Raw genomic sequence first — 71,168 nt, forward strand, 5'->3', positions numbered from 1 at the left:
AATTTAATTATATTGATTTATTATTTACAGTAAGCTTTGCAACAGAAGAGTCGCATTGCACATGTCTGTCGCTTTCGTTAACAATATTTTCCGAATATATATATACAGCAAAAAAACAATGATAATTAATCATAATCAGTTGAATTTTAATTTTATAATTTTTAATAATAACGACAAAACCCTCGACAGACAGTGCTTACTTTCTTACACTTATTTTTGTCTTCTTATCTCAAAAAATAACCTGAAATTTGCACTCAACCCTTTCACCAAAGAGAGCGAGTTCGGGAGAAAAGCCCAGCTGGCTAGTTTTTTGGGCAAAATTCTCCGCAGCTAATGTGAAACACGAACCAGGACCCACACCCTACGTCGGGTTCGTTGGAGGAAATTACCATACAACCCTTGAGGCTCGGCTTTAAAAGAGAACCTTCCCTGCCCTTTCTCAGCCCCCAAACAGCCTCAACATTCAGCGACAATAGCCCATTCCTCTTTGTCCAAGGATTTTCTATTCTTCCATAATTCTTAAAACCCAAGCAATGGCCAAAGGAGGCAAGCTAACCAAGCTCAAGTCAGTCCTCAAGAAACTCAACTCATTCAATAAGCAAAGCCGCCCCAGTGGGAGTTCCATTGCCGCCACCGTGGACGACACATCCTCCTCCCACTCGGGAGACCTTCACCCAGTTTACGTGGGAAAATCTCGCAGACGCTACCTCATAAGCTCGGACGTGATCGACCATCCGCTGTTTCGCGAGCTTGCAGAGAGGTCGAGCGAGTCTGATACGATCAGCATAGCATGCGAGGTGGTTTTGTTCGAACACTTGCTATGGATGTTGGAGAACGCTGATCCACAGCCGGAGTCTCTAGACGAGCTGGTTGAGTTCTATGCTTGCTGATGAGGATTACTACTAGCAGATGACAAATGCAGAGATGCGAATAACCCCTGCCTGCCCATATGTAGTTATTCTTGAAGGTCATCCACATGAATTAATTATGGTAATTAAATAGATATATAAAAAGAGAGTTGTAAATTTGATTTAATAAAAATCTTGATTAGCTGTGTAGAAAGAGAAGAAAGATTTTAGAGAGAGTGATCATTGTTTGTGATGAAGATTTCTAATTATTTTGAAGCAGGGAGCAGCTGGTAATTATTTTTGAGAGAAGAAGGTGGTGAGGATTACATTATATTTAATTTGTCTCTGTTCTTGAATTGTTGTTTTCTTGATCTTTTTCAAATGTATAATGGTCTAGTTATTCCTCTCATATTCACAATATCTCCTGATTCTCTCTGGAATTTAATGTGTTGATTTTGACAAGGGATGGCTACTGCAGATATATTGCAATTAAAGGAAATTAAATGGGTCCATTTAGTTATAAATTTGGTATTTTTTACCGAGTGACCAGCTCTAAAAGGAAACCTTCATCTTGTTTGATTCATCAACTTTTGGAATGTGCTGTGACTGGCAGTTTGGTTATAATTAGTGATGAGAAATTATTTTACTGTGCCATAGTAATTAATTAAGTAGATAATGACTGTTTAATTAAGAGATAAAAACAAATTAACAATGTCCCTTTCATCGTGAAATCCGTGTTGTCGGGCCTACTTAGCTAGCTTTTGAGTTAGACACTGATAAGACCGCGTTTGTTAGGAAGGAAAATGTGGAAGAGGAAGGCAATGGACCAATGGCTTAGCATAACATTCATTTTGAAGCAAAATTATTGGGTGCTCTTAGAGAACATGAATTTCACTTTTTATAAATGAGGAAAATTTAAATATGGTGTATTTATTATTTAATTTTTTCTTAAAAAAAAAAACTTATATAACATATCAATGAATTTTGAGAATCTTATTGGGTGATGCCTTCAATAATCTTCATAAATTGAAAAAACATTAAATAGAAGAAGAATGATTTTACCATTTTAACCTTATATGCCAACAAATATTAGCAACATTAATTTAAAAATAAATGGAGTTTCATTATGAATATTAAGGACTTTCTTTCTTCTCCCAAAGTAATTAAGAGTCAAATTTATCAATGAACTCATGGGTTGGCCCAATGGTAAGTGGGTATATATGCTTTTCTCTAGCTGGATGTATTGAAAATTCTCCATAACAATGATTAAGACGTGGTCTTTCCAGTTCTACATTAGTCCGAAGCTAATTAATTCAACAACTACTTAAAAAAATATTGACAAATTATGTAGTTAAAAGGCTACTTAATTATAAAAAGTCATTAGATATATGATGATGAGGAGGCAGGAAGTCAACAACTCTGTTTGGAAGAATGGCAATTAAAGTCTAGAAATGAATTGATTTAAGTCGAGAAATGCATTAATTTTCGTTAGTAATGATTAGGTTGTTGGAGATTCTTTTATTTTATTTTATTTTTCTTCTTGAATTGTATTATGCATACATACCCGCACGCTCTACCTAATATAAGCTTTATTGGTTAGACACAACTTTATTTAATTAATTAATTTATTTAAAAATCTAAGCTACACTTAAGTGGAAGACACGAAATTAAGTTAAATATAAAGAAAAAGATTACGCATTAATACCTACAACGCGTTTCCAAGCTGCCATGCCCAATTCGCCACCCATAAAGCTGACCTCATTTTCCATATTATATAGTTGGTGATTTTTCCAGTTCATTTCGAAACTTTTTTTTTTCTACCCATTACCTTTTTTTTTCTATACGTTATTTTAATTTTGGAGATAATTTTGGTGACAACTTCATACTCAAGGTCATTGATACTTCTGAAGTTTGTTACTCTACATTAATTTAAGATGAGATATTTTAATTTAAATATAAGATATGAGTAAATCTCTTTTTCTCAAGTTAATTTTTAGGGTAGAGTTAAATTTATATATATATATATATATATATAAAAGGTGGCTTATGCCATTAAAAAAAAATAAAGTTAATATATTAATTAGATGGGCATTAATTAATTAATGGGATATTAACTGATATGATTAGTCAACTTAATTATGTTTTCTCCTAGCAAAGGAAAATTAATAAAGTCGTAGCCTAGAAGGTTCTCCTACATGAATTTAAGGTCAATGCAAATAATATTATTACATTAAGATTTATAAATCTACTCTAAAATAACAATTTAAATTAAAAATTAAAATACAAATATTAAACAGATCTGAAAATGAACTCCAAGTCTGCCACGTATACAAATGGAAATGTAACGATAAAGAATGATCTGTTAATAATGCAAATAAATTAAGAAAAATGGAGAAAACATGCACTGTTGCTGTTGGAGTCGCTTTCGCTGTCCGCTTCGAACAATATAAAATTAATTAATTACTATATGTATTAGATATATAAAAAATAATACTTCTACTCTTATAAAAAAATAAATATTTTTTATAATATAAAAAATAAATTTTATATTATTATAAAAAAATTATATATATATATATACACTAAATACATCTAATAATTTTACTACAAAACTATCTTACGGAGCCGCTTTTTACGGCTTTTTTTCATGGGAAGAAAGAAGATGCCTAATCATCTCCCATTTATACACTTGCCCAACGATAGGTAAACAAGGGCATTTCCGTCTTTTTAAAAAACTGTAAATGAATATGTATAGATCACTGTGATTCCATATAACATTTCAGATAAATAAATAATAATTAAATATATAAATAAATATGTGATTATCATTAAAAAAAATTGCAAAGTGATTATATATATATTCACCTATTAAACTTTATATATATATATGTGTGTGCTCGTTATTGAATTGTCACTACTTTATTATATAATTACTCAAAAGGCCATAGAGAGACAACATCCCACGTGGGGGGTGGGGTGTCAAAATCTTATTTTGAATCCGCTCCTTTCTTCTCATCCATGTTACTGAGGGAATTTTTGTCCCCTGAAACATTGTATATTTTCTATACCAAATGATGATGGACATTGAATTCTGATGCATGGAGTTAAATTCCAGTGCATGAGAATCTGGTTCACTTGACTATGGTGGTTTTATTAGATATGATTAGGCAGACAAAGTGCTAGGCCTAAGGATGGGTCGGATTTTTGTGGGTATCTAATCTGATCGAATTATAATAAGACTGATTTGGGATGAGTTTGAATTTGAAAAATAATATCCATGACGAGTTCAAATCGGATTCGAGTTTTAGTATCCGTTATCTAAATCCATTTATATAAATATTTAATTAAATATAAAATATATATTTTTTATAATAATATTTATAAATTTTTATATATTTTATTTTATATAAAATGGAATTTAAATATTTTATTTTATATAAAATGGAATTTAAATATTTTATGAAATTATTAAAATTTTAAAATATTAATTAAAATAATTTTTTATGTAAAATGTTAATTAAAATATACAAAATTAAACGGATTTAAATTTTTTTTCGAGTAATAATAATCGAATTTAAAACGAATTTAAATTTTTATAATATTAATTAAATTTAAATTTGAGTAAAATAATTTTTATGGGTATCCGACTTACTATTAACTAGATCGGATACTGCATGTGTATGCATGAAATTGTTGTATTAACGATAATAAGACACAACACAAAAAAGGAAAGTTGATATGAAGATTGAAGATAAAGCGGAAGTTAAATGGGGAAAAAAAAAAAGGGGAATTCGCCTAATTATTAGACAGCTCAAAGCCGCAGCGCTATATCAGCATAAGCATATTGGGGAATCAGGAAAAGGACAGACACCATAAGCATAGTGATGCATCATATTCATGATCATCGGTCTCTCTCTCTCCAATTCCATTGCTTCCACGTATAGAGTCAAAAGCAGTAGAAAGCTAGCTTTACTGTTTGAAAATGAAAGATAACATGATGGTGTGACTCCTTACTCGGATAGTTAAATTGTTTTACTGTTCAACCCGTAAAACCATGTATTAATCATTCACATGGTTGTCGCTTAACAGTTAATTTATATTATAACTATATATGTATATGATTTGAATATTCCAATTCATATATGATTTTTATGGTTATATAAAAGAAGGAAAAAGATGAAGAAGATTTCTCAAGCTAAAACCAAAAGAGTTCACTAGAGAGGATGCATTAGCTGATCCTTAGATTTTCTAGATGACATGAAGAGGTGTTATGACACTATGGGTTGCAGTAGTGCTAGGATGGTGATGTTGTTGCTCGTGAGTAGTAATTCAAATGTAACAGTCCGGCCCACTAGTGATATTGTCCGCTCTGAGCCGAAGTCCTCATATTTTTAAAACGCATACTAGGAGTTACAAACTATCAACTTATAAACTCAGCATCTCTCCCGTGTTTTGCCGATGTGGAATTTGCCTAGAGTGTTACAAGGAATGGGCAACAATTATAATGCAGTGAATAGATTATTAAAGAAGAAGATTTCTCTGGTTAAAAAAATAAAAATATTATCCGCCAAGTTAGAGTGGAATTAATTGCTTTCCAAAACGAACCATGCTACCTTTCATCATCAGGAGAAACGTTATGAACGGAACGCATGCGTATTATACGTCAAACAGTCAACTTTTGATCTTCTGAAGCCCTTCCCAGTTGCGGATGCTGTCTCCCATCTCCTTCCAAATTTAGCATTCTTTTCTTGCAAGACACCATCTCAAACTGACACTTCTTGTCTTTTTAATGCCTTTATTTAATTTGGCCTTTTAAATTTTTTTATTCAATTAATAATAAATCACAATGTTAATTAGACATAAAAAATAATATACATTCTTATGATCTTTCATAATCTAAAATTGAAAGAAATTATAAATATTTTCCATATGCTATAGCTTATAATATATAGTAAATAAATAATTATAATGGTTGTTGTAGTGTAGGCTTCTAGATATTTCTATTAAACGAATTTGATCGATGAGATATCTTTGAATAACAGAGTGCACGTGTGTGTACAGTGATGATCGTAAAAGCTATATTGCATCATAGTCCTAAATATTTGAAAAGGAGGAAGGCGATCGAATCCCAAAAGGACTGCTGGTTGAAGCTGCCATTGATCAATTATTAGACGAAGAAAAACATCATAGTAAATTGCCCTTAGCTAGATAGGGACTTTGCCACGTTATGAGACGGTGGCAATGGACAATTACAGTGGATCAACCTCTGAGACCAGGCCTGGCTATTCCCAAAGTAGGCAGCAAGGGTTTTGGTCCAACTGTTCGAACACTACTACCACTCGATAAACTTGAAGGAAAATTATAGAATATGTTACAAGCATTAAAAATAAGTGCTCTTTACTCTCACAAACATGCAATTATCCTTAAAATAGAATACTCACTTCCTTGCCGTGGGCGACTCTCAAGAGCTTGTGATGCTGTAGAGCTTTGCGACGCCACCTCCTTGCTTTCTACACTATTGATTTTCTGGCTCGGCTTGCCCTTTTTTTTTGGAGTTGCATTTCTTAGGGTCTTTGATCCAGCTTTTGCCTATGCTTGACTCCTCCGTACTTTTCGGCGAGTAGGTCCTTTGGCGATTGGCCAACTACCCTTCAAAGATGGTGATGGCGCTGCTTGCGACTGTTGTTTAGTCCGTTCGTTATTCTGCCCTAGCTAGGGTTGATCTTATTCTGGGCTTTTGTGTGCGTACTAGGCTTTTGGAACCTCGTAAGTTTAGCCGTGGGCTAGGGTCGTATTCTGAACTGGGTTTCATTTGTTTTTAGGTTTTCTGGTCATGTTTGTTTCAGCTTTATATCTGGGCTTTAGACTGTGTATTGCTTGCTTCCATTTATTAAATTTCTACCTTTTGAAAAAAAAAAAAAAAAAAAGGAAATATCCAACATTGTCTCAAACTTTAGACATTTATTTTTTTTTAATTTAAAAAGATCATTTTTAAAGAAATAAAAATTAAATATAATTAATTAAGAATTCAATTCACATGTTATTTTAATTTTAATATATTTCAAAAAAAATCCTGAAATTTCATCAATATTTCAATTTTCAAACAAATACAATGCCATTCATAGAAGATAACAAGCAAAGAACCATCATTTGGATTAATGGAGGAGATTATTGGGGGACAAATCACTATTAATAGCTCCAAGCCTTTTATTGTGGCTTCTCAGTATGTCACGGTTTTTTTTTTAACCTTTAAAATTTTTATTTTAAATGAAATAAAAGTTTTTAAAATTATTTAAAATTTTTGAAGAAAAAAAAATTTAATTGTACCGATTTGATATAAAGATTTAAAAATTTTATTTTAAAAAAAAATTATTAAGTTCTGTTAATGCTCAATTTCATCTCTATACTTACTAGAGATGTTCAATTTAGTTATTTTCAATTTTTTTTTATTCAAATCAATTCATAAGTTTCAATTTAAATTGAATTAACACAATTTTTTTTTAAAAAAAAAAATCAATAAATTAAACTTCTTAATTTTCAAATTAATTCAAAAAATCAAAAAATTTAACCCATAAATCATTAAACTTATTGATTTTTAATATGAATTAAGAAATCAATAAACTTTAGCATATAAATTTTAATTTTTAAGTTAAATTGACATTGAATTAAAAATTTTGAGTTAATTTAAATAAAAAATAACTTAAATGGAACATAACAATAAGTACAGAAATAAAATTGAACATTTAATCATATAAATTTACAATTTTAAAATCTTATAAAACCTTTTATTATTTTATAAATCTACTTTTATATATAATAATAAGAAAAATTAAGAACGCCTTTTAGATTCTTCAACCTAATTAGAATCTTTTTAATATTACTGTTGAAGTTATTATTAAGAAAATACTTTTTAAAATATATTGATTAAAGAGTATTAAAAAATAATTTAAAATTAAATTTAATAAATTTTAGTCATTAAAATAATAAAATAATTTCATTCAATTTATTTTTTTACTGAAATTAAAAAAAAAGAGATAAAGCGGAGTTGAAATATAATTATTGGTCAATATCTAATATTTAAGATTTATTTGGCATTACTGTTGGAACAACTGTTGAGAAAATTATATTTTTTAAATATACTAGTTAAATAGTATTAAAAAATAATTTAAAATTAAATTTGATAAATTTTAGTCATAAAAGCACTAAAACAATAAAATAATTTTTTTTCAAATTTTTTTTTTAATAACATTTAAAATAATTATTTTATTCAGAAAAACAATTTTAACTTCTTAAATTCAATATTAAACAGACACTCAGGGATTGTTTAAACTGTTTGTTTGTTCATGGAACCAAAAATAATTTCATTATCAGTAGATTAATTAAATTTTAAAGAAAAATAATTCTTGTTTTTTTTTCAGAAGAATATCAATGAGTTCTAGCTTAACAACCATTATTTGCAACTATTCATCATCACGTGTTGTATTTTCCTTGATAGCATCCCAATTCCAAACATGGGATCTTGAATTTTTTTAGGGTTTATAATTCCTGAGGAGATTACAGACAACTCTACCATGAAATTGTTGATGAATGAACCGACAAGTCATACATTTTTAATCTTCCTACACCTCACATGCTAATGGGTCATTATTATCTTATATAATTATATATCAAGACCATATTTAATTAATTATATCACGTTCAAGGCATTTCGTCTATAGATTTAAAATCTTACTAATCCCCCGACGCAAGTCACCTTCACATGCTGCACCAACATCTTATCTGCTCCTCCTAGCATTCTTGATTGATAAGAATCAATTCATTTTCTTTTCAAAACAAGGTACATTAATTAGAGTTTAAACCCAAGTCTCGAGCATATTCACAGCTTAAAAAAACAACTTAGAGAACAACTATTGAAGAAAGATCATGAAAGATTCCATTGAAAGTTCAGATCTTTTGAAAATATATGACAAATATTAGTTGATGTAATTTTCCTGAACAACACATCTGTTTGACACTCGATAGCACACCAGATGTAGGCCACATTCCAACAAAAAAGAATAGAGCCTTAAATCTAACTAAAGTTTCCTATTTTATGACAATTAAAAAGAAAAAGAAGGATATATCTGCATACAAGGAGACCCAGCTTAACATCTGTAATCAGCCCTAAAATCTCGACCACTACAGAGATGATTATTCTTCAATGGTTATTGAATTCTTCAGCTGCAAAATCACCCAACAAGATTAAGCATAAATAATGAAGAAAGAATGTCATTCGTTAGAATATATATGCAATGATGAATCCATATTATTTATGTTATGTTTATATGAAAATATAGAACTTACTTGTGCTGTCATCTTCGTGATCTTTAAGATGGTTCTCCATGCATTTCATGAGGAACTTAAACGTCTCAATCTCGCATGGGATTGTGAGCCCGCCACTATGATCAAACCCAAACTCCTCTTCAGATTTATCTAGCAAAGCCTTGAACAGAAAATGGCTCAGGCAGCTAGTGGGGATAATAAATCTCCGAAGCTCTTGCCCAACATAAACCGCTAGATACCCTTTGGGGACATCAGGTGGCAATCCAGGGCTGTTGCAGCTTTCGTCGTCTGAATCACAACAATTCTTAATGTTCGTTAGCCTTTTATTAATTGCTGGAGAAATGCCCCCATGAGTGTTGTTCTGCTGGGGAGTTGTTGCCTTCAAGCCAATTGTAATAGATTGCCACTTCTGGAGAATTTCTTTTAGCCTAACAATCTGCCGAATTCCAGTCACCTTGCTGCCACCATTGTCATCCATTGCTAAAGGTTTTACAACAACAGTGAAAAAAATCCCAGAATCGAATTCAGGATTTCTGATTCCAGACATGCAAGTCTCATCAGATCCTCTTCCACTATATATAGGTGCATAAAGAGAACAATGAAGATGGCCAAAAAAAAAAAATCATAAATGAGCTAAAAGGATTCAGATTTGGTATTCTTTTAACTTTCTGGCATGCTATGCTATCCAAATTATATGATTTATAAATTATGGAAATAAAATTTACGAATTAGCTTCGCCAAAGATTCATGAGGTAACTATTGCATCAGATTCAAAACTACCCAAAATGATCATGGCTAGTTTTTCTCGTTACAACCCCATATATTCAATCTAACAAGAGAAACCTTTTTTTTTTTTTCCAAAAAAGTTACGAGATCATAAAAGTAAAATTTCTGAAATACCCTCAAGTTGAATCTTTAGCCAGCCATAAAAAAAAAAAAAATTTTTGCTAAAAGCATCAACCAACAACAACCACCATGTGTGGCCATAGATAATTAGTCATGAAATTAAGATAAATCAGAAACGAAGGAGGATGTGAAATTTTCAACTACCATAGCAGATCGTTAATTAACAAAGAAGAAAGCGAACACAAAACTTAGATCCATCAAATTGGTTGAAATGAACATGTGAAACTGCAACTACCCATCTTACGTTAATCACAAAAAAAAAAAAAAAATCATAAATGCATCATCAACTAGCTTGCGATGGATGAGTACCTGAAAGGGAGAAGAAGGCGGATATCAGTTCATGGAAAGGCAAAGTAAAAACGCCATTGTAGCTTCAGAATAATGGGGAGGGGCAAGGGAAAGAACAGAGCAACGAGCTCTCTTGAGCGAGAAAGAGAGAATTTTAAAAAAAATTTCCACAAGAGAAACTATTCCTTTCCTTGGTGTGGAATCAAAAAGCCGAAAGGTGCATGTTTTATAACGTGAATGAAACTAGCAATAAATTATTAGTGGCTGCACCGGCGGTTTCGGCCAGTCCGTTTTTGAGCTAGCGGTTTATAATGCAATGGATGCCACAGAGCCTTGTGATTTGTGAGTGGAGAGAAATTAGTGGTAGTTAGTACCATTAATTAGACGGAAATGGAGATTTTTGTTTCTGAATTTATCAGTATTTTATTTATATTTTTTAATTTTAATTTATTAATAAAAAATTTAAAATTTTAATAAAAATTTAAAATATCACAAAATATAAATATTATCACAATAATTACTTTTTAAAAAGAAAAAAAATTTACCTTTCATATAAAAATATTAAAATTATATTTATAATTATCACTAAGATAAGTTGGGAGCCCTGTATTAATGGAAAAAAATTTTTAATGAAATAAATTAAAATTAAATTTTTTTTTAATAATAAAATGAAAATTAAAGATAAAAAAATAAAATAAAAGTAAAATTCAGCAACGAATTGTAAAAATTACCCGAGATTTTTTAGATTAGATAGAATTTTGAGAGGATAAAAAAAGGGCATTTGACTTTGCAACGGAGCGAAGGATCAGCACAAAGTTAATTGTGCGTGAGTTTGTGACAGTGATGGTTGGCGAGAGGTGATCGCTTACTTCACTCTAGCATTACAAAAGATATTCTTTTCGGCTATGTTACCCGTGATGGGGATGTAGCTCAAACGGTAGAGCGCTCGCTTTGCATGCGAGAGGTACGGGGTTCGATACCCCGCATCTCCATTTTTTGCTTTCAGTGGATTGGACTTGTTAAAATCTAGGCCTTGCTGGCCCAATTTCAGAAAATTGGCCATGGCTAAAAGGCCTTTAATGAGGACAGGAAACAAGAAGCCCAATACGTTTCATGTTTTACTGGACAAGGTTTTAGTATTAGGCTTTAGCGTTCTTATTGATTTTTCAGAAAACCTCCCTAAAACCTCGCAGCCTCAGAGCCGAGCAAATCGCAAGTTGGATCGCATATTTTGCTCTCGGCTTCTAATATCAAAGGTTCTTCTTCTTCTGCTATTCTATCTCTCTTTACTTCTTCGTCTTTGGTCGAATAAAATTCACCAATCTGTGCTTTGAATTTCTTTTTGGTCATTTTTGGGACATTTATTGAGATACACACGCCAGTATTGGGGTATTGACTCCTGCTATGAGAATATTTGAACTGCAACTTAGTCAAACAAACTGAAATTTTTGTTAATCCATTCCTCAGTGTTTTGGTTCACAAGGGAAAACAGAAAAAAAAATCCGATTTCATAGTTTGTGTATTAAAGGGGAGAATTTTTCTTTTCTTTTTTTTTAATCCTTTCTTTTGGAGGAGAATTTCAGTTGCTCTTTTTTCGAAATGTAATATAATTCATTTCCTTTTTCTTTGGGAAAATATGAGATATTTAGGTGGGACAATTATGCTAGTTTCTAGACTTTCAAGAATTGGTGTTCAGACGGTTAAGCAGCTCGCAAGAGGTATGTGCGCATTTCTTATCTGGGTTTAGGATTTGGAATCTGTAGCTGCTAAATGTGATAGGGTTAGTGCATTTGAAGAAGGTATAATTCCACAAATTGACTTACATTTAATTCACACTATTGCCACATTGCTTCATTCTGTGCAGGCATGTGTACATCCTTGTGTAGAACAGGATTTTTGCAAACACCTTACAGTCAATGTCGACAACCTTGGGTAAGTTCTCTTCTGGTTGCAAAGAAGGCATCTGCATTTTTCTTGTTATAACTTATAACTGAACTGTTGTATCAGTATCATCTGCGAAATTCTTTTCCTTTTGAGTGATTATAATTTGCTTGTGTGAATGTTCATCCACGTTATTGAGGAATATAGTTATAATTAATTTTATTGAACTCTAGGTTTTAGATCAATTAATACCCAGTTACCAAAACAATTGATATGAGATAAGCGGTCATTGCTAGTTTTTGCTGTTGCCAATGTTCATACATCTCAGTTACCCTCCTGGATGCTTTGTTACATTGGTTGATTGAGGAGTTTGAAATGGAAGAAGAACCTTTGTTGCCTGGCAATTAAATTCCTTAGCGTAAGCAAGTATTCAAACAAAAATTTTGATTGTAGATTTGGTCTTGGCTCCAAGTGCTGTTTGAGCTGTAGGAGGTTGCTGTAATCATTTTCTTGTGGTATTGGAGATTTTGGCCCAGATAACTTATGATTCAAAACAGAATATATTTCATGAGAAAAGGGTGGTTTCCTGAAATTTTCTTCATAAAGGGACAAGTTAGTTTAGATGAGTCATCCGTTTATGGTGATCTTTTAGCATTTTGTAGATTTTGTAGAAGGATTAAGTCAGAATTTGTGAACCACTGGAAATGGGAGTGGAAAGTATTCATAAAGTTGAGAAAATACTTTTGAGTTTGCCAGCATTTCAAACATTAAACTAAAGAAATGTGAAATATTTTGGAAGTGAAAGAATGTGGTGTTTGGGAAAGAAGCATAAGTTTCTCATTATTGTGGATAACATGACATCCTGTAAATTTTAATCCTACACCTGCTTGATCAGATTTGAACCTTGCTTCACCATTTCATCACCTGAGGCAAAATCCTGGCATGCGAATAAACTGGGAATCATATAAATGCTGAGAATAATGAACAACTTATTGGAATCACACACGATAAACCTGCTTACAAATATTTAGTGGTTATATAGGTATGAGACCTATTTTATAAGCAAACGTCTATTTATCTCATCATTCTTATTTCTAGATGTTCATTGATTATTAACTTTTTGGAACAGTTTGAATTACATACAGACCCAAAGGCGTTCCAAGGTACCTTATTTCAGAAGCATTATCTGTTTTCTAGCACAGCTTCTGGTAGTGATATTGGAGATGGCAGCGAAAGAAAGGAAATGTAAGTGCTTTTGAATTGACAGTTTCAGAAAATGCGGCATTATGGAAAAATTTTATGCTTCTCTATCTCTTTGGGAGCAAATTTAACAATGACACCCTCTCAAAACTGCATAATAAAGTCAAAATTGGATCTTGAGGAAATCTAGAATCTCACAAGCAGTAACTTCATAAGTTAATATTCATTGAAATCGGATAGGGTATTAAGCCCCTAGAATGTGGCAATTATGAAGAATGCACAAGTTTATACTTATGTACTTTTTGGAAAGAGACTGACATCCTCTGAGGAACCCAGAAGCCCATAAGCAGCAATTTTAAAAGGTTCTTTGGGACTGACCGAAGAATCCACAAGTTGCTCTTCCTCTCCCATTGAGACAGTATACTCAATGTTGCTTGTTTTGCTTGGCCTATTGGAACTCTACAAACTTGAATAAGATCAATCATTCACGGAGGACCTTTTAGGCTCACCAGTTAAACTGTAAAAACAGTTTTGCGTCATCTTCTTTTTGTGGATACGTAGTTTGCTTATCAATAACTAATTTGAATCCCTGTCTTAAATAATTAGATTCCTAATATTTATAGGATGAAAATTTTATTGAAATTTGATGTGGCATCCACTAGAGGGATATGGTACTCATGGTGAACACTCATATTATGTGAAATTCATATTACTCTATGATCGGCACTGGTTTTCAATTGGAGTATAGAATGCATCATCATCCTTGATGAAACATGCCATGGCAGTCATCAACTCATCCTTCTAATTTGGATCTGATTGTAGATATTTCTGTTATTTCTTCTTGTCTTTGACAATGTTTTCAGGATATCTGTAACATTTGTGGACAAGGATGGAGAGGAAAAGCACATCAAAGTTCCAATTGGAATGTCTATGTTGGAAGCTGCTCATGAACATGATATAGAACTTGAAGGTAAGAGTTCTGATGCAGTTTTAATTTTTTGTTTTCCACCTCTGAGTCAATTGCAATGTTTGATCCTGTAGTGAAAGTTATTTAAATGGTAGTCCTACTAAAGTCCAGTCTTAAAAAGTTGGCCAGTCACATATTTGCTGTTATAAATAATGCATCATAGCAATTATATCATAGAACATTCCATTTCCCTTCATTTTTCAACAGTAATATTTTCCCCTTAGTTCTTTTTGTCTTCTTAATTACTCTTACGGAAAATAGATTGTTAAAATGACTGCAATACTAATACTTTCGTAGTTTAATTCTGTAATATTATTGTCATCTCAGGAGCATGCGAAGGCTCACTTGCTTGTTCAACATGTCATGTGATTGTCATGGTATGTAAATTCATTGTTATATTGTAAGTCCATAATAATGTGAAGTTGGCCTTAAAATTGGAATGTTATGGTAGGATGTCGAATGCTACAACAAATTAGAAGACCCAACTGATGAGGAGAATGACATGTTGGATTTGGCCTTTGGGCTCACAGAAACGTGAGTTTCTTCAACATAAACACACAACAAGAACTTTCTTGTGAGTTGAACCTAGGTTGAATTTTGTATTGTGGATTTTGCAGTTCTCGATTGGGTTGTCAGGTGATTGCAAAACCTGAACTTGATGGAATTCGCTTAGCTATTCCTGCTGCCACACGAAATTTCGCTGTTGACGGGTATGTTCCAAAACCACACTAGACATGGTGCAACACTAAAAGTGTATGCTGTGTAAAGGATGCAATTATCCCAGTTTTGTAGATAACATATTGTATTCAACCAATGACCATCTCCAGTTCTAAAGTCATTGTTTTTGTCATTGATTATTACATATTTATTTTGCTTAATAATGTTTGTATGGAACTAATTTTATACTGGCATCATGTCAAGGGAATAGAGGATTGAGACTGTTGAATCCATTATAATGACAAAAGGGAATGTCCTAGGCATTACAATACTAATTTTCTTAAAATTCTATATCTATTAAAGCTCTTTACCTTGTGGGACCACTGTTTTTCATGTTTGACCTACAAAATTCTGTTCTGCCTTGGTTTTACCTAGGAATGGCCATGGCCAGTTCTGAGTGAAAACTGGTGATTCCTGTTTGTGGCTGGGAAGAACCTGAATCGGACCAAGGGGCCCGGATTCCTCATGGTTCCATTTCTGGAAGGTTCCAATTCGATTCTAATCCATATTAAGGCAATCCAACGGTTGAAATCATTTTTCAATTTTTTTCTTTTTTCTAGGTTTGAGGGTGGTTCAGCCCATGACAATATCTAGCTTTGCCTATTAGTCCCTTTCATGCATAAAGCATCATGCAGGACTTAATACTGCTGTGCCTGTGCGTATAAATTAGAGTTTATCCAGTTAAAATCGTAAATTTTAAAATCAGGGTGGAGAAAAATTTATGCATGTTGCTCTCTTAAGTCATCACGTATGTTGGAATGCAATACTATTTGCGTGCTGCACCTAATTCAGTATTCGTACAGATCACCTAATGAAAATTTTGTAGTAGCTATTTGGAATTCATTCAATAGAGGACAGGTGTTGTGCTTCCTATGCCATTTAAATTGACTGAGAGTTGTCCATGGTGAAATCGTTCATCATTGCATTGCATCATCCTCCTCTTCAAAACAATGATTCGACTTGGTGGTTGTTTGGAACTATACTAGTTTTGACAGGTTGATTTCCAGCTTGGTCCTGATTCTGTCAATGGTTCCCAAACTTGAGGGGTATCAGGCACCTCAAATACAAGGAGTAGCTTTTCTCAAGTTGTGATATTTGTGATACTGAAATGATGTGTGAACTAGGAGGTAGTAATTTCTAGGCTCTGCTGCTCCGGATGGTCTTTGTTTTGGTTGGTATAGCTTTGAGTGATTATTGGGACTCTTGATTCGGTTTAGATATATTTACGCATTCACTTGATTGCTTCAGGCTCTGGCAAATTTGAGCTTTAAGCATAAAAACGTATGGACGACAGGCTTCCAGGGAACTTGCACTGCCTAGATAATTTACTTGATTTTAAAGATTTTCTTTGACATGGCCAGACAACTGGGCTCATCTCGTGGACTTTCGTGCACGAGTGTGTCATTTTCACTTAGTAATTAGAATTCTATGCTGGGCCAACATCTGGGCGGCCTTTTGATTTTTATTTCTTGGGGTTGATATGTAGGTTCCACCTAAATTCTGAAATTGCTCCTCAAGAAACCATGCCTTTTTAATACTAAGTACAACTTCCGTGCGATGGGGAGTACAAATTTAGCCATTTTCATCTTCTGCAGAGTTAGAAGTACAACTGGGTGTTTTTGTTTAGCCATGAATTCACTTTATATTCAGTCTGCAAGAGGATTAGCAAATTACCCATGTTTGCTACAATTGGACTATCACATCATGTGCCACCATAGAATTGCATCTTCTTAAAAAAAAAAAAAAGAGTTGGGTTTTACTTTGCCTCTCAATCTAGAACTTGGGAGACTGTTTAAACAAAAAAAAAAACGACAAGTATCAGTAAGCTGTGGCTTTCAAATGACGCTGAAAATTATGGGGAAGTGGTAGGTTGAACAGCAAACCACAGAAAGAATATTAATAATTAATAATATCTATCAACTCATAACTTCTTCATGGGCAAACTCTTTCAACTTGATGTCGTACCATCCATCTTCACAGTTCATTTGAAAAATGCTACTTGTAATATCTCTATTGACATTGAGTACATATATAAGCCCCCCCAAAAAAATATAATTTTAATTATTTCTTTTGTTGAAACAAGTTGTTTTTTCAATAATTTTGCATTAATGATGATGACATTAACACTTAAGCTAGAGCCTTGAAGGAAGTGAAGGCCAAAGCAAAATTAATGAAATTATCATATGCTTATGGAACTACTATTATCCCACTATCTTCCATACTTACATTATGATTCATGAGTCGGCTGTGTACCGTGATATGTTTCAGCTACCTACCAAACCAAATGAATGAAGACTCAGAAGGAAAAAAAAAAAATTATTGTTTAACTTTGTATTTTAATAAAATTAATTACTTAATTTTTTTTTATTTTTAAAAATATATTATTTAATTTTTTTTATTTTTTTTCAATAAATTATTTAATCTTAACCATTATTTTAAAAGTAAATTTTCTGTTACTAAGTTAATCAAAGAAGAGATAATAATTGTATTATTTAAATTATAAAGACTGAATAGTTAAATTTACAATTATTAAAATTAAATAATTATATTATTTAAATTATAGACACTAAATAATTGAGTTAATAATTTTTTTTAAAAAAATGGTATGAACTAAAGAATTTACAAATTAAAAAATAAGAAATTAAATTATATATTTTTAAAATAAAAAATTAAATAAATATTTTTTAAAAAAATATAAAAACTAATTGGTAATTTTTGAAAAAACCACTAAATATCAGAGTAATTTCTATAAATATTAACTAAAAAAGAAAATATAATAATAACAACAAAATAATATATATATAGAGAGAGAGAGAGAGATGCGCCCAAGAGTTGTCTTTAGAGTTGTCTTTGAGCATATATATATATTAAGAGTTGGGCATCGAATTGAAATTTCAATCCATAGTAGTCTATATAAGCACAAGACAGAGAGCGACTCTGACATCTCAACAACCACAAGATGATGCAATTACATGTTCCTTAGCTACTTTTCGTGTCTTTTAAGAAGTAACTTTTCATTAATTAATTAATTAATTAATTAATTAATGTACATGATCATGGACAAATCACATTTATCTTAATTACCACTACGTGAATCAATCACCTCACCTCCTCTATCTCAATTGTCAATTTTTTTTTTTTTAACCAACAACATGCATGCTTTCTATTAATTTTAGTATTATGTCCTAATTTGACCCTGGTCTTGAACTTGATAAAAGTAGACCCGGTTATGAGTCGATTCTGATTTAATTTCAAGTTGAAATAATCGATTTGATTAATATTATTGTTCAGTTCAATTTTAGTTCAAAAATAATTTCGATTCGATCCTAAGTATTATTAATATGAATTTGTATACATTATTTATAAATTAAATAATTTAATTTTTAATATAATTTAAAAAAATCCAAATATAAACTCAATATAAATTAAAAAAAAATAAAAAAAAATTAAATCAAATTTATTCTAGTTTGAAATTGTTGATTTGAATTTATAGTTCTGAGCCTGTTTAGAGGGCCCTAACCCAACCTCTTAACCTTTGTTCAAGATTAATTAAAGATTCAGACTGATTTTAGATTTGATTTGAGTTGATCTTAATTTAATTAAATAATTGAATCAATCTTAGGTTGAGCCTAGATAAAATATATATATTTTTTTAAAATAGCATATAACATAAGAATTACCCTGTTCCTGATGTGAAAAAAGTGTTGCACTTTTCTTTCCATGCATAAACCAAAGTCATTATTGAAGGCAACACAAGTCATCTTGTAATTGGCATTGTACATATGAATTTAATTTTTTAATTGATATTATTATAAATTTGTTGCCTTGTATGTGTAGTCTAGTAGGTAACTAATGCCTCTTAATTATCCTGTCAATTGTCATTTTTGCTCTAAATATTTGAGTGGAAAAGGACTTTTAGCTGCTTTACCAATTAAACAAATACACTTTTCTATCACATTAATATTATTGTAAATTTGTTTAGATTAATTAAATTAATCAACTTTATGAGAAAGATGGATTATTATATTGTATCCACCAAATAGCAACAAAGTCATTAGCTAACTCCAATTGTCCAATCAAAGTATAGCCACCCCCAATAATAAAAGACTTTTCACTTCTTATGGCCAACTTAACAACATTCAATAACAACAAACGCCCAAAACCTCCAAATAATATATTTTAATTGAATGATATTAAAAAATTTTAAATTTAAATATCAATTAAAGTTAAATAAAAATAAAAATTTATAATAAATTTCAAAATATAAATTATACCATTTGAAATAATTGAAAAGTGATGAACTGAAATCCTTGTTTATTAAAAAAAGGTAAAAAAAAATATTTAAAGATTTTTTAAATTTAGCTTTTTTTCTTTTAAATTATATTTTTAATTGTTTTACAAACTTTTCAAAATACTAAAGTTACTTATCTTTTCTCAATCAACTGGGTTGATATTGAGTTGATATGAGTGGTAAATGACTTTATATTTTTTAAGTAAAGTCGAGTGTTTAATCATTATAAATATAAAAAATTCTTGTCAAAAACGCTTTACCCTATAATAAATAAATTATATAGTGACACACTCTCTCTTTCTCTCTCCTCAAATTGTAATTTTGTGGTTTTTTAATTTATTTTTTATTTCAATTTTTAATTTATTTTTATTTACTGTTTAGATATTATAATTTTGCAAGGATTTAATTTTATTAATTTCTATTTATAAAATAAAAGAATTTAATTCTTTTTTAACTTAAAGAAATTTTCATTTTAAAAGAAATAGAAATCAAATATATTGTGTGATAATTTAATTGAAATTTTTTCTTACAAATAATTTGTTTCAAAGGAAGTCTATGTGACTTAAATTGTTTTCTTTTTGTGAAAGACACTCCTATATATAATTTTTTTTTTCTATTTTTATCTCTTTTTATCATTGCGAGTAAGAGTAAGGAAATATTAAATTTGAGGAGAATGCTAGATAAATTATATATTAATTTATTTTAATTTAAATTTATACAAGTGATTGAATTATATTATATATCAAAATAATTAGTCATATTATGTTTTTACTTCGTATTCTTTCAATGTGAAATTTCCATCATAAAAAGATCATAAAAGAAAAAAAAAGAGAAAGAGAGAAGAGTTGTTAGAGAGAATGAAGGGATGAAAATCATGTACTTAAAATTTTTTTCTTTATATATGAGGCGAAGGCAAAATTTGATCCTCAATAGAAATGGATTGTATTTAATTTGAACAGTAGATAACCTTAAAACTGAAAAGCTAATATCAAATTATTTAGCCATGCAAGTCATAAATAATCCCTTCCATTTCAAAACCAATGGCTCAATGCTGCACAAAGAAAGCCAATTATTTTGTTGTTCTAATGACAGTACTCACAGAAAAGAGGCTAGGGTTAGGGGTATTGTACTGCAAGTGCAAGCTAGTAGACCTTCTAGAAGAACTTGCAGTGTACTTACCTTCCCTGCTATGGGTGGCCTTGCATGCAAAGAAAATGTACTGCAAACCCACATTCACCATCCAACCTGCACCTAAACCCCTAATTATAATCAAGCCTGCTGCTTTATATATATATATATATATATATATGAATTGGTCAAATTGATTAAGTAGAAGTGTGTATTAGTTATTATGCTATTTTATTTCTCTATATATCTGCCATAGAGCTTCAATATTAATTTCTGGACCATAAAGGATACGTAATTAATTAAGCCTTTAATTTCAGTAAAATAAAATGGGTCAAGTGATTATAAAAATAAAATGGGTAGCTCGAAATGTTGGCCTAGCGTGGGGCGGCAGAGTGGGAGGCACGAACATAACCAAATATTATATAAAGAAAATAAATATAATTTAGTGGTCTTCCTGTTATATATGCACAGCTGTGTGTTCGCTTTTGATGCCAAGCAATGTCAAGGTACCTGCAAATTCAGCTTCTGGACACATGGGAGTTATTAGCAGATTAATATTAACTTTTTCTTTTTTTTTTTTGGTGAAAAGCAAATTAATATTAATTTTAACAGATCATATAACTGAATTCCTTACAACATAATTATATTCATCAGCTGGTATGATCATTTTTTGATTTAATTGAAATGCAACAGAGAAAATGTAATTGATAGACTACGTAATGAGAAATAATGATTATTTTTTTATCATAAATAAATTAAAAGATTCAAACTAAAAATTTCTTTACTTTCTATATCTCTAAGGTGAAACTTAGAAAACTAATTAAACTTAGATAAATATTATGTATTCATATATTTTATTTATTAGTATATTATGATATATTATGGTATTTTTTCTATAAAATAATTTCAATCTTTAATAAAATATAACTTTAAAAAAAATTATTTATTTCAAGAAATTTTGTTTTCTGACTTTTTAATTTTTAAAAGAAAATTTCTCTAAAAAAATTTCAAGAAAATTTTTTCTGAACAATATTTTAAAGAAATAATATTTCTAAGAAGACTTATAAAAAATAATATTCCTAAAAATCACTTTTTTAATAATTTCTTTTTAAAAAAAGAAATATTTTGAAGAAAACTATTTAAGTGGTAATTTTAAAACATTATGTCAAGATGGACGTGTGTGATCCAAATGATCTAACCAGCTAGATTAGTAAAGTTTAAATTATTAATGAAAATAATAATTTATTATTTAGAAGGTCAAATTAATTAAAAAAAATAAAATTTAAATTACAATTAACATATTAAATTGAAAAAAATAAAAATAATATATTATCACATTGCGTAAGGGTATTCTACTAGTTACTTACATGGTTAGTAAGATTGTTTAATTAGTTAATTTATATATCTTTATTTCATGAAATGACTAACATGATTTATGAATACGCAGCCTACATACCCTGAATTACAATTTTATTCTTGCTTTGCTCATCTTGGATTTGAAATTGCTTGCATTTTTATATATATATATATATAAAGAGAAACAAAGTTCAACCAGCCTTCTCCTATGCCTTGTCTTTCTCATACAGTCAATTTTTGATACGTGGGTTTGCCAACCCTATCTATCATCAGCACATGCATCTGGTAATTAAGACAAAAAGGTTATTAATTAGCAACTAATTAATTTGCTTTCCAACATAAGTAAACAGCAGCAGCTATTTTCAAACCTCAAAAAAAATCGGCGAGTAGAATCATATCGAATAATCACACTACTGAGACATTGCCTTCATAATTTCGAGATCGCATCACATATAAATAAATAAGTAATACTATCACAAACCAACTCTTCCCTTCTTTATTCATCATCTCCTTCTAAACTATTTCACCAACAAAATGTGTAATTAATTAAGCTTAATCACGTAAAAATTAAACATATAATGTTCAATTAATTGCTTTTGTAAATATTAATTATTATTTATTTATTTGTGATTAATTCAATGGGTTAGCTATCCAAAGGTTTTGTCCCAAAAATTGGAATAATTATATATGCAGGTAGTTAATTAAGCAAAATCTCAACGACTACTCTCTCTCTCTTTCTCTCTCTCTCTCTCTCTAAGCACGACTGGACAAAAGCGTTGAAATCGTGTGTTGAGATCGGTTGAGAGGTGTTTGTCTTGTTTTTAATACTACTTCTCGTCTCTAAGCGTGCCAAGACAAAGGCATCATCTGGGTGTCTATGTGCGTCAACAACTACAACAGCTAGAGAAAAAAAGGAAAGATATCAACTCAAAATTATAATGAAGTCATCGCCTCCGTCCTTCGGCGGAAGCAGCTCCCGGCTTTCCAATTATAGCCGTACATTTGACTTGCCCGATGATCTTGACTCCGGTGCCTCCAGTGACTGCGAGCTTGGCGGTGCAATGTTGCCAATATTTCTCAACGACCTCAGAAGAAACAACCAGCAAGACTTAGTTGAGGTCACTCTCGAGCTCGATAATGACTCCATTGTTGTTTGCAGTGTTAAACCTAATCCTACCTCAGTTACGTCGGATCCTGGAGGTGAAGTTGATGGTGACGTCACGGGGATTTTACAGAGGAGTTTATCGGCGACGTCGAGGATTCGGAGGAAGTTTGGGTGGTTGAAGTCGAGATCCTCTCGGACGACTTCATCAGAGATTGAAGACAAGACAATTTCGGCGCGAGACGCGAGGAAAATCAGAGCGAAACTACAACGGACGAGATCAGGCGCACAGCGAGCACTTAAAGGACTGAGGTTTATTAGCAAGACTACAGGAGCATCCAACGACGCTAACGAGTTGTGGAGACGAGTCGAGTCCCGGTTTGACTCACTTGCTAAAGACGGATTGCTCGCCAGAGAAGATTTTGGCGAATGCATAGGTAACCAAGTCCCTTTATATATATATAATTCACTTTCAAGATAAAATAGTTAATCTTCATTATTCTCGGTTGCATTTGGCATTGATAATGTAGGAATGGTGGATTCGAAGGAGTTTGCGGTTTGCATATTTGATGCGTTAGCGAGGAGGAAAAGACGAAGGATATCGAAGATCTCGAAAGAGGAGCTTCATGAGTTCTGGTTACAGATTACAGACCAGAGCTTTGACGCGCGCCTTCAAATTTTCTTCGACATGTGCGTCTACGAGTCTTTCTTTCTCTCTCTTTCTTTTTAAACCTTCGATCGTTTGAAAATGGTTATGGACTCATATTCTACAAAATCAACGGTCAATCACGCCAGAGTCTTGGTTCCTTAAATAAGTTTGCAGTGATGTATTATAGTTTTTAGGGCCAATTGCACAGAAAGAGGTCCTTTGGATCCCACACCCTACGTGGAGTGTGTGTTTAGTGTTTATATGGAACGAAGGATCTTGGTAAAATTAACATAATTTTACTAAGATGTTAAGTTCTATCTCTAAGCACTATGCCCATGTGTTCTAACTTAAGAAAAAATAGCAAACTTCGTGAGGGTGAGCCAAACTTAGTCATTGGTACGCGATGCCATGGTTGGAGTCTGTGTTTAAATGGGTGTCTCCACATGCTAGTTTTTTAGGATCTCATATCAGGTGTGAAATGTATGAGAGGTCTTGATAAATTTGTCATAATTTTATCAAGATATTAAGTCATGTTTTGAGTATTGTGTGTGTTCTAACTTAAGAAAAAAAAAAAAAGAAGACTGCGTAGAAAGACGCAATTGAGTAATGGGCTTTTGGCCCAATTAAATAATCTTTGTGATTTTTGTTATTAAATTCGTTGAAAAATCAGAAACTAATTGTCGACAATTAGAAGATTGCATTAACAAATAAAATTTGTCCAGCTTATGAAGAAACGTTTTGAATCTTTTTCAGGGTTGATAGCAATGAAGACGGAAGAATAACAAGGGAAGAAGTGCAAGAGGTAATTTTAAATTGAATTTTTCATTTTTTAAAACAATTTAATCATCTAGCTTAATATATCATAATTATATTTAAATTAGAAATCCATAATTATCCATAAAACGTTCATATCATCGCTGGGTGTTTGGAGTCTATTTCAGTTTTTCTATACAAGCAGAATTACCATTGGGCTTATAAACATTTCATAAGCTCTTAGTTAATTATTTCTTACAAAATCAGAGCCGCCAGTTTCAAAAAAAAAAAAAAAAAAAAAAAAATACAAGTTGCAACCTACCATTTACAGATAATGGAAGCATGCATGTTCTTAGATTAATAACATAAAATATAGCTGTTCCTGTTCATCAATTTGAAAAGTATGAGCCCGTTATTTAATTTATTTTATCCACTACTATTATTATTTTTTTAATCGCAGTTAATAATGCTTAGTGCTTCTGCAAACAAACTGTCCAAGCTCAAAGAACAAGCTGAAGAATATGCGTCCTTGATAATGGAAGAGTTAGATCCCGAAAATCTTGGATTTATTGAGGTAAAAGAACACCTATTCAGTAATCATCTTATCTCATGTGATCACAGACACGGATGGGCTTGGAATGGGATCTAGATTTCAAATAGGCTTCACCCAGACCCAATCCTAATGAAACTAAAAGTTAGCTCGGTAGCCCAATTTTTCTGTCCACTTGAAGTGGAGAACTAAGAAAGAGGCCTATAGACTATACAGAGGCCTTCCATCACATATACAAATTGGTTTTCATCCTCGCAAAGCTTTCTTATAGAATCTTACAAAAGAAAGGATTTATCGTGGCATTTTGATTGAGTTTTGCAATTTTATTCTTGCCCATTTTTCAGTTATGGCAGGTAGAAACACTTCTCCTGCAAAGAGACACATACATGAACTACAGCAGACCACTAAGCACAACAAGTGGAGGCTGGAGTCAGAACTTTAGTTCGTTCAGATCCCAGAATGTGGTCCGTAGGCTAAGCTTTAAATTGTGGTGTCTAATTCTAGAGAACTGGCAGAGAGTTTTGATTTTAATGCTGTGGATGATGACAATGGCTTGCCTATTCGCTTGGAAATTTTATCAATATAAGAATAGAGCGGCATTTCAGGTCATGGGCTACTGTGTATGCACTGCCAAGGGTGCTGCAGAGACTCTTAAGCTCAACATGGCTCTAATTCTTTTACCCGTTTGTCGAAACACACTGACTTGGCTTCGGTCTACTAGAGCAAGATCCTTTATTCCCTTTGATGATAACATTAATTTCCACAAGGTAAGAAGAATCATTACTATCTAATGTACCACTACAATTCTTAATCAAAATTGTGAATTAAAGAGTTACTACTTTAAAAATGCATTTAGATGAGGGTAATAGAATATAGTGAAATAGAAATTTAATAGAAAAATAGACTGAAAATTTCATTACGCTCCCATACAATCCACCCAGAATGAAATTAATATCTATCCAAAATGTTTGGGCTGATTTTTGCAGATAATTGCTAGTGCAATAGCCATTGGAGTCATCCTTCACGCAGGAAACCATTTACTTTGTGACTTCCCCCGTCTGATATACTCGTCTCCGGAGAAATTTTCCTTGATAGCATCTGATTTCCATAACAAGAAGCCCACATATGAATATCTACTGACTAGTGTTGAAGGTGTTACTGGGATTGCTATGGTGGTACTAATGGTCATAGCATTCACGCTAGCAACAAGCCAGTTCCGAAGGAATGTGGTCAAACTGCCAGCGCCCTTCAACAGATTGACAGGTTTCAATGCATTCTGGTACTCTCATCATCTTCTTGGTCTCGTCTATGTTTTGCTGCTTGTCCATGGGACCTTCCTATTCTTAGCCCACAATTGGAGTCAGAAAACAGTAAGAACTTTGGTTTCATACTCTATTATGAGTATGGTACAAGAATCAATAACCCGAAACTAAAATTGAGTGCATTTTCAATGTTTCAGACGTGGCTGTATGTCTCTGCTCCCCTGTTACTCTATGTTGCAGAACGGAGTGTGCGAACATGTAGGTCAGAGCATTACTCGGTAAAAATATTGAAGGTATATATAAATTACTTGATTCCTAGTATTGCCAGATGGTTTATTCATTTGCAAGAATGAAAACCTATTATAGTCTAATATGAGCTATTTGATCTCCGTAGGTATCTGTTCTACCAGGAAATGTCTTCAGCTTAATCATGTCCAAGCCACAAGGATTCAAGTACAAAAGTGGGCAGTACATATTTCTACAATGTCCTGCAATTTCTTCCTTTGAATGGTGAGAATTCTGAAAGAAAGTCATCTTCTTTTCAAGGCCTTTACATTGTATTTGATACAATCATCATTATGAAATCTCGAAGCTTTTCTGCACAAAAGTAACCACTTATCCTTCGCAGGCACCCATTTTCAATAACCTCGGCACCAGGAGATGACTACCTCAGTGTTCACATTCGGATAGTGGGAGATTGGACACAGGAGTTGAAGAAAGTTTTCACCGAGGTAAATGATTCACCATCTGTTATTGGTCGAGCCATGTTTGGTCAACTTGGACATGTGGATCAAAGAGGGTAATTACATGCTAATAAACTTAACAGTCTTGTATTTGTTTTCAAATAATCAATGGAAATTTTCTAAGTAAAAATTGTAAACTGATGCAGCCAACCGAAACTATGCGTTGATGGTCCATATGGGGCTCCAGCGCAAGACTATCAAAATTACGATGTCTTGCTCCTCGTGGGACTCGGAATTGGAGCTACACCTTTCATAAGCATCCTTAGAGATCTTTTAAATAACACGAGAGCAGCAGATTATCAAACAGTAAATTTCACTCTCTAAAATGATACCTTTCGAAATTCCTAGTTTTACTACATAGACCTTAATTGATTTCCATATGTTAATGGCCTAGGATTACACTGAAACCAGTAGATCAGACGACAGCTCAAACAGTTGTGCATCTTCAACCGTGACACCAGGTAGCAAAAGGAAAACGCACAGAACTACAAATGCTCATTTCTACTGGGTTACAAGAGAACCCGGGTCATTTGAATGGTTTAAAGGAGTTATGGATGATGTTGCAGACATGGATCACAAGGTAAAATGTAAAAATTTATATCAATGTTTGATATTGTTGAATTCAAGAAAAGCTGCAAAAGTGAGGAGTCATTCTTTTCTTCTCTCTTGCTTTGTACACTATGAAACAGGGTCAAATTGAACTGCATAATTACCTTACAAGTGTTTACGAAGAAGGTGATGCAAGGTCAACTTTGATCACCATGGTCCAAGCTCTCAACCATGCCAAACATGGTGTTGACATCCTTTCTGGCACTCGAGTATGATTTCCCATAAAAGTCCAGTTTTACATTGTTAGAATCAATAACCGGGAAAACAATATTGAGGGCACCGCAGCAGAAAAGAGAGAGAGAGTTTTACGTTTTCCTTATGATAGGATTAATGCATCTGAGATATATCTCCCTGATCAACTTTGCTTTATTGCAGGTAAGGACACACTTTGCTAGGCCAAATTGGAAAGAAGTGTTCACAAAAGTAGCTAAAAAGCATCCATTTGCCACAGTAGGTAAAGAAAAACATAAAATTATCAAAGACTACCTGCATTTGTTGATTAGCATAGCACAATTCATCAAATAAAAAACGATGACATTATCAATCAGCTAGCAATCTTTGGGTGAAAAGACAAGTTTAACATAATGGAGGCTTATGAAAATTGCAGGAGTATTCTATTGCGGGATGCCAGTGTTGGCAAAGGAGCTGAAGAAACTATGTCAAGAGCTGAGTCACAAGACATCCACAAGGTTCGAGTTCCACAAGGAACATTTCTGAAACAAGAGGGAAAATTATTTCAAATGTCAAGCTGCTGTTATTATTTTGTAATTATTAAAATAATTGAGATAAAAAAATATATATACATGCACACATCTTATATTTGTAGCACAACTAAATGTAAATGCTTTTATACACCATTCATCCAACAATCCAGTCCAACATGATGGACAATGGAGAGCTTCAAAATGCACGCAAAGAAAAGAAAAGGGAATTTTATAGAATTTCAGTTTTTGAACATTTTCTGTGTTCCATCTTGACAACGGACAGCTATTTGTTTGTGCATCAGCCCAAGCCAAAGGTTGTACTGATAAGGTCATTTAGATTATTTATAGAAATGAGCTATCCATAGGGACCATGGCAGCTATTGATATTAAACTATTTCCAACTCCAAAGGAGAAAGGATCTTGTGTTGGCTTTGGTGATGTGCCCCTAAGCCTCTGGAGCTGCACACAATTTCCCTATTTGAATCTCATTAAGTGTGTGCAGTGCATGGAAAAAAAAAAAAAAAAAACTTCAGGAATACAATAACTATACACAGAAGAACTTGAGTGGATTTTTTCTAGGCGCCAGGACTGTAAGTTAGCAAAGAAATATATATTAACTATTCAATCGAAGGTCATCTGTTTATGGATACCAACAAAAATTAAAAGGAATCAGCTTGAAGTATAGTAGTTTCTAATCCAAGAATGTGTCATTGGCATGAGATACATACAAGAGACAACACGTCTAGTAATTTTGTGACCCCAATTATTCACATGATAAGCTAGGAAGTTCTTCAAATTGCAATCTTCAAAGACAGCAGTACTTCCAGTTACATGAGAAACAAAGGATAGTTAGAATCAGCCATCTTTCAATCTCCTGAGAAGCCTAGAAGCCTAGCCCCGAACACGTTTCTTCAACGTGTAACCAACAACAACTTCGAACAGGTCCATATTGAAACCATTTGTCTGCAAATGAACAAATTAGCAATAATGGCCAATGTAGAAGGCATCAGAGTTGAGTATAAATGGGGGGAAGAAATAGGTAATTACAATTCAATTTGCAATGGAAAACTAAATAAATTTTTGCAGTACTCTGAATGAAACTATGTCATAGAGCTTAAATTGAAAGTTGTATGCTGATATTATAGTTCCAGAAATTATGTGAAATTTAATCAGAAAGTACATTTGGTCCAATCATGTAAATGTAATGATCAAACTACTAATGTAATTTGGAAAATGGTAACATGGACAAAGCTTCACATGAGGCACATAACCAACTTGACAAGTACTATTTCCAAAAGCAATTTGATTGCTTTGCTTGCATTACAAATGAAGAAAATCAAAACAAAAAACTTGTCAAATGATACTCTACTCTGCCAATTGCCAAAACATAAGCTGAAAACTTGCAAAATTCAAAATGAGCAATGCATTAGTTTTTACATAAACTTCCAAATTCCAAACATAGCACTTGAATTAAGCAATACAGCAATACAAACACCTTGTACCACACCTATAAAATAATCAATGGCCAAAACCCAGTATACAAATCAAGAATTAAAACAAATAGTAAGAATTTCAAGTGGATTTAAATGAACCCACGAAATGGAAATACTTGGGAGGCCTAGTCGTCAAAACGCGAGATTCATCAGAAGAAGATAAAGCGGTAGTCGCTCCTCCTTTTCCACTGAAACTGTATGGACTCTCATACGAGGAAGTCCCTGATTTTAAGTCCTTTGAAATATTACCAAAAATTTTCTTTGCGTCAAATTCCAGAATATATCACAGAACCATAAAAAGAGAAAAAAACAAAAATTTGAACACCCAAATCGTATAACTATTCAGCGAAAAAAGACAGACGAGATGGATTCCTTCAGCCTTTTTATGGTTCAGAGATGCTAATAAGGCGTGTAATTTTTAGCAGTCATCCCTCAGCTTTCGTCCGTATCTTATTTTATTATTGCAAAATCCATAAATTTTAAAAATGTTATACCAAAATTTCTAAATTTTAAAAATATTACATTAAAATTCTTCCTTTTATATTCTGGTTAGATTTCTGAGTAAGAAGCTTATAAAACAATATTGCGCGTCGAAAAAAAAAATAACGAAAATAAAACACTGCTAAAATTGAGAGAAAACTTAGAGAGACAAATGATAAAAATTATCCATCATAACACTATGCATACACACTTTCTGTTGTCACTCCATTAAATTTAAATTGCAGACTAGTCCCTCAGGTTTCTGGAATATTGTATAGAAGCTATTTTTGTCTTTACGATTTCATGAGTGAATTAATATTTCATTTTGATTAAGTTAAAAACTAATTTTTCATAATTTTTAACTAACATATTTAAATTAATATTTACCCATTAATAATATCAATATATATTTCATTATTATTTTATGTTATTGTTATTTTTTCTAATTGATCAAGAATACACGCAAATATAAATAAATACTTAATTTTTTTTTAATTAGTTATTTAGTACGAATGATAATTAGGAAAAGAGATTATTCAAATGATATGTATTACTAAACTAATAATTAATTTAAAAAAAATAATTTATTGGAATGCAAGAGTTTAAAAATTCACAATTGATAGTCTCTTTTCTTTTTTATTTATAAAAAATGTTGTCCATATTTTGAAACTTTTATGTATTAAAAGATTTTCAATTAATTTTCAAAAATTAGTGTGCATTTATTATGATTTTATTGTGTAACTTGTTTATATTCAGTTAAAAAGAACAAAAGGGTTGGGGTCAGAGTCAGGCGGTCAGCAATCGTCCACGCCAAAAGGCAATGAATGGCACATCTTCTTGCAACACCTCTCCCCAATAAGCGAATGCCGAATGCCCCCCCCTTATCTTCCTCTGCTAAACCCCAAAATGCAACCAAAACTAACCAAAAACTTGGGATTTTAGTCCTTGTTTCCTTATCCCTTTACTTCTCTCTCTCTCAAATGGCTTCCATTTCTCTACCCAATCACTCTTTACCCTCTCTGCTTCCTTCTCAGAAACCCACAACCCAATTTTATACTTCTCAAAACCTCTCAATTCTCTCCAAATCATCACAGTCTCAATTTTATGGCCTTAAGGTTTCTCATTCTGCTTCTCTTTCAATCCCATCCTCTTCTTCTGCCAAGACTACCATTGTCGCTAAGGTACATTTGGTCCTTGTGGGAATTTTTCTGCTCCAGTGATTCATTTCGTGATTGATTGGTTGTGGAGTGTCCTTTTTTTCAGGTAAACAAAGGGCAGGTGCCACCACCCTTCACATTGAAAGATCAGGATGGGAAGAACGTGAACCTTTCCAAATTCAAAGGGAAGCCTGTGGTTGTCTATTTCTACCCTGCTGATGAGACCCCTGGCTGCACCAAACAGGTATTTCTCTGTTGCTTGCCTTAAAGCTTTTGCTTTAATCTTAGGAGAAGCAGGGATTCTGTAATAATGTAGGCTAGTCATTATGATATAAATGTACAAACTTCATGTACAATATGAATTTCATGTCTTGGAAAAATTAGAAAAAAATAATGGAAATAACAAATTATTCTTATAAATACAACATGGGTTGACGCCTCCATCAAGAAAAGGCATCTTTCCACGTAATGCAGATACTAAAATGGAGATATCTTTGCAGGCCTGTGCTTTCAGGGATTCTTATGAGAAGTTTAAGAAAGCAGGAGCTGAGGTTGTTGGAATCAGTGGTGATGATCCATCATCGCACAAGGTAACAGAAGAACATCTTTTTCTTTCCTGGAGCAAGCTTAATGTTAAAAAGTTTCTATTTTTACAATTTTAGTTGGATATTAATAACTCTTAAGAATGAGATAACAACTACCTTTACCAGCTTTAGTTTTTGTAACCATTCCTAAACTCCTATCCTAGCATTCTCCTAATAGTAGTGAAGTCCCGAACTGAGCTAAAGCTAGTTAATTTACACACCTAAAAATATTTTGAATGAATTTTGTTTGCATCAGTTATGCCCACAAAATTAGATTCCTTATTGTTAACATTCACTCATTAATTAATCTCATTCAGACTCCTATCAATGTTTGTGTTTGACCAGGCAAAAAGCCCAAATTAGCTATGCATATATGTTATCCATGGTTATTTGCAGTCACATGTCCCCTTTCTTTTTATGCCGGTTCTGTTATCTTGCAATCCATAACAAATGCCACAGCCTACAAGAGATGAGAGCGCAATTGAACTAACATTTGCGTTGATCTGAGTCTAAAGCCTAAAGCATCAAGCTTATGCCTTTTCATATCACAGAATGGAAGTAATCTTACCAATATTACTCCACAATTAATATTTTAGTTAGTTTTTGCTTTATAAGACAATCAGCATTTGCCAAGTATAAAGCTTACAATTTAGCTTTACAACATACTTTAACAGTTGAGCAGACCTTTATTTTTTTCTTCTCATAACTAATACCAATCATGCTAGAAGTTGAAGGAAAAAACTTGAAATGGTTGTAGGCATTTGCAAAAAAATACAGACTTCCATTTACATTGTTGAGCGATGAAGGAAACAAAATAAGAAAAGAGTGGGGCGTTCCAGCTGATCTATTTGGAGCATTGCCTGGGAGACAGACATATGTTCTTGACAAGAAAGGTGTGGTTCAACTCATCTACAACAACCAGTTCCAACCTGAAAAGCATATTGATGAAACCCTGAAACTACTTCAAAGCCTTTGAACCCTTCATTCTATGATCTGTATTGCTTTTATCTTACCTTTTCCCCTTTAATCTGTTCTTTTGGAGTTAACATTATTGTTGTATTGATCAAGTCTTTGTAGCTAGTTACTAGCCAGTTGGTTATATCCATTATTCATGCATATATATGTATATGCATTCATAAGGTATGAAGTGCGATTTCTCATTAAAGGTGAAAACATCAATTTATGGACCGAAAAGAGATGAGCACTTTTTTGTTCTCGAAGATAAAGTATTATAGATAAACACTTGTTTTAGCCTAGTAAAATGGAGAAATAATATGTTTGCTTGAGAAAATGGGCCAACCTTGTAAAGTTCAAAGGGGTATCATGCGATGGACTATTGCTGCTTAGGCCCTTACCTGGCAACTGCAGAGGATTATTGTTGTGGATGTGCATAATCAAATGGTTTGTGTTCTAGAATTAGCAATCCCTCATCTTATAGGTGGTTGATCTCTGCCCTTAGGTGAAATGCTAATATCTAATTAACACACCAGCAAATAGACATACAGTAAATTGCCATATGATAGATTTCTTGGTAACTTACAGCACAATATTTTTAATCCCTTTTATCGGGTGATAAATGGCAATTTATTTGCATAGATCTCAGATGCTCGTATACATACGATAAGTTCATTATTTTTCAGTTGCTGTTTCCTTCTTTTGCTTAAGGACCCACCTAAATTTAAATACATAAGAGCACTAATGTGCTTATTAATTATTATATCTAGAAATAAAGAATGACATATTAATGTGATTGTAATTTATTCCAGCTTCTCATAGTCCTGACTGCCATAAGGGCTAAATGCTTCGGCTAGCAAGTTCTTCTTCCTCCAGGAACAACACCCCATTTCTTTACAGATTTCATCACTGTGGTTGATGCTAAAAGTGGAAATGCAATGCCTTTTATAGAATCTGGTTGACCTCTTCATAATTTCAATCTCCTTGGACACTTGGTCAAGCATCTTTTCCACAGTTGGGAGCTTAAATTTATTGTCAACGAGTCTTGCCAACCACATGCTACGCAGCTCTGCAGTGTGAAGGTTTGCAACACTTTCTATGTAACCCACAAAAGCCATGTTTGGAATCAGGGGATGAATGGTTCCCCTGCAAGAAGAACAATTAAGATTATCACTATCCAAACTTTTTTGGTGAAACTTATTTGTGATGAAGGAGAGATTACTATCATATAAAGGATTACCTGTATAAAGGATTACCTGTATAAGGGCATGACACCATAAGGGTACTCTAATAAACTATAAAAAGGCTTTGGTAAGATATTTTTGAGCTTTTTCTTTCCATCATAACCAGTTGCAAGAATCACAACATCAGCCTTCAATTTAGTATTATCTTCAAATTCAAGTCCTTCCCTGGAGAACCAAAATTTTGACGTTCTTTTGAACTGAATCTTGCCCTTGTCAACCTCAGGGAAAAAATTTTCCGGCATGATAGCCATCTGGCATGAAGCGTAGTCTTCAATAAAAGGATGATCTGGCTTTAATCCATACTTCTGCAGAGGAAGTTTATAGAGCAGATACGACTCTATAAACTTGGAAGCCACATGCCTCTGCAAACACTACTAATTAGCACTTTCAAACCGAAAAAAATCTTGGCTTCTGACCGTATAAAGTAAAACAAAAATGATAAAGTGTCAAATATTACTTACCAATGGAGACAAGAGTAGGCAGAGCAGGGCCTCGAGAAGGGTTTGATTAGGCCTTTCATGGATTAACTGAGAAGATCTGGTGGAAAAGAACAAGAAAAATGGCAATCCCCATACCCAGTAATGAGGAACAGTCCAATGCAAGGTCCTTACCACCATGGTACACGGCTGCCCATCAGGACCTGCAAGACATTAAAATAATTGACACCACAAATTGCAATTCAGCTTGGAAGAATTATTATTACATGTGACGCGTACAGTTTGAGATCTCTCAGGAGTGAACAACATTAAAGAATAATAATTCTGCTCCTCACATACTTATTATTAGAGGATCAAAACATAAACATCATCCCTAGACAATATAAATAATTCGTGCACAATTAACTCCCCAGATTTTCCTTTCATAGACGGAAAAACTTAAATTGAATTTTTAAGCAAATTTAGTAATGGAAAATTTTTCAAATTTCCGAAGATTGGACAATCAAATATGGAGTCGGACTTTTTTGTGGTTTGTGAGGGAGATGTTGAATATATCATTTTTTTTTTGATATATCATCATCATGATATGCAGTGTCAAAAAAAAAAAAAAGTTCAAATAACGTACAGATAGGAATTGATGAAAACGTGCGTGTGGAGTCAAGAAACTTGCGTTTTAATTTGGTTAAAAAACGACATTTATTGTTCATTGTTTCTTCATAATTATGAGACTTGGCGACAAGATGCCCTTTTCCCTTTTAGACACAACTTGCAGAAAGGGAACAAAGCCCATGCAAATTCCACACTTATTTAAAGTGAAAATTTTTACCTACTCATTTTCATATTTCATTAGCATAAGACCAAATTAAAGCAAAACCAGCTATTATATTAAAGTTGAAAGGCCAAATATATTCAAAACAAAACGTTGAAAGACCAAATAAACTATAAGTGGAGAGAAAGAAAATGAAGACAATAAATCGGGTCAGAACTCAGAAATCTTTAGTAATTTATAGGAATTTATGAGCAATTAAGGAGAGAATGAATGAAAACTTGGGTATTTTATATTTCTTGTGCATGTTTTACATTGTGATATGTTTTATATTGGTAGTATGGAATCCAGAAAAACTTAAACCAACCATATTTAATAACTCGATTTGACTCCAAGAATTAAGTCAATAATACTCCCTAGTCATTCTCAAAATAATAATAATAATACTCCCAGATCAAATCATTTTAATTTATTTTTACATTATATATAGAATACTTGAAGGTGATAGGTATTAATCCATACTTAGGTAGGGTAATTGGTTCAGTAAGTAAAAAATTTTACAAGCATATGCATAGTGAAATATCAATATAAAAAAATGAGGGCAAGAAATTAAAACGCTGGTCTTATTCTCCATAACAATTGTAGACGGTAAAAAATTATGACAAAGAAAACAATTAGAAAATCAAGAGAAAAAATGAAAAATAGTGTAAAACCAAGAATTTTTGTGGCAATATGCAAAGAACTGATCAGAGAAGCATTCTAATATATGTTAGAATACAGGATTTTTCTTTTACTTTTAAGGTATATAGAAAAATCAGAGAAAACTAATTAATGTTTATTTAATTGACTGATAATAGGTGTAATATCCATGAACTAGTATATATATATATATATATACACACACACACACACACACACACACACACACACACATATATATTCATACCTTGGTTTGCCTCAGCACACTCCACAGCTAAATCAATGGCTGATTTTTTGAAGCCAACAACAGCAACCTTCTTTCCCTTAAGAAGTTGAGAAGCAGCTTCCTTATCAAGTTTGCAGTAATCAAGCGAATGCAAGACATGTCCTTCAAATATTTCTGGGCCTCTATTGTGAGAAAAATCAGGCAACTTAGGTATACCACCGTATTTTCCTATGCAAATAACAAGAAACTCGAACGCGTACCACTATATGAACCCAACAAACCAAATTCGTCAGTTTTAATTATCCATAAAAGCCAAAAGATGTGCATGCATATGATTATCAAGGTACTTAATTACGCCAGAATTAAATAAAGACCTCAATGGTGTCTGATTGATTGCTTTGCACGGCCACCTCCCAGACCGGCTGACCGGGCAGGAGGCTCCCATAATTTCCACTAAAGTCAGCGGTTTCCCGGTCACCGATGAATCGGACCTCCACCACCTTAGAATTGAATCTAACATACTTGAACAGATCAAATCGCTCAGCATAAGAATTCAAGTAATCCAAAATCTCAGTATGAGAAGGAAAACTTGGTTCATCTCTATTAGGCCAAGGAAAATCAGTGAACTCATAATCACAACGAGGGGACTGAAGTTTTGTTGAATGGTAAGAGCAAGTTTTCCAGACCCCTCCAAGAGAGTCAGAGGCCTCGAAAACCACTGGACTGTGGTGGGAAAGTTGCTTAAGCGCAGCTAAACCACTCACACCAGCTCCAATAATGCCAATTTTTGAGACCAAAAGGTGATTTTGCCTAGTCATATTTGGAGCTCGAAAGGGTTTGGACAAAGAGAGAGAGGAGTTTAAGGTGAGGGTGGTATGCGAAATGTGCATGCATATTTACAGAGGCAGCACGTTGATAGACTTTGTATATTATTATTATTATAGTCGTGCGAACTGATATTGGTCAGATATGAAGGGGAAATTTCTGTAATTACATGGTTTCCTTTGCCCTTCGGATGAAGTTATATATCTTCGCAAATGTATAAATGGTTTCTGTGAATTTCTTTGTAACTTTAAAAGCCCTAATTCATGTATAAATGAGTTGTCAATCCATGTGCAATCCTTAGCCAAGTATTTCTTCCCGAAAATGACCTAACCACTGCATAACCTGTTTCCTACTTATATTATTTAAGCATAATGTGATAATAATTATATGAGATGAAAATTTCTGTTTAAAGACATTGAAAACTAATTATTAATTAAGTAACAATTTTTTTTAGAAAAAACAGGGAGTAATTTAATATATATATATATATATATATATTAAATAATTACCCAACTGTTTAAGTACTTAATTTTCCTAACAACTGCCATTTCCTCCTTGTTAGCAAGCAGAGTTTTTTCCTTTTGAATAAATCACATGAATCTCTTAACCCATTGGGTTAGGCCTAGTCTTGCTCTTATTAAAGAGACTCATTATAAAGATAAAGCACATTATTTAAGAGATACAAAGTTTTTTATCTCTTATACCAATACCGTTAGTTAAATATTTTTTTCCTTTTTGATAAACACCTTTCAATCATCAATGTAGAAAGTTCTTGTATGTCATACAAATTACAAAAATAAAAAGTGGAGCCTTCCATAAATTAAATCAACTGCAGAAATAGAAAGTGTTTGAAAGATAATTAAGTGCTTATCTATGCTTTGGACAATGATCAAATGCATGCCTCAATATTCAACTATTTTGAATAAGGTATAGTATTCAACTGTGTCAACTCTCTAACGTCACCACAATATATTTATACCAGAAAATATTTTCATTTTTATTTTTAATTGATAAATTTTAATTTATAATTTATAATTTAACCCTTCCAGAAATTTCTTTTATTTTTATTTTAATAATAAAAAAACATAATTTTCTTATTTCATTTAGCATGCATGGATAGGTGCATTTAACTTGAAATGGGCAAGTTCCCATGTAAACTCTAACTCTTAGTGGGGTCTTTGGCTAAAGGAGCTATAAAAAAAAAATTTGATCGTGTCTAATTTTAATTTAAAAATTAATTTATAGATTTGTCTAAATATTATATTTATCACAAATACTTAATCCTAAACCATTGTGGAACAATGTGGACACCATATTTTGGTCAATCTTCAAAATCATAGTTCGAATAATTGCAATTATGTCAATCTCCTTAGTAGGCGTTTGACCGATCTAAACTAGTTATCCAACCCCAGGTCATTTTCTTTGAGCTAGTAACCTCCCAGATAAATAATAAACTTTAAAGTGCGCTCAAACCAAGTGTTTTTCGATCTCCTCGACTCGTTTTGATTAATTTTTAGACCATCTGATTTTGTATTTTGTTTTCCGATCTCCTCACGTTCAAAATTCCAAATTCCGGGATGTCTTATGATCAGTTATCTTGCCCGAATTGTTCAAGTGTTTAACTAAGTTAATGTTTTAACCGATCTTTAATAAGCGGTCCCGAACTCATCAAATTTAGACGAAGACCTGTTCTCAAATCATTTTTATATATGCGTCCAAGTTTTAATCTGTTCTTGGTCACAAGGCTTTTCGATTTCGTACTTATTCGATCCCTTTAAACAGTTGTTTCATGATTAATAACCAATCTTAAGTTCTGTGTCCGAGCTTGTCCGATCAAGTGGGGGTTGATTCAATAATCATCCATACTTAATTTAATATTTTCCAATCTTACCAAGATTTAATCATAAACAAAAAAGAACTTTAAAATTCATCCTAAGAAATAAAAAACACAAGTCATTCGGCAGGAGGATCTTCCTTAGCCTGCTCTTCAGTTACATCTTCAACATTTACTCTCTCCCCTCTCTCAGGCTCTCCCTCACTCCCATCTTCAACTTTTGGGGCGAGCTTCTCCATCCAGGAGAAGTCTTCTTCAGGATAGCTCTTCATGAGTTTGACCAAAAGATCGCTATGGGCATTCACATAGGCACCAACTTCTCTCACCAGGGCCTCTTCCTCCTTAGCTTTGATTTCTTCAGTAAATTGAGCGAGATCGGCAGGCTCGAGCGTCTTTAAGTTCTAGCTCCAGTTCAGCTATCCTTTTTTCACAAGACTTCACTCGATCTTCTAACTTAACAATATGATCATTGGCAGTTGAGAGTTGGGCTTTGGCGGCTGCTGTGTCCTGAATCGCTTTTATGATCTCTCGTCTTAAGAGATGAGCCTTCTCTCTGATCACATGCTGGTTCACAATAGCCTCCAAACCCATGCTCATCGTCTGAGTTAGGAGATCGTCAATGCTGTTGTAACGGTCGGGCTCCAACCACTAGAGGAATTGTCTGCTTTAGCCATAAGCCTCACGGTTTTGTTCCATAGGTAGAATGGAGAACTTCCCAGGAGGTCACCCATCCTAGGATTTCTCTCAAGTGAGCACGCTTAACCTTAGAGTTTTTCCAACTCTCCTGGCCATTCCATTAAAAGGCGACTCTAGTGATTAGTTCTCCCATTTTATATATCATTACCTTTTAAACCCAAGACCATTTATGTGCTTTGCTGATGTGGGATTTGCCTAAGGGACCTTCTCCCCCCCTTTTGGGACTCAGCGTCCTCGCTGAGGTTTGCCCCACTATCTCCCAAGAGGACACGCGAGCGATTCTGATACCAATTATAACGGTCGAGCTCCAACCACTAGAGGAATTGTCCTCTTTAGCCATAAGTCTCACGATTTTATCCCATAGGTAGAATGGAGAACTTTTCAGGAGGTCACCCATCCTAGGATTTCTCTTAAGCGAGCATGCTTAACCCTAGAGTTCTTTCAACTCTCCAGGCCATTCCACCAAAAGGCGCCTCTAGTGATTAGTTCTCCCATTTTATATATCATTACTTTTTGAACCCAAGACCATCTTCGTGCTTTGCCGATGTGGGATTTGCCTAAGGGATCTTATTAAAAAAAAGTGAGTCAAGGCAGAGAGGCGACTCATTAGAGGTTTGTGCACAATAACTAACCCTTTTTGATTTTCAATTTTAATTTTGTATTGAATAAGTTGTGAAATTAATTTGTGGCCTCAATTGTGTTGAATATGTTGCTTGACAAAATTATGTGTTGCTTGCCTAAATTTTTTGGAAATTATTTTAAATAAAATATGAAACTGAATTGAATGATATTTTGATGCTTGAAAAATTATTGAAATGGTTTGAAACTACAGTTTCATGACTATATGTTTGAATTCCTCACTAGCTTGCCTAGTGAGATGAATTGGATTTATATTCCCTCTCTGGTTTAAGTATTGAGGTGTGTGCCAGTTGAAAATGAATTAAATGAGTACTCATATATTTGTGCTAACTAGCCTTGGTATTCCCCATTAACCTTTGGTTATTGGGATGAATTGGAAATCGTGTCATGATCAAAACTGTGTGTCTTTTTATAATTTTGTTTTATGATTGGTGGAATGAAATATGTTTTTATTAAGAAATTTTCTGGCTTTAGAAATAAAGCATAATTTTATATGTATTAATATTTGAATTGATTTACTTGGAGAAATTGTGATTTATTTGCTGTGTAAATTATTATTTTCTTTAAATTGTACACCACTGAGTTTTTGGCTCAGCGATAGCGTTTTATTGCTGTCGCAGGTAAAGAGGTAGATAAAGCAGCAGAGTAGACTGCTTGGGACTCGAAGTGACTAGAATTTTGGGATCATTACCGAGTATATAGATTATACCCTTGTAAATTTTTATTTTAATGTATATGTAATTGTGTGTATGTTTATTGGACTTGAGCAGTTGTATAATAAATTTTAAAATTTTATTTTGACCATTGTTAATATTTGTACTGTCAACTTATTATTTCTTATTAATGAAAAGTTTAAGTTCTTCTTTTTTTGTTTATATTTTTTTAAAATAATGAATTGTTCGAAATTGTGGTTGTTGAGATTAAATTATAATGATCATGTTATGCCTTACAGAGGGGTAAGGTGTAACTTATTTTAGTGGTATCAGAGCTAGTTTTTAAAGCATATTTAGAATTGTGAATTTGAGTATTTTTCTTGATAAGTACAACTACTCAATGTCATTGTTTAATACATACGGTGCATTACATTATGAATATGAACTGATGAAGGGAAATTTCCTTGTATTGTTCGTTCAGGAGATAGAATATCCTTTAATTGAATATGGAGGAAGGAGATCGCTTAGTTAAGCAATCAGTCGAAGCTGAGGCACAGGGGGAAGCCCTAGCTCTCCAGAATGCTAGTGGGTCAGCTGCACTAGCTTCACTCATGCCGCAGTTCCCTGCCCAGTTCGCTCAGCAAATGGTTGCTTTGTTCCAACAAATGGCCAGGAACATGCCTATTCAAGCCCCAATTTAAGCACCAGTAATGCAACCACAGGCTTTAGCCAAGCAGTATGATAAGTTGATTAAGTATGGAGCTACTAAGTTTAAGGGTACAGTGGACCCTTTGGAAGCAGAGTAGTGGTTAGAGAGAATGGAAAGAGTGTTTAAGCAGCTGAACTGTACAGAGGAGTTAAAATTTGAATATTCAATCTCATTATTACAGGAGAAAGCATATGACTGGTGGAAGACCATCCCCCATAGCTTAGTGGAACCCCCGGTATTGACATGGGATGACTTTCTCAGAGAGTTCAGACAAAAATAGGTCCCAAACGCCTATGTGGACATGAAACTGCAGGAATTCTTAAGTCTGAAATAGGAGAACAGAATAGTGGCAGAGTATGAAAGGGAATTTTTCTGCCTGAGCCACTATGCTGGGAGCTTACTCACCACCAGCAGAGACCGATGTAAAAGGTTTGAGGTCGGGTTAAAGCCCAGTTTGAGAATGCAAGTGGTTGGGTTCTGACACGATAATTTTTTTGAGCTGATATCTCAAGCCCTAGGGCTAGAAAGGATAGAATCAGAAGGGACACCTGAGAAAAAAAAAACAAAAAAAGAGAAGAGGGGAAAGTCAGTGGATCAGAGTTCTAGTGGTAATACTGGAAAGAGGAAAAACTTTAGGGGACTGTTGACCCCACAAGCTCAAAGGAGCATAGATTTTGATGATACCAAAACTCAACTAGAATCAAACTAACATTGTTTTAAGTGTTGTGTATCTCAAAGAAAAAGGACAAAAGGATTTTATGATGGATTTGTGCCTATGAAGAAAGGATGACATTCTAAGGATAACACAAGACGAAGCAAAAGAGATAAAAGAAGAAAAGGTTACCTTCCAAGGCTGCATTGAAAATCAGAATTGAAGGTACATATAGTATTAGAGTTAGTTTTATTTCTTAGGATTACTTGTGAAAAGAATTGAGGAGTAAAAGTCAATGATGCTTATTTTTAATCCCTCAAAAGATTTTCTTTTAAACAACATTATTATTGGCCTAAAAAGTATTTGACTATGATTTGGTGTGAAGTTTTATAGTTTTGAAAGTTATGCAGAAAAGCTTTCCTGGTATGCTAACTGGTTTGCTACTTATTTTAGTATGCTAACTGGTTTGCTATTTTCTCAAGTATGCTAACTGTTTCAACTCTGCACAACATCGCAGAAAACGACAAAATAACGGCTATTTTCTTGAAATTCGTATCTGTAACGTTCAAATGAGTTCTGCAATGGTAAAAAACGTTCCAAAGCTATAAATATACCTTCCTTTGGCCATTTTGCACTTAATGAAAGTCCCTCTACTGTTCAAAATCTTTAAAGCTTTCATTCAAAGTGCTCAAAGTGATTTATTGCTCATCATTGGCTTATTTACTCAACTCTTCTTTATAGTTTCTGTTGTATTGGGTGAGAGTGAGTTTTAAACACATTATTATCATTTGTGAGAGGTCATTCAAGCACCTATTGAAGCTTGGTTGTGAAAAGTGTTTGGGATAACACTTGGTAGAAGTGTGAAGCTACTTGTAAAAGCTTTGTTGAGAAGATTTGTAAAGGGCTTTGTCTCTTGCCTTGAAAAGAGAAGAATAGTGGAGTGAAGACTCAAAGTGGGATCTTTGAGAGAGTGGATGTAGGCTAGTTAAAGCCGAACCACTATAAAAATTCCAGTGTTCATTTTCTCAACCCTTGCTCTTTACATTTTTGCAATTTAGCTTTATGATTGATATACTTTTGCTGATATGAAAATTGATATCATATCTTTGTTGATCTTCTTCTTGATCGAGAAAATTAGTTTACTGCTAAATCTGCTGATATCTGATTTAATCTGCATGTTGTTTGATCTGCTGTCAGTTAGAATATTTGGTATACTGCTCTGGTTGCTGTGTTAAAAACGTACTCAAATTACTGATATATTTACTGAATGCTAATATAGTCTGTTATATCAGTATACTGATTGCATATAGCTTAACCTTGAGTCTACTTGTCAATAGAGCTATATTGTTCATTTTTCACATTAGTTAATTTAGTTGAACCTAGCTGCAATTTTCAAAGGTTTTGAGCAAGAACCGAAAATTGTTTTTAAAGTCCAATTCACCCCCCTCTTGGACATATTTTGGGACATCAATTTGGTATCAGAGCCTGTCTCTCTTGCTTGAGGATTAAACCCCTTAGAGTGATCCACACACATGGCTAGTTCATCTAGAAATTCTGCTGGTATACCTGCCCCCTTAGCTGAAGGTTATTCCATCACTAGACCACCACTTTTTAATGGCACAAATTACTCCTTTTGGAAAACTAGAATGAGAAACTTTATACAATCTGTTGACATTGATGCTTGGAGAATAGTTAAAGATGGTCCTTATATTCCTTATAAAACCAGTGAAGGAACTGTACAAATTCCTAAAGCTGAAGTTGAATTTGATGATAATGATTGGAAGAAAATTTATACAAATGCCAAGGCTATTAATATTCTTCATTGTGCTCTTGATATTAATGAGTATAATCGTGTTTCAGGATGTCAAACTGCAAAAGAGATATGGGACAAACTAGAAGTCACATATGAAGGAATTGATGTGGTAAAAGAGTCAAAGGCAAACCTCCTCATCCGTGATTATGAATTATTTGAGATGAAATCTGGTGAAACTATTGCTGAAATGAGTACCAGATTTACAGACCTTGTAAATCTACTTAAAGCTCTTGGAAAGAGATTTGAAGAACAAGAACTTGTAAAGAAAATTCTGAGGTCTCTTCCAAAGACGTGGGAAGCAAAAACTACTGTTATTCAAGACACCAAGGATTTCAGAAAATGCACCTATGATGAGCTGATTGGTTCTCTCATTGCACATGAGATGATTTATAAGAAAGATGAGAATGAAGGTGATCAAAAGAAAAAGAAAGGGATAGCTTTCATATCCAAAAAAGTAGATGAGAAAAAGAAAAATGTTGCTCTTAAAGCTGGTTCAAGTGATGATTCAAGTGCTTCAAGTGATGATGATGAAGACATGGCTATGATAGTCAAAAGATTCAAAAGAGCATTTAGAAAAGGTGGAAGCAAATACAAGAAGTTCACAAAGAAATATGCTCCAAAGACTCCAAATCATTCAAGTGAAATAGTTTGTTATGAGTGTAACAAACCAGGCCACATTAAGCCAAAATGTCCTACATTGAAGAAGAAAAACAAGTACAGAAAGGACAAAAGCAAAAAGGCAATGGCAGCAACTTGGAGTGACAGTGACTCTTCATCAAATGATGAAACAAGTGACAAAGAGGCTGCAAATACTTGCATGATGGCAATTGAAGAAAAAGGTGAAAGCTCACACATCGAAGATAGTGAAAATGAGGTAAATCTTGAACTTTCTAATGTTGATAAATTAGAACTTGCATTTGTGAAGACATATGATAAATATAGAGCTTTTAAAAAGAAATGCAAAATTTTAGTTCATGAAAATTGTGCTTTAAGATCAGAAAATATTTCATTGAGTATGGTTTCAAAGGAAAATGAATTTTATAAATCTCAAATGAAATTATTTAAGGAAGTTAATGATGAGCTTCAAAAATCAAAAGAAGTGTGTGAACAACTTCTTGAGAAAAACAGAATTCTTGAGGAAAAAGTTGAATCTTTGACAAGAGATTTATCTAAATTTACAAAAGGAAAAGAAACACTTGATATACTTCTTGGGAATCAAAGATTTACAAATGAAAAATCTGGAATTGGATATGATGGATTTATGAAGTATGGAAAATACAAACAATTTTTTGTTAAAGCTACATCCTTTTCTCAACCAAGTATTACATGCTTTTATTGCAATCACAATGGTCATATGATTAATGCTTGTCCTATTAGGAAAGGAACCTTTAAGGCAAAGAAAGTATGGGTGCCCAAAGGAACCCTACCTAATGTTACTAACATCCAAGGACCCAAAGTTGCTTGGGTACCTAAGAACAGTTAACTGATTTCAGTGCGCTAAGGAGTATCTTTGGAAACAGAACATTGGTACATTAATAGTGGCTGCTTTAGGCACATGACAGGAAATAAAGGCAAGTTTACCTCTCTTACTTTGAAAGAAGAAGGTTATGTGAAATTTGGTGATAAAAGCAGAGCTAAAATTGTTGGATGTGGAACTATTGGTAAAAATCCTTGCATTGAGAATGTTGCATTAGTTCAAGGATTAAAGTATAATCTTCTAAGTGTTAGTCAATTGTGTGACAATGGTTTTAAAGTCATTTTTACTTCTTCACATTGTGAAATTCATGGAAATAATGTTATGTTTGCTGGTGCTAGAATAGATAATATTTACTTACTTGATTTAACAAGTCTTGAAGAAAATTGTGAAACATGTTTTATGACATCAGATGATAGTGCATGGTTATGGCATAGAAAATTAGGACATGCTAGCATGAGTACACTTGCTAAACTTTCTAGAAAGAACCTTGTTAGAGGACTTCCAAAGCTAAGATTTGAAAAAGAATTTCAATGCAAAGCTTGTGCACTTGGTAAGCATACAAAATCATCTTTTAAATAAAAAAATGTTGTAACTACGTCTAGACCATTGGAATTGTTGCATCTTGATCTTTTTGGTCCAATCACACCTAGAAGTCTAGGAGGCAAGGCATATGCATTTGTAATTGTTGATGATTTTTCAAGATTCACATGGACTTTCTTTCTTGCTCATAAAGATGAAACCTTTGATATATTTGAAGCTTTTTGCAAAAGAACTCAAAATGAAAAAGGATATTGCATTACATCTTTGAGGAGTGATCATGGAAAAGAATTTGAAAATAATTTGTTTGAAAATTTCTGCTCTCAAAATAGTATTTATCATACATTTTCAGCTCCTAGAACTCCACAACAAAATGGAGTTGTTGAAAGGAAAAATAGATTTTTGCAAGAAATGGCAAGAACAATGCTGAATGAAAATAGTTTACCAAAATATTTCTGGGCAGAAGCTGTAAATACAACATGCTACATTTTGAACAGAGTTTCCATTAGAGCTATTTTAAAGAAAACTCCTTATGAACTTTGGAAAGGAAGAAAACCCAATATTGCATATTTTCATATCTTTGGTTGCAAATGTTACATTTTAAATAACAAAGACAGCAATCTCAAGAAATTTGATGCTAAATCCTGTGAAGGAATATTTCTAGGGTATTCAACAAATAGCAAAGCATATAGAATCTTCAATAGAAAAACATTGACCATGGAAGAATCAATGCATATACTTTTTGATGATGCTAACACTTCCTTGCAAAGGAAAGATTCTTGTGATGATGAAATTGAGCAGATTCTGAATTCAAAGAAGTCGAATAATGATGAGCTTGAATCAAAAGAACAAGTGGAGGATGATCAAAATGACAAAGAAGAAGAACTCCCTTGCTCCACAAATATTGAAATTCAAGATGACTCCCAACCAAATGTGGAAGAACTACAAATTGAGGAACCTCAACATGAAGATATTCCACAAGAATGGAGGTACCATAGAAATCATTCCAAAGATGACATTCTTGATAGTCCATCACAAAGAATGATGACAAGAGCTCAACTTAGAAGATATTTTGGTAATGTTGCTTTTGTTTCTCAATTTGAACCCAAAACATATGATGATGCTCAAAATGATGAAAATTGGCTTTTTGCTATGCAAGAGGAATTAAATCAGTTTGAAAGAAACAAAGTTTGGACACTTGTTCCTAAACCTAAAAAGCACACTGTTATTGGAACTAAATGGGTATTTAGGAATAAGATGGATGAAAAAGGACATGTAGTTAGAAATAAAGCTAGACTAGTAGCTCAAGGATACAACCAAGAGGAAGGTATTGATTTTGATGAAACCTTTGCTCTGGTTGCTAGAATTGAAGCTATTAGAATGTTGTGTGCATTTGCATGTTTTAAGAATTTCATGCTTTATCAAATGGATGTTAAAAGTGCATTTTTAAATGGATATATTGATGAAGAAGTTTATGTAGCTCAACCTCCTGGTTTTGAAGACCCTCACTTTCCAAATCATGTTTACAAGCTTACTAAAGCTCTCTATGGTTTAAAGCAAGCTCCTAGAGCATGGTATGAGAGACTTAGTAAATTCTTGCTTCAAAATGATTTTAAAAGAGGAAAAGTGAATACTACTCTTTTCATTAAGAAAATTGGAAAAGACATGCTTATTGTGCAAATTTATGTAGATGATATTATTTTTGGTGCTACTAACCATTCTCTTTGTAAGAAATTTTCCAACATGATGAAAAGTGAATTTGAAATGAGTATGATGGGTGAACTTACTTTCTTCCTTGGATTGCAAATTAAGCAAATGAAAGATGGAATTTTTATAAATCAGTCCAAGTATATAAAGGATATGCTAAAGAAGTTCAAAATGGAGGATATGAAAAGTATTGGAACTCCCATGAGCTCAACAATTAAATTGGAGAAAGATGAAAAAGGTAAAGAGGTAGATAACAAATTTTATAGAGGTATGATTGGTTCTTTACTCTACTTGACAGCATCTAGACCAGATATTCATTTTAGTGTATGTTTATGTGCAAGATTTCAGTCATGTCCAAAAGAATCTCATTTTGTAGCAGTTAAGAGAATTTTTAAGTTCCTCATTGGCACTCACAACATTGGCTTATGGTATCCAAAATGTGAATCATTTGATCTTATTGGTTATAGTGATTCAGATTTTGCTGGTAGTAGATTGGATAGAAAAAGCACTTCTGGAACTTGTCAATTTTTAGGTCATGCATTAGTTTTATGGCACAGTAAAAAACAAACTTCTGTTGCACTTTCTACTGTGGAAGCTGAATATATTGCAGCTGGAAGTTGTGTTGTACAGATTTTGTGGATGAAACAACAGCTTGAAGACTTTGAAATTAAATTTGATCACATTCCCATAAGATGTGACAATACTAGTGCTATAAACCTATCAAAAAATCCTGTTCAACACTCTAGAAGCAAGCATATTGAAATTAGACATCATTTTATTAGGGATCATATTCAAAATGGTGATATTCAAATCGAATTTGTCCCTTCTGAAAAACATCTTGCTGATATTTTTACAAAGCCACTTAGTGAGGAAATTTTTTGCAAAATAAGAAGAGAACTTGGTATGATTGATGCTTTTTGATTAAGTTTTGATGCAATCTCATGTTTCTATATGAAAATGAAGTGATATATGTTGATTTGCAGTGTTAAAGATGCATTCTGATATTTTTGGTGCAATTTGAAAAATTCTGGATTATATCAGATATGAACAGTAATCTGCAGAATTTGATCTCAGTGGCATACTAATCCGTTTGCTAATTTTCTTGTTTGCTAAACGCTTTACCACTGCTCCTACTTTTCGTTGGCAAACTGGAAGTCAGGTCTGATTGCTCTAAAACTCTAAATTTTTTTTTTCTCGAGCGCCTATTCTGCATGTTTAAAGCCCATATTACTTAAATACCCTCTATTTAAAGTATTGTATCTTTATGTATTTAAGGGCAAAATGGTTTTTTTAACGCTTTGATTTGCGCGGGATTCAATTTTTCTTATGAACCATCAGTCTTCTCGCCGTCTCTCCTCTGCTACACGCTACCTATTCCCTGCAAAAACCTACAGTTGTGTCTTTTCAAGTTTTAAAATTCAAAACTTCATTTCCTTCCGTCGCTCCGTCTCCCAGAACCCGAACGGCTGCGTTTTTCCTTTCCACCTGCAAACCCATTTCGGTTGCACCATTCCAAGCCATCGTCTCCCTTCATCATTCTCAAATACTTCCGAAACCCTTTGGCAGTGAATCGATTAAATCGATTATTTACAGAAAGAAAATCCCCGAAATTTTTCATTTCCTTTATTTCACTGAATCTGCCAAAAGAAATCATTTGCTGTTGGTTATTTTTCTTTGTCGATTCGCACACTCTGTTTCAGTATATTTCAGGTATATAGTCTAAACCTTTAATGGAATCGTGTTTCATATTCTTCTATGCCTGTTTGTTCTGCTTTCGTAATGTGCTGATATTTTTTGATTTGCTCTTGGTTGTTTGTTCTGTTCTAGCGCTCTGTTGTTAATTTTTTTTTGGGCATTAACATTTCATGAAATGTGGTATATAATAATAAATCGACTGCCATGGATTCGTAAGAACCCGAATATTTTTTTCTTGCTGTCTGTCCTATTTTTTTTTGTCATTGCGCTCTGTTGTGATAAATGGATGTTGATATGCTTAAATTGATTATATACATAAATATATATATATTGGCTGCTCACATCACTGAATTTATAATCTCAGTTCTCTCTGTCATTTCGGCCTAATTTGTTTCTGAGATTGGTTATGGCACGAGACAAAGGAAAAGGGAAAGCCAAAATCACCACATATTCATCATCGGACTCAACTGACGCAAGTGTTCCTGCGTCACCTCCTCCACAAAAAGATGCTCCTCTGGTAATTGGCAAACCAAAAGAAACACCCAAGAAAAGAACCAGTGAGCCAGTTCAAGAGAAGGGAACCAAAAAGAAAAAGATTTCAAAAGCTCCAGTTGTGCATATGGAGAGGGCTATTCATGAGCCAAGGTATATTCACTGGCCTGCTTTTGTTGAAGTTTCCGTTCCTTTGCAATCCTTGTTTGAGTATCAAAAATGGGATAAATTGTGTTCTGACACTGAAGGAGTGTATGTGGATTTAGTGCAAGAATTCTATAAAAATTTGAGGGTTGATGATTCTGACAAAGATGAGTCTTTTAAGGTGAAAATGAAAGGGACAATTTATGAAGTGACAGTAGCTAGATTAGCTAAAGCCCTAGGAATTCCAAACAGTGGGAACAAAATCTGCTCCCACAAAGATGTTTTTGCTGTTGGTGGATTTAACAAAAGAGATTTTGAGGGTGAGGTGTTTAAAGGGGAAGTGAAGGATAAAACTAGCATTACTCATGCTTATCAACACATTAAAATTCTTCATAGTTTTATCATTTATGTGTTGAATCCTAGAACCGGCAGTCCCAACTATTTGAGTACCCTTGACCTCTGCATAATTTGGCATATAGTGAACCAAATTGAGTTTAATCTTGCCTATTTTATGCTGAAGCAAATCATGAAATGGAAACCACCTTACAAGCTACCCTATGCTCATCTTCTAAATGGTCTGTTTAGAGACTTTGGGATACCTTTGGAAACTGAGAAACTTAGGACCAATATGATCCCAATCACTAGTTTGCAAAAAGATGATGATGGTAGAAAGCTTAGGTTTGAACAAGGTGCTAGTTCCAAAGATAGTGCAAGTGGTACTTTCAATGTTGAAGGTATTTTGGAGGAAGTAAACAACTTGAGAGAATTTGTTGAAATGGAACTTGAAGAGCTACAGAAATTTAGAAGTTTTCAAACTATTCTTATGAATGCTCTTGACTCTAAAGTTGATGGATCTTTGATGTTGATGTACAAGATTGTGGAAGAATTGTTTAAAATCAAAGTCCATTTGGGTATTTCAACCACTGAGGCTGGAGAAACCAGTAAGGCTGCTACTGGTTCTGTTCCTCAAACCGAGAAAGAAAAAGAAAAGGAGGAAGTGAAAGAAAAAGAGGAAGAAGAAGAAACAGAAGAGGAAGAGGAAGAAGAAACAGAAGAAGAGGAAGAGAAAGAAACAGAAGAAGATGAAGAGAAAGAGGAAGAAAAGGAAGAAGAGGAAGAAGCTGAAGCAGACAAAGATGAAGATGAATCTGATGATGAGAATGGTAATGGAGGCAGCAAAGAAGGTAGTGGGAAAGATATGAGTGACTCAGAGTCTGAGGCAGAACCCGAGACACCTGCTCCTGCTGCTCCTGCAAAAGGAAAGGGCAAAACAGCTCAACAAGAACAAAGACGCAAACAGAAAGAGGAAACTGGTAACCCTCTGGCAAAAAGACTAAAACTGGCAAAAAGTCTGCAGCTGAGTCTGGTACTACTGAGTTAGCAGCTGGGCCTATTGTTCCTTTGACACCGAATCAATTGGTCTGCAATTCTTCAAACTTTGAGTGACAAACCTGTCAAGCCCAAAAAGCTGAAAATGGGTGCTCCAAAACCAATCAGGAGAAGTTCCAGGCTGAAAGGATAAACTGAACTTTGATTGACTTTTGTCTAACAGTCTGTCTGTTAGTTTGCTAATTAGTTTGCTACTTTTGGTTTTTCTGAACTTTAAATTAGTTTGCTATATCAGTTACTGTTTTGACTGTTTATTCACTGCACTTAAACTGAATTTTGACTTATTCACACATGCATGATTTCTCCCATATTCTTTTGATGCTGACAAAAAGGGGGAGAAAAGTAATGAATGGTAATCTTGATACTTGTGGTTGACATAGTTTGTGAATAGTATATTGTTGATATAACTTTATGGTGTGCATATTGTTGATACCACTTGTGAATGATATACAGTTTGTGATTAGTGTGTATATTGTGCATACTTAATTAGTATCTTTAGTCACACTTGACTTCTTAAGAAAATGCTTATGAATATTTTATTGAAAGTATTAAGGGGGAGTTATTTGTGATTAATTGTTGATATAAGCACATACATAGGGGGAGTTATTCTCACATACACATTCATACACATACTCACACTTACTTATATTTACATGGTGATTCAATTGAGTTTTGTCATCATCAAAAAGGGGGAGATTGTTGACCCCACAAGCTCAAAGGAGCATAGATTTTGATGATACCAAAACTCAACTAGAATCAAACTAACATTGTTTTAAGTGTTGTGTATCTCAAAGAAAAAGGACAAAAGGATTTCATGATGGATTCGTGCCTATGAAGAAAGGATGACATTCTAAGGATAACACAAGACGAAGCAAAAGAGATAAAAGAAGAAAATGTTACCTTCCAAGGCTGCATTGAAAATCAGAATTGAAGGTACATATAGTATTAGAGTTAGTTTTATTTCTTAGGATTACTTGTGAAAAGAATTGAGGAGTAAAAGTCAATGATGCTTATTTTTAATCCCTCAAAAGATTTTCTTTTAAACAACATTATTATTGGCCTAAAAAGTATTTGACTATGATTTTGTGTGAAGTTTTATAGTTTTGAAAGTTATGCAGAAAAGCTTTCCTGGTATGCTAACTGGTTTGCTACTTAATTTAGTATGCTAACTGGTTTGCTATTTTCTCAAGTATGCTAACTGTTTCAACTCTGCACAACATCGCAGAAAACGATAAAATAACGGCTATTTTCTTGAAATTCGTATCTGTAACGTTCAAATGAGTTCTGCAACGGTAAAAAACGTTCCAAAGCTATAAATACACCTTCCTTTGGCCATTTTGCACTTAATGAAAGTCCCTCTACTGTTCAAAATCTTTAAAGCTTTCATTCAAAGTGCTCAAAGTGATTTATTGCTCATCATTGGCTTATTTACTCAACTCTTCTTTATAGTTTCTGTTGTATTGGGTGAGAGTGAGTTTTAAACACATTATTATCATTTGTGAGAGGTCATTCAAGCACCTATTGAAGCTTGGTTGTGAAAAGTGTTTGGGATAACACTTGGTAGAAGTGTGAAGCTACTTGTAAAAGCTTTGTTGAGAAGATTTGTAAAGGGCTTTGTCTCTTGCCTTGAAAAGAGAAGAATAGTGGAGTGAAGACTCAAAGTGGGATCTTTGAGAGAGTGGATGTAGGCTAGTTAAAGCCGAACCACTATAAAAATTCCAGTGTTCATTTTCTCAACCCTTGCTCTTTACATTTTTGCAATTTAGCTTTATGATTGATATACTTTTGCTGATATGAAAATTGATATCATATGCTGTTGATCTTGCTGCTGACTGAGAAAATTAGTTTACTGCTAAATCTGCTGATATCTGATTTAATCTGCATGTTGTTTGATCTGCTGTCAGTTAGAATATTTGGTATACTGCTCTGGTTGTTGTGTTAAAAACGTACTCAGATTACTGATATATTTACTGAATGCTAATATAGTCTGTTATATCAGTATACTGATTGCATATAGCTTAACCTTGAGTCTACTTGTCAATAAAGCTATATTGTTCATTTTTCACATTAGTTAATTTAGTTGAACCTAGCTGCAATTTTCAAAGGTTTTGAGCAAGAACCGAAAATTGTTTTTAAAGTCCAATTCACCCCCCTCTTGGACATATTTTGGGACATCAGGGACAGAGTAGTAGAAAATCCAGTAGAGGGAGATTTTTAGGATAGAGACCACCTAGATCTGGTCAGGAGATGACCAGAAGTTCCTTTCCTCCCTATCCCTATGAGACTTGTGGTAGGAACCATAGTGGGGTATGCTACAATGCTATCGGTGCTTGTTATAACTGCGGTAGTACGGGACATTTTGCAAAGGATTGCACTAGTGCCCTAGAAAGATCTATTCAGAGTTCTGCCACCAGAGGTTCACAGCCAGCTAGTAGAGGCAGAGGCAGAGGTAGGGGCAGTACCTCAGGCAATCAGGGCACTATTAATCAGTTAGAGTAGGGTAGTGCTTCAGCCAAAGTATACACTATGAGGTAGAAAGAAGAGGCAGAAACATCTGATATTGTGGCTAGTACATTTTCTATCTTTAATCAAGATGTGTTTGTGCTGTTTGACCCGGGGTCTGCACATTCTTATGTTAGTGCCAGCATCACTGGTTATATTACTGTTCCTTGTATGAAAATAGGTTTTGAGGTGTTAGTAACTAGTCCGTTAGGACAAGAGGTTAGGGTCAACAGAATGTATAAGGATTGTCCTTTGGTGATCCAAAAACACACCTTATTATCCGATTTGATTAAAATGCCCTTCAGAGACTATGATATTATCTTGGGCATAGATTGGTTAGCCAGGCATCATGCAATTATTGATTGTAGACTGAAGACTATCACTTTTGATCTCCCTCAATATGGTGATGTGGTTATATATGGGGAGAGGCAGTTACTGCCATCAAACCTTATTTCTGCTGCACTTGCTAAAAAAATGATCCGAAAAGGGTGTGAAACTTAATTGGCCCATGTGATAGACATCCAAGTAGAGAGTCCAACATTGAGGGACATCCCTACAGTATGTGATTTTCCGGATGTATTTCCTGAAGAATTGCCAGGATTACTAATAAGTGCATAATTTATTAATTTTACTCATATCACATTTAGTGTTTCTAGTGTGTTTTTATGCCTAATTCAGTTGATTAAAGTATACTTATCATTTAGGCATATTTTTAGATAGTTGTTGGAATAATTGTGTTAAATAGAGAAATTTTCAATATTTGACCTTTGCTATATTTTTTAGGTGTTTATAAAGTTGTGGGTCTCCAAATTGAGTGCTATTTTAATCCATTAAAAAGTTAAGATAGAGCACTGCAAATGATAAAGAGGGACCAAAGCCCAAATCAGTCTCCAAGGTTGACAAAATGAGCTATGGATCTATTACAAAAACCCAGACTTGATGTGTTATGACCAGTTTCAATATTTATTTTGTAGCTGGAGTTCCAGAAGTCCAAATGAAGGAAGCCCAAGCCTTATTGAACCTTAAGAGCCACCTTTACAACTTCTATGAAGGGCTAGAAGCAAGATGAGGCTGTTTTAATTGTAAAAAATGGCAATAAAATCGTCATTATGGGCTGGATACTTTGTCAAAACTAGTCTCGGTTTTTAGCCCATAACTTGGGCTGTGGACCTCAGATTTGGGAAAATGAGTACCCATCGGAAAGCTAAGAAATAGGGCTATAACTTTCATGAAGATGGCAGAGACAGATTCGAAGGGGAAATGGCTGAAAAATGGCCTTGATTGCAAAGACGTGAGTGCAGGCTGAAAATCTGTCTTTTGAATTTCAAAACTTTTCCTAGTTTAGTTCCTATCTTTGGGATTAGGTTTTTGATTATAAAGGCATCTTTGAGCAGCAGCATACACACATCCATTCATACCTTCAACACGCCTCCAAGACCTTCATTATCCATTCACATCCATAATTTTAGATTTCTTTATTTTATTTTTCTTTTGTAAGCCATGAACATGAGTGGCTAAGTTCTTAATTCAATTCAAGGGATTCAAGTTCTTTTGTGTGATTTGTAGGACCAAATTCTTAATTTAATTTATATCTTTTTGAATATCTATTATTTTCTAATTTCATTATATTTGATCTATTGAATGATTTGCTAAAAAGGCCTATTAGTTAATTGTTTAATGTGATTAATTGCTAGTTCATCTTCATAATCTGTAATTGTTGTGTAAGATTGAACGTGAGTAGCAATTAGGTTTTATTAATTATGATCCAAGTTTTTGATAATAACCTAAGGAAACAATAGGGTGAATTAAATGATTTATGCTTCATAAATTATTGTTCAGCTTAACTACTTCCTTTTCTTAAAGCAGTTATTAATTTGAGGAGGATTGCTTAATACCAATTAAGTTAATAATTAGAGTCAACAAGAGTGCTGGGCTTGAATTGATGAGTATAGGGAAGTTAGGGGTTTACCTCGCTTTTTTGTAAATCTACATTAAGTATTCAATAAGAGATAATTGTATTTCTTTTGTCTATGATCGAATCAATGCATTAGAATGCGAATTACCTTGGACTGAAGTTTGTTTAATTTGAGAGTTTCATATTTAAATTTAGTTCTTAATTTCTGATTTTTTATTTCTTCTTTGGACTGCGGATTACCCCCCCCCCCCAACCTTTGTTTTTTTTTTTTATTACACAAGTGTACGAAATTTAATAATTCAGTCTCTAGGGTTCGACCTGGATTTATCACTTACTGCAGAAAATATTTCATAACTGGTAATTTCAATTAATTTAATTTCTGGTGGATTCGACAACCATCAATTACCTCTGGAAAGAGTGGTGCAGTTCGAAATAGAGGTTATGCCTGGTGTGGACCCAATCTCTATTACTCCATACAGAATGACACCTACTGAATTGAAGGAGTTGAAGGTGCAGTTGTAAGACTTGCTTGATAAAGGCTTCATCCGCCCTAGTGTGTCACCTTAGGGAGCTTTAATGTTGTTTGTTAAGAAGAAAGATGGTACTCTTTGTCTGTGTATTGACTACAGACAGTTGAATAAGGTGATAATAAAGAATAGATATCCGTTGCCCCGCATAGATGATTTGTTTGATCAGTTAAAGGGTGCATCTGTGCTCTCCAAAATTGACTTGAGATTGGGGTATTATCAGTTGAGGGTGCAAGAGCAGAGTATTCCAAAAACTACTTTTAGAATGCGATATGGCCATTATGAGTTTCTAGTTATGCCATTTGGGTTAACCAATGCTCCAACTGCTTTTATGGATCTGATGAACACTATCTTCAGGCCATATTTAGATTAATTTATTATTGTGTTTATTGATGAAATGTTGGTATATTCGAAGAGTGCAGAGGAGCATGATAGACATCTGCAGATTATGCTATAGAATTTAAGGGAGAAACAGTTGTATGCCAAGTTATCGAAGTGTGAATTTTGGCCGAAAGAAATCTCTTTCTTGGGGCATATTGTGTCAGCTGAGGGCATTAAGATAGATCCCAGCAAGGTTGAAGCTATCCTTAATTGAAAGCCACCCAGAAATATTACAGAAGTTCGCAGTTTTCTGGGTTTAGCTGGATACTACCGCCATTTTGTTAAGGGATTTTCTATGTTGGCATATCCACTGACCAAGCTACTTCGAAAAGATATAAAATATCAGTGAACTGATAAATGTCAGCAGAGTTTTGATGAATTGAAGAGATGTTTGACTGAAGCTCCAGTTCTAACTTTACCTACTCTGGGTAAAGAATACACTGTTTATAGCGATGCTTCTCACAAAGGGATAGGCTGTGTACTAATGCAAGACCAAAATGCCATTGCTTATGCATCACGTCGGCTGAAACCACATGAGAGAAACTATCCTACACATGACTTGGAGCTTGCTACCATAGTATTTGCTCTGAAGATCTAGAGACACTATTTGTATGGGAGAAATTTTATATCTACACAGATCACAAGAGCTTGAAGTGTTTATGCACCCAGAAGGAACTGAATTTGAGGCAGAAGAGGTGGTTAGAATTGATTAAAGACTATGACTGCTTGATAGATTATCAACTAGGAAAAGCAAATATGGTAGCAGATGCCTTAAGTCGCAAGACTATGGCTATTCTAAGGGTTTCTCCTTTGTCTATGGTACATGAGTTGAAAGCACTATATGCTAGTTTAGAGATAGATGATGAGGGACAGATGAGAGCTACATGGCAAGTGAAACTAGTTCTGATTGATCTGATAAAAATAGCTACACAGAATGATGAAAAGTATGTGAAATTGATGGAAGAAACTCGGAATGGCAAGAAGCCAGACTTTACAGTGAATGAAGTTGGGTTATTGCGTTACCAGGGTAGAAGTGAGTTTCTAATGACGTGAAATTGAAGCAAGTCATTATGAAGGAAGCACATGACTCTCCTTTTGCTATGCATCCTGGTGGCACCAAAATGTGTAGAACAGTAAGAGAACATTATTGGTGGAACGGGATGAAGAAGAATATAGCCGAGTATGTGGCCAAATGCCTAACTTGTCAGCAAGTAAAGGCAGAGCATCAAGTGCCAACTAGTTGCTGCATCCATTTCCAGTACCTGAGTGGAAATGGGAAAGAACCATTATGGATTTTGTGATGGGACTTCCGAGAACACATAAGAACCATGATGCAGTATGGGTCATTGTGGACAGATTAACCAAGTCTGCTCACTTTCTACCTATGAGGATGGATTATAGCCTAGATAGATTGGCTAAACTGTATCTTAATAAAATAGTGAGACTTCATGGGGTACTAGTATCAATTGTGTCAGATAGAGATCCAAGATTCACTTATAGATTCTGGGGTAGTTTGCAAAAAGCCCTAAGAACTAGATTGAACTTCAGTATGTCATTCCATCCACAAATAGACGACCAATCTGAGAGGGTGATTCAAATATTGGAGGATATGCTACAGGCTTGTGTGATTGAATTTGAAGGTAGTTGGGACACACACTTGCCTTTGATTGAGTTTGCCGATAACAACAACTACCAATCAAGCATAGGGATGCCTCCATATGAAGCTCTGTATGGCAAAAAGTGCAGAACTCCTCTGTGTTGGGATGAAGTGGGTGAAAGGAAGCTAATTGGCCCTCGAAATTATTCAGCAGACAGAGAAGAAGATTAAGCTTATAAGAGATTGACTCAAGGCTGCATCAGATCGACAGAAATCCTTTATTGATTTGAAAAGGAGGGATATTAAATATACAGTGGGTGACAAGGTATTCCTCAAGGTTTCCCTTTGGAAGAGGATTATGAGATTTGGCAGAAAGGGGAAGCTAAGTCCTCGTTTTATTAGGCTGTATGAGGTGCTGGAAAGAGTGGGTCCTCTGGCATACCGATTGGCACTACCTCTAGAGCTAGAAAAGATACATAATGTCTTCCATATATCTATGTTGAGGAGGTATAGATCAGACCCCTCGCATGTTCTACTAGTAGAGGAGATTGAAGTAAATCCAGACCTCACTTATGAGGAAGAACCCATAGAGATTCTGGCATATGAGGTGAAACAGCTAAGGAACAAGTAGATACCACTAGTTAAGGTGCTGTGGAACCATCATTCAGGCCAGGAGGCTACTTGGAAACGTGAGGAGGACATGAGGAGGCAACACCCATAGCTGTTCAGAGACTAACACTAGGTAAAATTTTGAGACGAAATTTATTTTAAGCGGGGGAGAATTGTAACACCCCTATGTTTATTAGTTCTGTACATTCCACTGTTCTGGTGACTAGTGTCTGCCTGGACAGTTGGGATGCGTAAAACCATTTTTAAGTTACCTAGAAAAGCCATAAAAAAATTAATAATAATTACATGAAGGTAAAATAGAAATCAAGAAAACAAGTCATAATGGGTTAAATGAGCCGAGGCCATAGCAATGGGTGACTGAACTGGGAAGTGACTGTGAGGTCAGTCGCTGCCCTATTTTCGAATGGGACCTTATGGCACCCCAGGCCTAAGGATTATTGCGAAGCTAATGGTATTGTGAAAACCACAGAAAAAAAAAAGAGAACTAGCTTAAATAATTGAACCAAAGTTCTGGAAGCAATTTAATGTTATTGGAAAAAACGGATTAGACCGGTAAGGGGCAATTTGGTCAATTCACCCTTAGAAGTGACTCTTAGCCTAAATGTCCAATAAAATATAAGAAATTAATATTTTGAAAAATAGATTATAAGAGGAGAGGTGTATGGAAGAAAATGAAAAAAAGAAATGAAAATTTCAAATTCAAAAAGGGAATTATGACATCATCCCTACACTAGCATGACACAATAAAGAATTTTAATTTAATTTAATTAAATTGGGATAAATATAATAGAGATAAACAAAAATTAAAATAAACAAATTTAGTCTTCTCCTACCTTCTTTGCCGTCCTCTCTCTTTCCTCTCTCTCTTTCATCTTCCTTCCACCATGAAAGCTCATTTCAAGCTTTCATAACCCTAAAATTAGTCACCAATTTCACAACTCCCTACATTAAAAATTGTTTTTGGATCTTAATTTAAAGATTTAAAGTGAAAGAAAAGGGAAATTTGAGGAGTTTAAGAAAGGAAGAAAAGCTCCATTTGAGGTAAGTAAATCTAAGCTTTTCTTTTTGAATAATTGATTGAATTGAAGTTAAAATTGATGAGTTATGTGAAGAAACTTGAAACAAAAAATGCATGGTTAGGGAGGGATCAAAATTTGGTCAGCCATGAAATTGTAGGGTTTTGCAATGTTTTAATGGAATTAAATGTGTATTCATGCTTGAATGAGTGTGTAGAAGTGATTTATACACTTTAATTTCATAAATTAAGGCAATTGAAAAGTTAGGGTTCTTGACAATTGGGAAATTGGGAAAAATTTGGGGATTTTGATGAATTGATGCACAATTGACATAATTGATGCTTAAATTGGTCAATTGGTGTGTTTATGAGTGTGGTTGAATGCATGGAAAGAATTGAAGTGTGAATGTGGTAATATCTAATTCTGGACAGCTTGACCATGGTCCACTCAAATGGCTATAATTGAAATTCTGTTGCTCCAATTGGTATAAGGCTAATCGAAGATGAAAATTAAGACCTAAAGCAACAATTTTCATGCAGAAACCTTGCCCTAAAACTGACCACAAGTTAGTGTAAAATTTGGTTAAATCCAGATTAGGTACCCTGCCACTGGACAAAACTGACCATATGAATAGTACATGTTCAAATGGTCCTAACTTGGTGTAGAAAAGTCTAAATGACCTGATTTTTATAGCATTGGAAAGCTTAGACATATTAGAACAACTTTTATGAGGAATACAAACCTAAATTCTGACAATAATCTAGTCAAATTGTCAACCAAACTTAGGTCACTAAATCTGCCAGAACCCTAATGTGCCCAGAATTTCTGGGTTTTGATCAATCCGGCCAGCCTTAGTAAAAATAACATAACTTGAGCTACAAAACTCCAAATGGAGTGATTCAAAAAGAGAATTAAAGCAAAGACAATAAGGAACAACTTTGATAAAGAAAATTTGGCCAAATTTCAACTATAGATAGGTCCAATGGAATACTAAACCCAAGTAACCAAGACTGAAATTTTAGAATTTCTATTAGGGAGTTTTGAATTTCAATAAGCAATCAATGCCAACACAATTGTAACCCAAAATGTGGTATGTGGGTACAATTAGAACTAATATATCCCTTAAGTATGAAAAAGTCAATATTTTGAAATGAATAGTGAAGTGAATAGTAACCACAAATGCACCAAATGCAAAGGACTCAAATTTTATAAATCTATTGGGGCAGATTAAATCTACAAAATTTAATTATTGAATTATTTATTAGAAATGAGTTGAATAAGTATTGAAACACTTTAAATTGTGTGTTTTAATAGAAAAGGAGACCAGAAAAGATAAGGAAAAAGTGAGTCAATGCAGAGAGGCGACTCATTAGAGGTTTGTGCACAATAACTAACCCTTTTTTATTTTCAATTTTAATTTTGAATTTAATAGGTTGTGAAATTAATTTATGGCCTTATTTGTGTTGAATATGTTGCTTGATAAAATTATGTGTTGCTAGCCCAAATTTTTAGGAAATTATTTTAAATAAAATACAAAAGTGAATTGAATGATATTTTAATGCTTGAAAATTTGTTGAAATGGTTTGAAACCATAGTGTCATGACTATATGTTTGAATTTCTCACTAGCTTGTCTAGTGGGATGAATTGGATTTGTATTGCCTCTATGGTTAAAGCATTGAGGTGTGTGCCAGTTGAGGACGAATTGAATGAGTACTCATATATTTATGCTAGCTAGCCTTGGTATTCCCCATTAGCCTTTGATTATTGGGACGAATTGGAAATCGTATCATGATCAAAATTATGTGTCATTTGGAATTTTGTTTTATGGTTGGTGGAATGAAATATGTTTTTATTAAGAAATTTTCTAGCTTTAGAAATAAAGCATGATTTTATATGCATTAATATTTGAATTGACTCAGCGATAGCATTTTATTGCTGTCGCAGGTAAAGAGGTAGATAAAGTAGCGGAGCAGGCTGCTTGGGACTCGAAGTGACTGGAATTTTTGGGATCATTACTGGGTATATAGATTATACCCTTGTAAATTTTTATTTTAATGTATATGTAACTGTGTGTGTGTTTGTTGGACTTGAGCAGTTGTATAATAAATTTTAGATTTTTATTTTGACCATTGTAAATATTTGAACTGTCAACTTATTATTTCTTATTAATGAAAAGTTTAAGTTCTTCTTTTTTTGTTTACATTTTTTTTACATAATGAATTGTTCGAAATTGTGGTTGTTGAGATTAAATTGTGATGAGAATATTGGAGTTGTGGGTATTAAATGCATTGGCAGTGTTTTTAATAGATTTTTGAAGAATTGTTTTCCCAAAATATAGACGGCACTCAGCTGAAATTTCTGTAAAATTTTCAGAAATTTCAAATTAATTAAAAATTTGATTTATAACCTAAACTTCAATTAAGGGTTTTATATAATTAATTAGGATTACCCACCACTTTAAAATGATTAAAAATTGGTTTAAAATCCCTAGTAGTATATTTAATGAATTATTAGTAGGCGAAGTTCGGTAATTCATTAGGTATACTACGAGATCATATTATGCCTTACGGAGGGGTAAGGTGTGACAGCTATCCTGGGCCATCCTATTCCGATCTTCTTGAAAACAGATGGTAGCGCCTAGGACCTTAGCCAGATCATGATTGCCTCGAACTGAGCAATTCCTTTCCAGAGATTGAAGGAGGACCTGAGCACCTCGGGAAAGCGTCCTAATGGCTGGTCTGGAAGACCCCCCTTTTGCACTTGAAGAGACCAAAGGAGGTAGAGGTTCAGCTTGTCGAGGTGGAGAAGGAATGACCTTTACCTCCAAGGTTGGCTGCTTAGGAAGTCGGAACGGAGAGCTCGGTGCTTCTACCAAGTCTCATCTCGGCATCTGGGCAGCAGCGACAGCAACTTCTTTCATCTCTCATACTTTCTAGGCGAGCTCCCTTTTTCGCTTACGGCTTTCCTTTGCAGTCTTGCCTCCCGCCATACCTACCCAAAGAACAAGTTAGTGAGTTCGCTAAGATTAAGAGACTAAGGATATAGATTATACCGATCCCGGGGTCGAGGGAGTTGGAGCTCATAGTCCTCATGGGCGATCACTCGCATCATGCATCATTTTAGTTCGGCCATAATCGCATCCAAACATGAATATTTGTGAACGATCGCCTCATTCTCGTCTTTATTTAAGGTGATCTTCTTTAGTGCTTTAGGAACTAAATACTGCCAGCTACATGGAATGCCTTAAAAGCCATTGGGATCCTTGCTCCTCAGTATGAAAAACTGATCTTTCCAGTTCTTTAGCGAGGAGGAGAGATCTGTGAAGAGCCCGTAGTTCAGCTTGGCTTGGAAAAACCAATATTCATCATCTTTTCGCTAAGTGAGCCTATTATATTCAGCAAAAACCTTCACCGTGGGCTCAAGCTTTTTAACCCGGCAAAGACCTCTGAAGGCCACCAGGGTTCACCAAGAGTTCGGATGCACCTGGGCTACACAGACATGGTGAAACTTCAAAATAGCTTTATAAAATCCATCTAGGGGAAACCAAAGCCCGGCATTTAATTGCTCTTTATACACCATAATGAGGTCGGTCTCGTCAAAGAAATGATCAGCTTGAAGACCGCCATGGCATCTAATCAGTTTAAAAGAGTTAGTTAGAACATTGTACTCTTGGCTAATAGACTGGAGATCGGCCTCCCTGAGGACTGATGGCAGTTCATCCATAGGTAGGTTCTCTTTCCTTGAAGTTGATGCTTGTTTCGGTCTACTCGCTTGACTGGAGATCGGAATAATGGATGTGACAGGTTTAGGTCGCCCACTGGGTCCGTCCGTATCGCCCTCTTCCGAGGTCTATGAAAAGCAAACGTAAGAGGGGCTCACAACTCCCTGACCTTCGGTACCACTCATTGTCAAAGAATAAAAATAAAACTGATCAGAAAAAGATTAAAGCTCTTACCGGAGTATAAATCGATGCCGAAAAACTTTAGAAAATGAGAGAGAGCGTCGAAGTCATTGAGGAAATCTGAAAATGGTGTAAGTGGACAAATGGCTAACCCCTTTCTATTTATATCCGCCCGAGCATTAAATGCTCACGAAGCCTTAAGTGACGCATCGATTAGCGAGATCTGACCGTTTTAATGACTTATCAAAAGAAAATTCCAGAAGCATGGTAAAGAGGTCGGACAAGTGAGATCGGTTAACATGGAATCGACTATTGATCTTATAGCAAAAGTGTAACAGTTTAATCCATCTCTAGTTAGTATTGTCCGCTTTGGCCCATGGGCCTCACGAATTTTTCCCTTGGGAGGTTTCATTCACAAAAGTGCATTGACCAGGTGAGGAAGGCTCCCACATATATGGCCCAAATCTTTTCTTCCCGTTTCTGATGTGGGACATGAAGTTTCCAACCCAATGCGTAGCTGGTTTAACAAGCACGTCCCAACCCCATCCCTGGGTCATGACAAAAAGGTTTGGAACCAAAGAGATCGATCGACGAGTGTGGTTTGTGAGATCAGATCAGTCAACCATAATGAGAGATCGGGTAGACCGACGAATGACCTATAGAAATCAGAGATGCTTGAGGAGTTGAACCGTTTCCAATCATAACCCTTAATTCATAAGAATAATTCCCCTACCGTCAGATCCGAGTCAGTTAAAGCATTTTGGGTATGATTTAGCCCTCACCACCCATTTCATTTGTATGGAAGCACTCTTCGCTGTTGGATTTCAAACGGTTAAAGCTACCCAGTACATCTCAACTTACATTGTTGATCATTATTGTAAGGATGGATTTAAGGCCCTCGGATCAAAAGGAAATAACAGATTCTACACTTTTTGTTCCCAGCCCTTAAATCAATTTTGTAAGGCGAGACCCCTGATCATTGGATTAAAGAATGAAAGGACAGAGATTCTGAACCAAATCCCAACCCCCAATCTTGATTCTCTTTAATTCTAAGATGTCAGATCATGTCCTTTTAAATCCAAGCAATCCATCTCTTCCTGTTGAAATCCTGACTCTCTATTTTGAGTACCCATTCCTTATAAATACCTGCATGTAATACTGTAGTGGAGGATAGCGATTATCATCAGGAAACCTTTGAATTTTGATATAGTTTTATTGCCCTTCATTCTGAAGATCTTGAAATTCCTAGAGACTTTAAAAATAAGTTTTCTAAAGGATCTTGTCACTAAAGCTACCGGTCTTGCAATCCATACCCTTAGCAATCGTGCACCATCTTGAAAGACCAATCACAGTTCGCAATTAAGACCTCATTGTCATCTCCTTCAGTAGCTCAAAATCACCCCGTTATCTCAGCTATAGCAGCTCTAGAGTTCACAGAGCATCGGTATTGATTCATCCATTGTTTTAGCTCTCTACAGTTAAGCGTTTAACTTGTCACTCTCTAAATATCGCTAGTTTATGTTTATAACGTAAGTATTTTTAAGGTCCCTTTCCTTATTGAGTTTTCAGAATAGGGTCGTATCAAGTTTGACTTGTGTCATAAATATTATCTTTGGCCTCCTATCATTCGCAAGTCTTATAGTTATCATTGCTTATAATTCTTTTTATTTCATATGAGAGTGAAAGTTCGAGTTGCTAACACTCCATAAATACCGTAAGGAGTATGGATAAAAGTGATGTCTTGGAAATTTTCGATTCGAATAAATAAGGAAAATAATTAGAAAAATAGATGTATTTTAGATCGATGTAAAAGGTTTAGATGAGTTGTGAGGTCAAAAATTGAGATTAGCCTAGACAAGTAAATTATGAGATCAAAAATCGAGGTAAGCTCGAACGATAAGCTATAAGATCGGAAAATCAAGACAAACTCGGATCATAAGACACGAAACCCAGAATAGAAAAGTTCGGACAATAAGCTATAGGGGTGGAAACAAAGGAGTTTGGATAGCATAGAGATCGAGGAATTATGAGGAAGATCGATGAAGAGTTCGGATCAACATTCGCGACTTTTAAATTCACTTTTCAAAATAGGGAGTTCAGGAGAGAGTCCTTTCCTGAAACCCCTGTAGTTTTATATTTTACAAAGTGTTTGATGTCAAATCAGGGAATCGGGAGAGAGTCCTTTCCTGTAATTCCTATTATTTTATATTTTGCAAAGTGTTTAAATGGGGGAGATCGGGAGAGAATTCTTTCTTGAAGTTTCCTGTGCTTTTAAAAAATTTTCTTTGATGTCAAATTAGAGGGATCGGAAGAGTAATTTGCTTAAACCCCGCAATCTAGAATTCTAATAAAATCATTTTGTATAAATTAGGGGAGATCTGGAGAGAGTCCTTTCTTTTCTAGCCCCGATACTTTTATTATAAAATTCATCACATATTCTAAACAATGGGTCTGCGGGAGAGTCCTTCCAAAGAATCCCAAATCTTATATTGAGACCTGATGGAGAGTCCTCCTCAAGGCCCTCATATTTATATTATTAGGGTAGAGTTCTTCCTTCAGTTCGGCTTAATAAAAAATATCGTAATTCCAAAAATATTAAATTACTTTAAGATGAAACGATATGGGTAAAGATTTCACTAGCAATTATGCCGATGATGGGACCTTTCTCTATTAACTGAGAGTCCTCATTAATAAAGGGAATTCTTTAGGTTTTAATTAACACATCCCTTTTAAATTAGAGTCCTAATTAAAAGAAATGAAAATCTATACCCATATCGATTCTCAAAGTATCCATTATACACACTGCACCCTCAGTTATTTGAATGCCAATGATAGGGTACATAATGTGTGAGCCGAGAGTCCTCCTCACTCGTTATGAATATTTAGAGACCAAATAACACCTCTTCAGAATTAGAGCCCTAATTCAACGAGGGAGGAACTTAACAAATACTTAACAAATTAAGCAAACAAAATATCAATTCACTGAAGGGTCATACCATATATCGGTGTTCTTGGGTACCCAAAATAGTGAAATATCAAATGTCCCTTTTGTCAATAATAGGGACCAACATCATAATATTAACCCCAAAATCATCGATCTTAAATTATAAAGAGCACATCGTTAAATCTGTTTGCCCTCATTGACCTAACACCTTTCCTACACGTATATGGATCCCGAGCCTAGAATCTCTGTTTTAGAAGTGATTTTATAAATTTTTATTTTTATAAATGGTTTTCTTTAATTTTCCTCAAAATTAAAGTAGCAACTTCTTACTTTTTCCACTTAAGTGAGAATCATCCAACGACTACAAAACTCTTGTGACAAACACCATCAATCTTGATGCAGTGAGGCCCTTTATTGTTTTGGTGGTCAAACTCGTGCAACTCCAACTTTGACTAGCAACATGTATTAATCAGAATCTCTCCTCTCCTACACTAAATAACAAATATGGTAGGTATACCTCTCATTATTGAATTTACACTTCCAACAATATAACCATGGCTATCAAATGCCATTCTATTTTAATTATATTATATATTTAAAAAGAAAATTTTTGCTTAAATTTAATTTATTATAAATTTAAAATAAAAATATGTAAAACTTATATATTTAACATGTGAATTTCACTGTATATTTTGTGTTATGGATGGACAAATTCTAAACAAGAAAAATTTTATATTCAAAATAAAGAAATTTAATGTTTTTTTCTTTTCCATAAAAAAAAAATCAGTAGTGTGTGCATTCAACAAGCCATTTTTATCATACTTTCAAGATTCTAATAACTAGAGCTTTACATTATTAAATTAAGATTTATCTATAATATATATAAATATATGAATGAGGGGTGAGCTTTTGAACAAATTAAAATATTTTTATAATTTTATAAAATATTAATTAATATAAATTATATATTAAAAATAGATTTTAATATAAAATTATGTTTTATCTGCATTCAAGACATTTTTTATTTCTTAGAATTTTATTGCTAACTAAATATTGTAAATCTATAAAAATACCTTTATAAATTTGTATTATTTGTAAAGGATATTAATTTAGATAAATTACATATTAAAAAATAAAACTCTAGTGAAATTGTAAAAAAAAATCATAGAAATAATATTTTCTTCACAATTTTTACTTTTAATAATTTTATTTTTCCTAATACCTAAGTCCAACTCTTACGCTAAATCAAACTTAAATTTATTAAAATATTTAATATATAAATAACTACAATTTTCAAGTTTTACTTTGTATTTTCATAAAAAAAAGTTTCAAAATATATTATATTATTATAATTGTGAACAAATTAAAATATTCTCATATTTTATATTATTTATAACAAATATCAATGATATATATTAAATATTAAAATAGAATTTTAATAAAATTGTGTTTTATGTATATTCAAGATCTTTTATAAGTCTTATAAGATAAATATTGTAAGCCTACTAAAATGCTTCTACAAATTTATACTATTTATTAAAAATATTAATCAGTATAAATTAAACAATAAAAAAATAAATTTTCAATGAAATTGTAAAAAAAAAAATAAGAATAGTATTTTTTTTCTACAACTTTTATTCTTTTTATAATTTTATGTTTCTAATATTCCTATACATTATACAAAACTCTAATTCTTATAACTAAATTAAAATTAATTTATCAAAATATTTAATTTATAAATGATTACAAATTTCAAAATTTACTTTATATTTTGCACAAATTTATTTTAAAATATAATATATTATTGCAATTATTATATTTTTTTATGTCTTTATTCTTTTCAGCATTGAATGTAGAAGTGTGCATGGTGTTTATTATTCTAAACTAAATTAAAAAGTAAAATTGATAAGAATTGAATTCAAAAAATTAATATTATAAGAGTCAAAATGTATCAAATTAACTTTTTTTTATTGTTTTGACAAAATTATAATTCTTTATCAATAATTAAACTTAAAACCATATTATATTAATTAATTTTATACATGTTTATTTCATAACCTTTTAGATATATTATACAATTTTAATATAATTAATTATTATATATTTATATATAACTAAATAGATTATACACATAATATATGTAAAATAATAAATTATATATAAAATTTAATATTATATTTTATTTTTTTAATTTGATACACGAATAATAAATATGCTTTAAAGAATAATTAATTAAAATATATGTACATATTTATTTTCCTCTGACTCTCGTTTATTTTTCTGGACTTGGCTTTTTCGTAAATTATTATATAATACTATTCCACATATCTTTTTTCTGTGGCCATGCAGGAATAGGATTACTTCCCTTTCAAATTACACGTAAAACCGACTCTTGAATTTTGATTTTTGACATTAAACTGGCCGTGCACGTGGTATGACCATGCACGCGCACAGGAATAGGTTTGTGTATGACCATGCACGTGGTGAGGAACAATGCAGGCGGCCGCAACTCTACGTGGAAAAGAAGAAGAAGAATTTTTGAGCTTACATCATGGTAGAAAAAATAAATATTGGAAAGCATAACCTTTTTCACGCTTAGGCATAGATATTTTAGATATTCCCAGAAGTTTGCAAGGAAAAAAACAGTTGTGTGAGAAATTTAAATATAGAATATTTGAAAATGGAAGTGTGTAAGTTTCTTGGAATCAAACTCAAGGCATCTATCTACCAAAGCCACGTTCGGTGCTGACCATTTTATGGAAAATGGCTTCAAGCTAAGTCCCCCGTCAAGAGTCAGGATCTGTTGATTCAAATGAATACTCTCATGAATAACATTTTTTTTTCTTGGTATAACTAACCTATTTTCTAATATAAAATTGAGAAATTTTGATTGAGACTATATCATAATAAATGAATTTTTAATACAACGACAAGTTTAATAATATTATTTTGGGTACTTCAAAAAAAAATAAATAAAGAAAATAAAAACTAATAAATTTTGAATTATTTAACTTATGCAGACATTCAACTTTTGGATTATTTATTTATATTTGGATGTAAATTAACAATAATCAATTATTAGGCTTATTGACAGATTAAATAATGATATCAAACAATAAGTTTAGTAATTGGTAATATCTGAATAGATTGGGTCATGTGATTAGGCAAACTTGTAATGGGTCAAGATGTCCATAAGCTTACTAAAGAAGAAGCCCAACTCTCACTCCTATATATATATATATATATATTGATAACCCCATTTAATATCAGATAGAATTCAGATAGAATTTGAATACTGTAGATACTGGGAGTTGTAAACCTACCCTTTCGCTTCCGTTCTTGATTGTTCACACAAAAAATCATGGATACAAACGTATTTTTAGATATACATATTCTCTAATCATGTATTTATAATGATTTAATTTATTTCTAACAATCGGTATCAGAGCCATGGTTAGAGATTACATTTTTTCTTATTAATTTCGTTGTTGGATGTTTGAATGTTAGTTTCGGCAAATAAATATTAAATTTAAATTCATGATTTGGTAAATATTTTTTTCGTTAAATACTTATATATATATATATATATATATATATATATATATATATATATATATATATATAATGAATTTCAAAATTCACATGGTTATATGTTGGTTTTCGAAATAGTACATGATATATTCGTATAGTAATTATGATTGAATATGATTGAATTTCATAACTCATATAAAACCTGCATACTATCACATGTAATCAATTTAACAAAAGTCAAGAGTATAAAATATTTACAATTTTGTTTGGTTATGTATTTATTAATTACGATAATATTATGTGTTTATTAATAGTTATTGGTTTTGTTAGACTAATTATGTCTAGGCATATTGAAAACATATTCATGAGTAGTAACATTGTTACTATGTTCATAACATGATGTCCATGAAAATTCTAATTATGGTAAATACTTTCGTGATTATGAGCTCACCTATTGTGGGACTAGTCATAAAATTGTTCTGTTAATTTGGTTAAAATTTATTCTATGGGTTTCAGGAGTTATTTGGATTATATTAATAGTGGATATGCACATCGGTGTAACACTATTAATACAATATGTTATTGTTAGTTGTAATGCTATTTGTTGATTGTCTTTAATATTTTTTAATACCCTATCGGTATAAA

The 71,168-nt window shown here is 33.3% G+C and overlaps 6 protein-coding genes and 1 non-coding gene across 10 annotated transcripts; 5 read left to right on the forward strand and 2 right to left on the reverse strand.

The window, feature by feature from the left end:
• The first annotated feature begins 455 nt into the window (after positions 1-455).
• Positions 456-1,390, forward strand: LOC110663811 (auxin-responsive protein SAUR76-like). Its single transcript, XM_021823228.2, has one exon. It carries the CDS (start codon positions 534-536, stop codon positions 888-890), a length of 357 nt encoding a protein of 118 aa, XP_021678920.2. The 5' UTR covers positions 456-533; the 3' UTR covers positions 891-1,390.
• Positions 1,391-8,758: 7,368 nt separating this feature from the next.
• LOC110663826 (protein SMALL AUXIN UP-REGULATED RNA 12) lies at positions 8,759-10,735 on the reverse strand. Of its 2 annotated transcripts, none has more exons than XM_021823247.2 (3): positions 10,386-10,735; positions 9,192-9,703; positions 8,759-9,068 (listed from the first exon to the last, which is right to left on the reverse strand). In XM_021823247.2, the coding sequence occupies exons 2-3, from the start codon at positions 9,646-9,648 to the stop codon at positions 9,046-9,048; spliced, it is 480 nt and encodes a 159-aa protein (XP_021678939.2). In that variant the 5' UTR covers positions 9,649-9,703; positions 10,386-10,735; the 3' UTR covers positions 8,759-9,045. The 2 variants fall into 2 exon arrangements, with proteins under 2 accessions (XP_021678939.2, XP_021678938.2); XM_021823246.2 differs by having other exon boundaries at positions 9,192-9,742.
• Positions 10,736-11,283: 548 nt separating this feature from the next.
• Positions 11,284-11,356, forward strand: TRNAA-UGC (transfer RNA alanine (anticodon UGC)). The gene has a single exon. It is a non-coding gene; the product is annotated as a tRNA-Ala (tRNA).
• Positions 11,357-11,485: 129 nt separating this feature from the next.
• LOC110663825 (uncharacterized) lies at positions 11,486-15,376 on the forward strand. The gene is made up of 8 exons (XM_021823245.2): positions 11,486-11,620; positions 12,014-12,082; positions 12,229-12,296; positions 13,375-13,490; positions 14,309-14,415; positions 14,740-14,789; positions 14,864-14,946; positions 15,030-15,376. The coding sequence occupies exons 2-8, from the start codon at positions 12,025-12,027 to the stop codon at positions 15,142-15,144; spliced, it is 597 nt and encodes a 198-aa protein (XP_021678937.2). The 5' UTR covers positions 11,486-11,620; positions 12,014-12,024; the 3' UTR covers positions 15,145-15,376.
• Positions 15,377-22,658: 7,282 nt separating this feature from the next.
• Positions 22,659-28,529, forward strand: LOC110663822 (respiratory burst oxidase homolog protein E). Of its 2 annotated transcripts, none has more exons than XM_021823242.2 (14): positions 22,659-23,443; positions 23,537-23,696; positions 24,409-24,457; positions 24,869-24,982; positions 25,303-25,725; positions 25,945-26,328; positions 26,418-26,513; positions 26,615-26,730; positions 26,849-27,019; positions 27,110-27,269; positions 27,358-27,543; positions 27,653-27,781; positions 27,948-28,022; positions 28,180-28,529. In XM_021823242.2, exons 1-14 carry the CDS (start codon positions 22,843-22,845, stop codon positions 28,219-28,221), a joined length of 2,706 nt encoding a protein of 901 aa, XP_021678934.2. In that variant the 5' UTR covers positions 22,659-22,842; the 3' UTR covers positions 28,222-28,529. The 2 variants fall into 2 exon arrangements, with proteins under 2 accessions (XP_021678934.2, XP_021678933.2); XM_021823241.2 differs by having other exon boundaries at positions 22,660-23,443; positions 27,948-28,026.
• A 2,606-nt stretch (positions 28,530-31,135) lies between these two features.
• LOC110663821 (peroxiredoxin Q, chloroplastic) lies at positions 31,136-33,184 on the forward strand. The gene is made up of 4 exons (XM_021823240.2): positions 31,136-31,430; positions 31,513-31,650; positions 31,907-31,996; positions 32,748-33,184. Exons 1-4 carry the CDS (start codon positions 31,230-31,232, stop codon positions 32,964-32,966), a joined length of 648 nt encoding a protein of 215 aa, XP_021678932.1. The 5' UTR covers positions 31,136-31,229; the 3' UTR covers positions 32,967-33,184.
• Positions 33,185-33,539: 355 nt separating this feature from the next.
• On the reverse strand, positions 33,540-37,134 carry LOC110663820 (probable flavin-containing monooxygenase 1). Of its 2 annotated transcripts, none has more exons than XM_058129785.1 (5): positions 36,691-37,134; positions 36,338-36,578; positions 34,764-34,828; positions 34,201-34,550; positions 33,540-34,090 (listed from the first exon to the last, which is right to left on the reverse strand). In XM_058129785.1, the coding sequence occupies exons 1-5, from the start codon at positions 37,132-37,134 to the stop codon at positions 33,748-33,750; spliced, it is 1,443 nt and encodes a 480-aa protein (XP_057985768.1). In that variant the 3' UTR covers positions 33,540-33,747. The 2 variants fall into 2 exon arrangements, with proteins under 2 accessions (XP_057985768.1, XP_021678931.2); XM_021823239.2 differs by having other exon boundaries at positions 34,650-34,828.
• Between the last annotated feature and the right edge of the window lie 34,034 nt (positions 37,135-71,168).

Source organism: Hevea brasiliensis, chromosome 11, assembly GCF_030052815.1.
Source record: "Hevea brasiliensis isolate MT/VB/25A 57/8 chromosome 11, ASM3005281v1, whole genome shotgun sequence".
NCBI lineage: Eukaryota > Viridiplantae > Streptophyta > Magnoliopsida > Malpighiales > Euphorbiaceae > Hevea > Hevea brasiliensis.

Excerpts from the sequence above, each read along its gene's own strand:
- LOC110663811 (XM_021823228.2), top strand. The coding sequence starts at position 534 with ATGGCCAAAGGAGGCAAGCTAACCAAGCTCAAGTCAGTCCTCAAGAAA.
- LOC110663826 (XM_021823246.2), bottom strand. The coding sequence starts at position 9,717 with ATGTCTGGAATCAGAAATCCTGAATTCGATTCTGGGATTTTTTTCACT. Across the intron at positions 9,069-9,191 it reads TCACGAAGATGACAGCACAA|CTGAAGAATTCAATAACCAT; the intron begins GTAAGTTCTATA and ends GTGATTTTGCAG.
- LOC110663825 (XM_021823245.2), top strand. The coding sequence starts at position 12,025 with ATGCTAGTTTCTAGACTTTCAAGAATTGGTGTTCAGACGGTTAAGCAG. Across the intron at positions 12,083-12,228 it reads GGTTAAGCAGCTCGCAAGAG|GCATGTGTACATCCTTGTGT; the intron begins GTATGTGCGCAT and ends CATTCTGTGCAG. Across the intron at positions 14,416-14,739 it reads ACATGATATAGAACTTGAAG|GAGCATGCGAAGGCTCACTT; the intron begins GTAAGAGTTCTG and ends TTGTCATCTCAG.
- LOC110663822 (XM_021823241.2), top strand. The coding sequence starts at position 22,843 with ATGAAGTCATCGCCTCCGTCCTTCGGCGGAAGCAGCTCCCGGCTTTCC. Across the intron at positions 24,458-24,868 it reads CAAGGGAAGAAGTGCAAGAG|TTAATAATGCTTAGTGCTTC; the intron begins GTAATTTTAAAT and ends TTTTAATCGCAG. Across the intron at positions 24,983-25,302 it reads AAAATCTTGGATTTATTGAG|TTATGGCAGGTAGAAACACT; the intron begins GTAAAAGAACAC and ends CCCATTTTTCAG.
- LOC110663821 (XM_021823240.2), top strand. The coding sequence starts at position 31,230 with ATGGCTTCCATTTCTCTACCCAATCACTCTTTACCCTCTCTGCTTCCT. Across the intron at positions 31,651-31,906 it reads CCCCTGGCTGCACCAAACAG|GCCTGTGCTTTCAGGGATTC; the intron begins GTATTTCTCTGT and ends ATATCTTTGCAG. Across the intron at positions 31,997-32,747 it reads ATGATCCATCATCGCACAAG|GCATTTGCAAAAAAATACAG; the intron begins GTAACAGAAGAA and ends AAATGGTTGTAG.
- LOC110663820 (XM_021823239.2), bottom strand. The coding sequence starts at position 37,134 with ATGACTAGGCAAAATCACCTTTTGGTCTCAAAAATTGGCATTATTGGA. Across the intron at positions 34,829-36,337 it reads GTGTGCTGAGGCAAACCAAG|GTCCTGATGGGCAGCCGTGT; the intron begins GTATGAATATAT and ends AATGTCTTGCAG. Across the intron at positions 34,551-34,649 it reads GCCTACTCTTGTCTCCATTG|AGGCATGTGGCTTCCAAGTT; the intron begins GTAAGTAATATT and ends TAGTGTTTGCAG.